The sequence below is a fragment of the Ipomoea nil genome, unplaced genomic scaffold (genome assembly GCF_001879475.1).
Source record: "Ipomoea nil cultivar Tokyo-kokei standard unplaced genomic scaffold, Asagao_1.1 scaffold1576, whole genome shotgun sequence".
Lineage (NCBI taxonomy): Eukaryota > Viridiplantae > Streptophyta > Magnoliopsida > Solanales > Convolvulaceae > Ipomoea > Ipomoea nil.
The window spans coordinates 3,082,158-3,154,246 of record NW_017618004.1 but is presented as its reverse complement, the minus strand read 5'-3'; the positions used below and the strand labels follow the sequence as shown (position 1 = coordinate 3,154,246).

The 72,089-nt window shown below is 32.6% G+C and overlaps 2 protein-coding genes, 1 long non-coding RNA gene and 1 pseudogene across 4 annotated transcripts; 2 read left to right on the top strand and 2 right to left on the bottom strand.

Moving 5' to 3' along the window:
* Positions 1-19,517: 19,517 nt before the first annotated feature.
* Positions 19,518-22,358, top strand: LOC109190230 (indole-3-acetic acid-amido synthetase GH3.6-like). The gene is made up of 3 exons (XM_019340688.1): positions 19,518-19,969; positions 20,232-21,118; positions 21,592-22,358. The coding sequence occupies exons 1-3, from the start codon at positions 19,635-19,637 to the stop codon at positions 22,182-22,184; spliced, it is 1,815 nt and encodes a 604-aa protein (XP_019196233.1). The 5' UTR covers positions 19,518-19,634; the 3' UTR covers positions 22,185-22,358.
* An 11,637-nt stretch (positions 22,359-33,995) lies between these two features.
* On the bottom strand, positions 33,996-39,428 carry LOC109190261. Its single transcript, XR_002055678.1, has 3 exons — positions 39,077-39,428; positions 38,656-38,826; positions 33,996-34,185 (listed from the first exon to the last, which is right to left on the bottom strand). It is a non-coding gene; the product is annotated as an uncharacterized LOC109190261 (long non-coding RNA).
* A 764-nt stretch (positions 39,429-40,192) lies between these two features.
* On the bottom strand, positions 40,193-41,311 carry LOC109190331 (annotated as a pseudogene).
* Positions 41,312-59,643: 18,332 nt separating this feature from the next.
* Positions 59,644-60,902, top strand: LOC109190244. Of its 2 annotated transcripts, none has more exons than XM_019340708.1 (2): positions 59,644-60,194; positions 60,662-60,902. In XM_019340708.1, the coding sequence occupies exons 1-2, from the start codon at positions 59,774-59,776 to the stop codon at positions 60,724-60,726; spliced, it is 486 nt and encodes a 161-aa protein (XP_019196253.1). In that variant the 5' UTR covers positions 59,644-59,773; the 3' UTR covers positions 60,727-60,902. The 2 variants fall into 2 exon arrangements, with proteins under 2 accessions (XP_019196253.1, XP_019196252.1); XM_019340707.1 differs by having other exon boundaries at positions 59,654-60,194; positions 60,659-60,902.
* Positions 60,903-72,089: the final 11,187 nt, after the last annotated feature.

Below are 72,089 nucleotides of genomic sequence, written 5' to 3'. Positions count from 1 at the left end.
CACATATATTATTAATGAGTTAATACCCAAAATCGTCCTCGACTATGGTTTTTCTCAATTTCGTCCTAAACGACTTTGGTGACCTAATATTGTCCCAGACTTTTGTGTTTCGCTCAATTTAGTCCCAGACTTTTGTGTTTTTGCTCAATTTAGTCCCTCATTTGTTATTCTGTCCATTTGGTGTTAAATAAATAGAAAATTCAGTAATTTTAATATTGGCATCTCTTTACTCATAGACATGTGAACTGCGAAATCTTTTTTTTTTTACGAATTACTCCTAAAACTGCGAATATAAAATTTGATTTGCAGGTCTGGGTGTAATTCGTACAAGAAAGAGGAATTTCGCACTTCACAAGTTGAAAGTAAAGAGAGATCAATATTGACATTACTGAATTGTCCCTTTATTTAACACCAATTTGACGGAATAACAAATGGAGGACTAAATTGGCCGAAACACAAAAGTCTGGGACGATATTAGGTCACCAAAGTCGTTTAGGACGAAATTGAGAAAAACCACTATAGTCGAGGACGATTTTGGGTATTAACTCTATTATTAATCTACACTAACATGAGTCACCTTAATCAAAGGTCTTCATTTCTAGACAAAAATCGAAGGTCATTTATCCTTCTTCGGTTCAGAGACGAAGAAGTTTCTTTGTTGCTGGATGGAGAGTTGAAGATAAAGACGGGGAGGGGTGTGTTCTATTTTATTTAAAATTATTTAAATAAATTTTAAAAATAATTTTTAATGAGGTGACTGCTACGTCACCAATAACCAAGGGAACATGCCAATTTTTAGTTTTTTTTTTTTTTATTACAAAGGAAGGGGATATCCATATACTATCTACGCCTACACTGAGGCTCGAACCTAAGACATCCCACATAAGGGGCCAATCGGATACCAGTTGACTACAAACCACTTGGTATGCCAATTTTTAGTTAATTGCATGATTTTGAATTACTTATATAATTTAAAAAAATAATTATTTCATATTTTGTGCAATATATATTATTTTTTTGTGTAATTTAGTAAATAGAAAATATAATTTACAAATAAATAAATAAATTTTGAATTGGCGGTTCAATCGAAACTGGAATCATAATAAATGTGAATTGGAATTGAACAAATTTGTAAACACCATTGGTAAATGATAAATATGTTTGGTTCTGGTTCGCATTTACTCTGATTCCAGTTTCGGTTTGAACTGCAGATTCAAAATTTATTTATTTATTTTTGTAAATTCGATTTTCTATTTTAAAATAGTCTAAATTAAACAATTTTTCTTCTGTTTTTTTTTTTTTTTTTTTCAGTTCTGAATCGTAACAAGAATTGTCCCTATTGTTTCAGTTCGATTGTTATAGTGTCCGATTCGATTCGATTCAAATCGAACAGTGATCTTCCTTTTTTTTTTTGTTGGTGAGGTAACAGTGACCTTCCTACATATAAGTAATAATTTATTCCTGATAGCGGATTTGAACATTATTCCTAAAATATATTCATAAATTTACAATATCGCCCTCCTACTCTCCTTAGCTATACCTTTTCAAAATATTTCTGTAGCTCATAGGCACAGAAAGGAAGTGATTAACGTTGAAACGACTTAGAATGTTTTTTTCTTTCTTTAAATTATTACTATTTCACTCCACTTCCTGGGTTTCTAACTTTTGATCTATCTTTTCATGTTTTGTGCTGTCCTGCATTATAATATTTTATATCACACCTTAACTAAATATTTTAATTGGCTACTTAATTATCGGGTAGTGATGCAAATTGTTAAGATTTAGTCTAGGCCTTTTATTTTTTCCTGGTTTGTGTTTATTTGTTTTTTCTAGTCTTAAGGTTCAGGTGTAACTGTTCATTTCTTTTTGGCTTTGTATGAGTATTTAAACTTTTGTGGTTACAGTCAATAAATTACTGAAACTCACTTTTTCACATGGTATCACAGTCATTACTCTGACGAGAAAATAATCAATTTTTTTTTTCACCCCCCTCTCTTTAATTTCCCATGGCTGCTTCCACTACCTCAAATATCGTTCATGTTCATGCCACCACTCACCTCCCAATCAAACTTACCTCAGCCAATTTTCCGATTTGGAAGAAGCAGGTTGAATCCACGCTTATCGGCCTTGACCTGCTTGGCTATGTTACTGGTTCCACAGCTGCCCCGGCTAAGTATTCCGATGCAGCTCGCAATGCGTTGAATCCGGCCTACACCAATTGGTTCAGACAGGACCAGATTATTCTCAGCGCAATCCTGGGTAATCTCTCCGATGTGCTGCAACCGGTCATTTCGTCTGCCACCTCTGCGCATGATGCGTGGACTCGTCTGTCCACTAATTGTGCCGCTGCGTCTTGGAGTCGAGTAGTTTCGTTGAAAGCGAAACTAGCCAAAAACCCCAAGGCCAACCGGTCAATTGAGTCGTATATGAGGGATATGCGAGCCATTGCCGATGACCTGGCCCTTGCTCAAAGCCCTGTCGCCGAAGAAGACCTCGTAGTGCATATATTCACGCAACTAGGCGATGAATACAACCCGATTGTGGCAGCTCTGCGGGTACGCACAGATCCTGTTTCATTTGGTGAACTGCATGACGTGCTCACCGACTACGAGAGGTTGTTGAAAGATAATGAAACAGCTTCCCAAATTCATATGCCGACTGCTAACGCTACTCAGCGGCGTTTTAATGGCTCGGCTGACGCACAAAACACCAATCGGCGAGGCCGAGGTGGCTTCATGTCTTCAGGGGGCCGCCATAACCAGTCACGGTCTTTTGGGAACAGGCCAGCAAGATACTGCAATTACTGTGATTATCCTGGGCATGACACAAAATTTTGCAGGAAGCTAGCCAAATTTCTAAAAGAAAATAATGTGGCTGTACTCGAGCCGCAAGGTATCGGGCGTCAATCCCCTACGGTTCATACTACTTCTACCACGACTCCGCCCGCACAATCGTGGCTCATGGACACAGGGCCTCGCATCACACAGTGAATGATGCCATGTCCCTACACTCACTGTCGGACTACACCGGGCCTGATGAGATAATGCTGGGTGATGGTAAGTCTCTCCGAATCTCACATACTGGGTCAGTTTCAATTCCTTCAACTAGTCGGTCACTTCTGTTGTCTAATGTATTGTGCGTTCCTAGTCTCCAACAAAATCTTATTTCAGTTTCAAAGTTGTGTAAGACTAACTCTGTCTTGGTTGAATTCTTTGACACACATTTTGTTATCAAGGATCGACAATCGGGAACTCCTCTCGTACAGGGTCCGGTCGTGAGTGATGTCTACAGCTTCCCAGCTCAACGGTTTCAAGTGAATATAACCACCAAGTCCTCTTTGTCACGCTGGCATCATCAGTTTGGTCACCCTAGTTCAAATATTTTGGCTCGTTTGCTTAGAAACAATAATGTATATTTTAAGCCTGACGAACTTAAAATGTTTGCGTGTACCTCTTGTCACATCAATAAAAGTCACAAAATTCCATTTTCCTTTAGTTCAATGTCTAGTACCCGTCCGTTACAATTGGTTTACACAGATGTGTGGAGCTCGTCAACGACTTCGGTTGACGGGTTTAAGTACTATGTCAATTTTGTCGACCACTACACTAGGTATGTATCGTTGTTTCCCCTCAAACTCAAATCTGATGTCTACAGTACATTTTGTCAGTTTAAATGTATGGTCGAGAATTTCTTTAATTATAAGATTGTCTCGGTCTATTCTGATAATGGAGGCGAATATGTCAAATTGACACCTCTATTTACTACTTTGGGAATCTCTCATTATACTACACCTCCTCACACTCCGGAACACAACGGTATGGCTGAACGTCGGCATAGGCACATAGTCGAGAGTGGTATGGCGCTTTTACATTATGCGTCCATGCCCTCTTCATTTTGGACCTATGCCTTCCAAACAGCGATCTATCTAATAAATCGTATGCCTACTCTCGTTCTAAATTATTCCACACTATATGCAAAATTATTTCAGAAACAACCCAACTATAGAAAAATACGGCCGTTTGGATGTTTGTGTTATCCCTGGCTAAAGCCTTATTTTCCAGCAAAGTTGGGTCCTAAATCCCTACCGTGTGTCTTCCTGGGATATTCCTTGAGTCAATCTGCATATAAATGTTTAGAAGTCAGTAGTGGTCGAATATATGTCTTGCGTCATGTTACGTTTGTTACTAATGAATTTCCCTATCGTGACTTAGTAGCTTCTGGACTCTCATCTGCGCCCCAGTATTTGAGTTCGGATAAACCTCTACCTTCCCCTATATCTTGCGATGCAGGTACTATTTGTTTACAGCCACTAGAGACTCGTTGTGCCAGCTCTTTCCCACCAGCGGCTACAGCGTCGGTCTCAATTGCGGCTTCCTCACCCACCACGACTCAACCAGCGCCGCCTGTGGAGGCTCCGATAGCCGCGTCGACTGGTGGTGCGTTGCAGCTTCACCCAGCGCTGCAGCCCACTGGTTCGGAGTCGTCTGTATCCGCCATGCCCACTGGACGGTTCTCGACGCCTGACTCACCAGCTGCAGCCTCTCTGCCGGCTGAAGATCATCGGCAACGAGAGGGGCCGGTAGAGTTCGCATCTGCTGAGGCAGCAATGTCAGTTGCTGGTTCCGTGGAATCTATGGTAACGTCCTCGATTGATCAACAGGTGGGGGTTGTCCCGGTGCGGAGGTCCACTAGGCCGCGCCGACCGAATCCCAGGTATTATGGAGATAAGTTTGTCAATCTCACGACTTCACATCCTGTTGCTTCTTCCTTGGAACCACGCACTGTCAACTATGCTTTGAAGGATGATTTATGGCGGGCTGCTATGACGGATGAGTTTACTGCGCTAGTGAGGAACTGCACCTGGGAGTTAGTGCCCCGGGCCAATAACAATGTCGTTGGCTGCAAGTGGGTGTTCCGGGTGAAGCGCAAGGCCGATGGCTCTGTGGACAGGTTATCACACCTTAACTAAATATTTTATATTGGCTACTTAATTATCGGGTAGTGATGCAAATTAAAGATTAAAGATTCAAATCAATTATCTTTTGCATGGGTTGACTCTAATACCAAATTGAAGTATGTACTTCATCTCAGTCTATCCCACTCTTCTCGTTCAACCCGTAGGAGGATTACACTATATATACTTCTAGTACAATATCCGGATGTTCACACTTTGAACACAAAGTCAGTCGTGAACTCCACCAGATTGAGAAGTCTAAACGAATAGTTAGATTACACATTTATGTTTATATATATATATATATATATATATATATATATATATATATATATATATATATGCTCAACATGCTAGCCTCTAAGTTTCCTTAAATGTCACTCCTCCTAATTTAGAAAATACTCATTACCTAGAAAATTAAAGCTAAGAAAATATGAATTTTTTTTTATTTTTATTTTTTCTATTTCATATATAAAAATACTTCTAAAATTATTTCAAAAACTAACGTGCAATAACGCTAAGCATTTTTATAATTAATTGTACGTGTCTATAATTTATTCAGACAAATGAAAATTCAGATTAAAAAAAAAAAAAAAAAGACAAAAAGTACTAATTCATTACGTGGTTGTATGTGTCGCAAGTTTAATGATAAAATTAAACATGTTTTAAAAAAGTTTCTCATTTCTGGTTCTCTGTTACACAAAGTGTTACCTTTTTGGTTTTGTTTGTATACATACATAACGGGAAACATGAATAATCTGTTGATCTTATATTTGTGTCTCTTTTACCGACAACTCTACAGTAAGAGGATAGAAGAACTATTAAGTTGAAGGGTAACAGAAATATAAAAGAGAAAGAAGAGACCCATGCAAGAAATTAGATACATGAATGATTGAATACCCTATCATATCAATGGAGTGGGAAGTTAACAGTGTTCCAAATATCATCCATGAAAATAATTGAATAAGGCCACAGTGAAAAAGCCAAAGTTTTCGGTGCACATATATATAGTGGGGATACAAATTAAATGTGGTTCAGGTGTTTGGTAAATAGTTGATAATTGTTAGCGGATTAGGTTAGTGAGTTTGAGTAGTTGATAACATTAGCTTATTGTAGAAAAATGTTTGGTAAATTAGTTGATAGCGAATAACTAATTACATGCAAAATTACCAAACACTTTTCTACGATCGACTAATGCTATCAATTAGTCAAACCCATTCAATTAATTAACATCAGCTATCTGCTAATCGCTATTTACAAAACACCCCATAATGTTTATGATTATGTGATATTGAAATTGAATCTCTAAGGCTCCACCAACAATTATGTTTGATAGAGAATATACCTCGGTTTTGGCTCCTCTATACAGCTATACGTCTGTGCTCTCATTTGTAGTCGGATCAATGTCAAACGGTTCGAGTCAACGAGTCAAAGTCAAACCCGTCAATGCTTATGTCTATATAAGGGGCATTAGCCCTTCATTGTGGGGTTCCTTCCCTTCTTCTCCGCTCTCTCTTTTTAGAATATAATGTACAACAACTCCCTCCCCTCTCTCTCTACAACATAGAAGATCGAACAATAATGAATAACTACTCATTTGAGCGAAGATTCTTGGATTTATTCCTTACTCTACATACTGCATACATACGGTATACACTTCACATACATCAAGTAATAAACCGTATCAATGTTAATCATTTGGAGCAAAAGATGCATGCGTGCGAAATACTGCACGTACTGGAGGGATCCCATAGACGACAGGCAATATAAAAGTTGAAACAGTAAATTTAGAGACAAGATTTAGATCTCCCCTATCTAGTGATCTGTAAATCTGTAATTCAAGACCGTAGAATGACTGAAATGACAAGGAATTGAACAATATAATGTTGTGTGATCCCTTAATTGCATCAATAATGTCGGAAGTACAGTGGAACTTTCAACTCTTCTGTGGGCTCACCTCCTTTAATTTACACCATTCACAAATCCAAGCCATGCAAATAGCTAACTTTATTGTGAACCATCATGCATCAACCCTATAATCAACATATTCAATTTTTACAAAAAATTCTTCCACACATACATAATTATGCTTTGACATTATATTAAATATTACATATGTAAGCCTGTAAGGCACTAATATATATATATATATATATATACATACTAGTTCAAATAAAGACAGGACTTCCAGTGTAGATTGCACTATTAGGTAGGCATAAATGCACCGCATAGTGTTCGGAAATGTATCAGAATGAAATGCACAAATGCATCACACCTAATGATGCATTTATGGGTACCTAATGGTGCGTGACCTCAAGGCCGCACGAAACCGGACCTTATATAAATATATATATATATATATATATATATATATATATATATATATATATATATATATATATATATATATATATATATATATATCAAGCCTATATTTCTACGAAATAATGATATTTTGACCTAGTGATTAAATGAACATTGAGCTAAGGATGCATTTTTCAAGTTTAAACATATTCTAGACCTATTTAATTTCATTCTTCCAATTGCAGTGCAATATTGAAAATTTCGACCATAAAAAATGGTTAGAAATGTAAAATTTTTGTTTGAAAATGTTGGATTAACTTTAATTTGAAAAATTACTGACGAATTGACGTACGTAGTTCATAACACGAACTATCAAGAAAGGTTGTTGGAAAACTTAATTGGTTAGGTTATCGAATAAGTTCACATTACTTTTGATCACTCGTCAAAAATGGTTATAATTTTTAATCATTGCAATTTGGAAGCTATTGAAAATGTTGAAAATTTTAGAATTTCTGATCATCATATTCCCCACCATCCTAGGCAAATTTCCAGCTATGGTGCGTTAGAGCATCCATAATAGTGGGTTTTTTTATTTTTTTATTTTTTTGTAGTTTTTGATGAGTTTTTGTATGTTTGATTAGGAAAAAGAATATGGGAGGGAAGAAAAGAAGAGAAAAATAAATAAAACAAAACTGATTTAAAAAAAAAAAAAAAAAAAAAAGATAAAAGCAACTAAAAAGTCAAAGGGACCGCCAATTGGCAACGACTACTCTGACGCGCCCCAACGGGCGTGAAGTGCACTCAAACGCGTTGTTGTGCGTCTTTTTTTTTAGTCTTTTCTTGCAAAATCCTTAATTTTGCAGGAGAAAACTGTCTCCATAATCTTGTCTCCACATCAGTTTTGTTCTTCCACATTAAATTTTTTCACTGCCAAAAACCACCAAAAAACTGTTGATATAGATGTTCTTAATAGTATTTCTTCAAGGGTTCGGTTTGTAGATTTGTTAAGCAATAATTGTATTGGTTTGTAGATTGGTTAAACAATAATGGTATTGGTTTGTAGATTGGTTAAGCAATAATTGTATTAGTTTGTAGATTGGTTAAGCAATTAATAATTGTATTATTGCATTTGGAGTAGGTTTTCTGTAAAATCGTCTCACATTTCACATGAGACGTGTAATACTTTTTAATTAAAATATACTCCGTAATATTTTTTTATAAACATATAAAAAGTGTTATATTTTAATTAAAAAATATTACACGTGTATGTGTGTGCGTGTGTGTGTGTGTGTGTGTGTGTGTGTGTATCTTATGAACACTTGTTTTCAAGAGAAAACTAAGGATCAATTTCAACTGTTCATATGAAAAAATCTTATTTAAAGTGAGAAAAATGTAATGACATTTTGAGAAATAACTCGAATTATAGAGTACATATTGTGCTATATAATGAAAGTGCCTAAAAGTTCACTTAGGTATGTGCTTTGCAACACTTCAAAGTGCATACAATATTGTGTGAAAGTGAATTTGGTATTATCGAAAAATTTAAAATTGATGTGAAAATACACTTAGCAACACTACAGAGTGCACTTTTATACATTACAAAGTGCATTTTGTAATGTTGCAAACTACAAAGTACAGCTTAAAGTTTAAAATAATTATAAAAATGTCATTATACTTTTGTTTATACTTTAAACTGTTAAATTTGTAAAACTGGATGACTGCAAATAATTTTTAATTTTATCCTACAGACAAATTCTTATTTAAGTGTGCTCATATATATATATATATATATATATATAACTTACGGTACAAAGGTACAACCAAATAAGATTAATATAATGTTATCATTAAACTAGGGAAGAGATGTAGCAGATCAGAGTACTAGGTGGAAAACACAACATCCAAACAGCCCATTCAATATAATTGATTAATTGCAATAACATCCAAATGAATAAAATAAAAAAGAATTTTTTAAAAGAAAATGCAATAATGACACCATGCAATCTGCATGTGGGCAAGCAATTTGCATTAATCTGAACATTTAATAGCCATTAATCTGATTTAGTACTTTTCTTAACTAGTACTGTTCCGTTGTTAATACCAAAGATTATGCCAGAATTAAGCACGATCCTGTCTTAATGATACAGTGACCACTACTTTTGAGTTTTGACAATTGTGAAAATAATTCAACACATGCTACGCTCCAAGGAAACATAAAAGTTGGGACCACATAATTGGTCTCTTATGCCAAATTAAGGCAAATTATTCTGACCTACTTGAAACTTGCAAGATGAATTCGGATCCAAATGTTCACAAATTTACGTACTCAATGTTCACAATTTACTTTTTTAAAATTTATAATTTGTATATTACGAATACACTTAACAAATTAAGATTTGATGATCATGTTTTGTATTCATAAATTTCCTTGTACAGTTGTTATGTGTTTTGACTTAGAAACACTATTTTATTCTAGAAGTTCATAATTCAAATATTAAAAATACACAATTTATACATCGTTTAGGATCAGGATCCACTTACAAAGTGGACCTAGTTCATGGTATAAGACCTCCCAAATTAATTGCCCGTGTGATATTGTTAAATTAGCTATCAAGAATATGTTTCTTCTTCAAGTTGTAGGCTTAAACAAGTTTTTTTTTTTTTTTTTTTTTTTAATCTTCATAATGAATGTATAATAAAAATTGATTAAAATATCAACCTTTTGATGGGATAAAGGGTTTGGATCTAGATCTGAATGAGACTTGAGCCTATAGAAGATGTTAAATCAATTGACATCCTTATATATATACACATAGAGATTTGGATAATTTTATCCACCAATAGATAAAATTGTAACATATATGTCAAGATTTTGTTACATTTTTAAAATTTATATCCCACTACCCCTATGATATTTTAATATTTTATACAGTGGTCAATTGGATGTCTCATAATGAAGGTCTTTTAGTATTAAAGCAATTATTCCCTTATTTTATTTGATTTTTTTTTTTAATTTTAAATTTATCACTGCAGGAAGGGGGTGGGGGCTCGAGTAAGATTTGGTGATGCCATTGACCGCATTGAATTCAGCACATACTATAATAGTCTGTCAATGTGTGTGTCTATATATATATATATATATATATATATATATATATATATATATATGTTCAAATGTAGACAGTGTTTTTCGTACAGTCGGTGCGGATTCACCATTAGTATGTATAAATGCGCCCCACATTGTTCAGAAATGCACAATGCACCACAAAATGCACCACACACCAAAAAACTGCATCACACCTAATGGTGCATTTCTGAACACTTTGTGGTGCATTTATACATACCTAATGGTGAGTGACTGCATGTGTTCACGAGAAGCACTGTCACAGGAACTTGACCATATATATATATATATATATATATATATATATATATATATATATATATATATATATATATATATTGCACAAAAAATGAAGGAAATAAAATATATAAGAATAAAGGATATGTGCAACAATATTATGGGGGACATGATAGAATAGCTGGGATTTGTCTTTGGATAGGGGACGACGACTACTTCATCATTACTCATTCACGTCTTTTTATTTCACTTTCTTTTATTTTATATTTCACATACAAATTGAATTGGAATTACATACAAAATAACCACATTTTAGCTATTTTTAAAACATTTTTTTTGCTTATATATACAATGTTTGCAATACAATTAAGTCAAAAATTATGCCGTAGAAACGTGTTCACCATACGCATGATGAACACGGGAGTAGATTCATAATTTCTATACTGTATATTCATAATTTTTTTTTTGAAAATGTACATTCATAATTTTGGTTTTTTAAAAAAATATGAATCTACAGTAAAGAAATTATGGATCTACCCATGTGTTCACCGTGCGCATGGTGTACACGTTTCCAATATTTCCAATATTCGACATTCTTTATCCTTAATATTTTGGTGCTAAGCGAATTAATACCACCATTTACATATGTATATACTACACATACTTGACATATATACCTTGATATATACACATAGTTTTGTCACTGTATTCATGGAAATTTTTCTTTTTTCATAATTTTTTTAAAACTTAGCTACTCTTAATTTTAATTTGTCAGACTAATCCTAAGCTTATAGGATCTCGTCCTAGAACAACCACTGCCGAAATAAATTACGAGTTTACGAGTCCCGCAATTAGTACACCGATTATATTATAGTCTTAATTATATTTTTATGCCGATTATATTATAGTACAGTCTTAATTATATTTTTATGAACCGTTGAAGTACCTTAAATAAGGCTAAAGGTTTATACTTTAAGGACTTGAATAAAAAATAATCTTGGTGGAATGCATAGGAGTTTGTTAATTATAAAATAATACACAAGTGGATATAGCAAAATTATGTTGGATGCGGAAGTCAACGGTCAAAGATTTGCATTACTGTGTTGGTCTCCCCCACCTTCAACATGCAAACCCTAATAACAGCAGAAATTAATTTGGTTGTAATTTTAATGTGCTGACTTCCACCCTCAAACATTCCCTCATCTAATTTAAGATTCCGGGAAATCCTTTTTTCTGATCACTTTGTCTCACATCAAACACTTATTCATATATATAGTGGCGAAATAAGATATTTATAATTTATTTTTATTTAAAACAAGATTCAAATCTCTAATTTTAAAGTTATTTTTGTACAGATAAATCATGATTCTCCACCGTGAATTAAAGATTAATCTGACAAAGTTGGGATCACCTAAGTAAAAAAAAAAACAAACAAACAAACAAAATAAGAGTGCAAAGCCTTTATTTTTTATGATAATGCGATGGCATGCCTATTTTTATATTTAGTTGACTTTGTTTCTAAATTATATAGGAAAAATAGTCAAATACACCCTTAAACATTACTTAATAAGTCAATTAGTTCATCGAACTTTTAAAAGTTACAATTAGGTACATAAACATGTTGATTTAGTGTATCAAAGCCCAAATACATGTTAGTGACTTGTAATAACAGGTCACTAGGTTGTCCGACAGTGTTTCGGTGGCGAAAATGGACGATGGCGACTAGCAAATAAATATGCCTAAATACGTATATATAGTTGTCAATTTATCTAAGGTAAAAACTTGTGTGAGACCGTCTCACAGATTTATGTCGGTAAGACGGGTCGGGTCAAGATCAAATATAATACTTATACTGAAAAATATAATACTAATAAAGAATAAAATATTTATTACTTATATGAGGAAGTGTAATACTTTAAAAAAAATGTAATACTTTTACATTTTGATTTAAAAGTATTTTTTTCAAAAGTATTACATTTTCCTTTATAATTAACAAACACTTGTCAACATTACGTATAAGGAAAAATGTAATAGTTTTATATCAAAATGTAAAAGTATTATATTTGTCGTCAAAAGTTTGACATTTTCTCTTATAAGTAACAAATTCTTTATTTCTAATTAGTACTACATTTTTCAATATATTTATTAATTTTTCATATTGACCCGACCTGACTCGACTCATAAATAAGGATTCACGAGACGGTCTCACACAAGTGTATGTGACCCTTTTATCTAAATTTTGTAAATATAGATGATCGATGAAGTATGTATGTAATTTTAAATCAATTCATACATAATTTTATTGTAATAATAAATTATTGTGATGAAATTTCCTATGTTATTTAGTAAATTGTAACTCATAGTAAGCAAATGATGTTTTTTTCATATAATTTATGTAGCGTTGGATTTTTACTACTTGCATGACAAGTACGGAGTATTATTATTTGCGTGACAACCCAACCAAGTTGGTCAGATTATTAGCTTAGTAAAGTTATAAATTCGACTTAGTGGGAATAGATTATTACCTTCTTAGTTTAAGCTGGTCGGCTGTGGATAACCCAGGTTGGTAACATATAATTTATTGTAATATATTAATAAAAAATACCGTATTGCATTATAAACATTGTTATATATATATATATATATATATATATATATATATATATATATATATATATATATGATACTCATTTTGATCAATTTATAAATAAATAATAAAATGAAAATAAAATAAAATGATACTATTTCGGGATTAAAAATTAATCTATTTATCATATAAACATATGATGATAACTTCTTCGCTATTTATTGGTCAAACAATGCCTTCTTTTTCAATTATTTTTAATTCTTTTTTATTATTTTCAAAGTTAAGTTTTTATATATAATAAAATTTTAAAGTAATTTTTTATAATATATAAAATTATTAATTAATACTAAATAAAATAGTACCCAAAAAAAAAAAAGATTTGAAAATAATGTTAATAGTACTAAATATGTTATATCATCCAATATACGTGACTATGCGTGTATATGATTGTATTGGCAGGCATACGAGAGAAATTAAGGTTGACCAAAGCCAGAAAACATTGAACTTAGGTTGTGTCGACTTTGGAGTTATTTACCAGCAATTCCATATAAGCAAAAGCATCTGGGTCTTGGGAAGGAAGCAATAGTTATGCTGTGAAAACGTGACAGGGTAGACACAGGGGTAGATTTATAATTTTTATATTGTAGATTCAAATTTTTTTTTTTTGAAAACGTAGATTCATAATTTTGTTTTTTTCATTTGTTGTTAACGGGATAGATGCATATTTATAAGTTGTAGATTTATAATTTCTATACTGTAGATTCATAACATTTATACTGTAAATTTATAATTTCTGTAATGTAGATTCATAATTTCTATATTGTAGATTCATAGTTTCTGTATTGTAGATTATTAATATCTGTAACAACAAATGAAAAACAAAATTATGAATCTACGTTTTCAAAATAAAAAATAAAAAAATTATGGATCTATAGTATAGAAATTATGAATCTACCATGTGTTCACCATGCGCATGGTAAACACGTTTCCACAGCATAATTTGCGTGCGGAAGGCCTGCAGATCGCTAAAAACTGTGGCCTTTGCAAAATTGTTGCCGAAACTGACTCTGAAGCCCTTGTTCAAGCTCAGTGGCGGATCCAGAAATTTTTGTCAGCGGGGGCGAAATCATTAAAACAGAAGGGATAGTTAGAAAAACAATGAAACACTTAAAAAATATAGTCATACATATTGTTGGGTATAAGTAAAAAATAAAACATCAAAACTTTATAAAAATATTCATAACAAAAGCCAAAAAAAAATCATGTTGAGCAATTAGGGATTTAACACCAAGACCTCTTCTAGCATCAAACACAACTTTGCCAACTAATCCAAGTAATCTATTATCTATATATATTCGTGTTGATATACATATATCTAAAACGTGTACTATATATATGTATATATTTTTTGGATGCTACTAACGTTATTACATTGTAGTATATGTTCAAACATATTTTCTCGACCTATTGAAACACAAAAAGTCAATAACGCGCCTCCAAGGTTCGATCTCATGATCTAACTCCCATATATGTGAGGTCACTACATGCTATCTGAGCACAAGGTGCTTGGTCGTGTAATATATATATATATATATATATATATATATATATATATATATATATATATATATATATATATATATATATATATATATATATATATATATATATATATATATATATATATATATATATATAAGGGCTATATATGGGATGGGAGTGGGGTGAGTGGGGGCAGCTGCTCCCACTACCCCCACTGTAAATTCGCTCCTGTTCAAGCCTTGAGTAAAGATACGGGAATCAATCCGGAAGGTGGCACTTTAATCTCCGACTGCAAGTTCCTCATGACACGAGAATATTGAGATGAAGCATGTGCTACGTGAGGGTAATCAATGTGTTGATTTTCTCACCAACATGGGTCAAGACTCGCATTGAGACACTTCTATACTGGATCATCCTCTCAACGGCTTTAGAGATCTCCTTGATCGGGATGGTCTGAGAATAGCCACGAGAAGATTCTACTAATTACCTGGGACCTTTAGGTCCCTCCCTTCTACCAAAAAAAAAAATAAAATAAAAAAAATAATAATAATAATAAAAAGAAAAAGAAGAAAAGCAAAAGCATCTTAAATTTGAGTTCCCCGTCTTTGTAGTGTTGTTAACTATGTTAAATTTGTTAGGAGATAAAGGAGGCTGATTCTATTGTCAGTTTTTCTTTCACTTTTATATGCAATTTAATCTACAAATGAATAATTATTCTTCTCCCAATGAAAATTATTCTTCATTGTAGATAATGCTTCTTAAAATGCTTGGAATAAAATTTGTTGTTGTTATCCTCTTTCCTTTAGATTCTAACATTAATAATACTCCGTAGTAGTAAATAATAAATTATTGGAGTTTTTATGGTATTGTGTCGCATCTCTCGGTTTTTTTTTTTTTTTTTTTACTACTAGTGGTTCTTTTATCTATACTTTTTTAACTTGTTGAAATACGAAAAGTTAGCACCGCCTCCACTGAGGCTCGATCTCATGATCTCCCATATAGAGAGACACTACAGTATGACATCTCTAGTTTAAAGTAGAATAAAAATATGTTTGCACAGGCTTAGCTCATTGGTTCAGTAGGTAATATTTGAGAAAAAAAAAAAGTAAAATAAAAATATATATGTGGGCGTGAATTGGATGGTGTGTGTTTCTTCTAACTTAATTAGAGGTCTTGGGTTGAGAGTGCATGTGCCTTAAACCCATTATAGAGTACTTTATCACCCTTTGAGGTCCTATGTACTCGACGGTACAAACAAGACTTCATTAGAGTACTTTGTCACCCTTTGAATTCGTCCATGGTCTCAAGGACTAAGGAGGCTTGAGAATAGCCTAATGTACCCTCCCAAAATTTTAAAAACTTTCTTAGTACCCCAAATCCTAGTCATAGATTATAGTTTTGGTATCCTACTGTTAAAAAAATAAAAAAAAAAATCATCTTGTGTTTGACTATTCGTGATGAAGTCTGACCATAAAAATTTTTAAACATTTTAATCATCAAAATTCAGGGACAAGATTTCAAAATCCAAATAATTGGCTAGGCCTTTTAACATTACATTGATGTATTTTCATGAATCGGGCAGGGACGGAGTCAGAAATTCAGTTGAGGGGGGCGAAGAAGTCGCAAATTATGCCATGGAAACATGTTCACCATAAATGGTGAATACGGGTCTAAACGGTGTCATTTTTATTGGAAAAAAAAATTAGTTAATGTGCTGTTAACGGCGCACGTTTGTTCAGATTATGAATTTTCTGTTATGAGATTATGAATGTACTGTAAATTCATAATCTTATAACAGAAAATTCATAATCGCATAAAAGAAAAATATTTATTAAATTATGAATTTTTTGTTATGAGATTATGAATTTACAGTTATGTAATTATGAATTTTCTGTAAATTCATAATCTCATAACAGAAAATTCATAATTTCATAATTGCACATTCATAAAATTTATGCCTGCACATTCATAATTTATGAATGTTGAAGAAACATGCGCGAAGAGGAAGTGAAACCGCGAAATGTGAAAACGAAGAAGAAAAGTTGCGCGGTTAATTAAGAAAAAAAAAAAAAAAAGATACAGGTGCACCGTTACCGTTGGGACCGTGTACACCATGGTTGGTGAACACGGTTCCATGGCATAACGATTTCGAAGAAGTACGGACGGATTCAGAAAATTTTTTCAGTAAAGACAAAACATTAAAGCAAAAGAGATAATTTTTTAAAAAAATAAATAAATTATCTAAGAAATATAGTTGTAAATATTGTTGGATATGGGCAAAAAATAAAACACATTGAAACTATATATAACAAAATATGAAACATAATTAATTTGATAAATGTTATATAGAATTAAGTTCCAGTGCATTTAAGTGTTTCCCGTGCGATTGGGTGGTTTTAACGTGCATCAGTTTTGTACTTCAAGTGCGTGAGTCTTGTGCTTAATGTGCGTGAGGTTTGTGCTTAATGTGCGTGGGTTTGTGTTTAATGTGAGTAGTTGTTGAAACTTAAAAGGTGCTTGAGTTCTGTGCTTAAAGTGCGTGAAGCTTGTGCTTAACATGCGTGAGTTTTGTGTTTAACGTGCGTGAGTTTGTGTTTTGAAGGTGTTTTGTTTGTGTGCTTAATGTGTGTGTGTTGTGTACTTAAAGTGCGTCAGTTAATGTTTAATGTGCGTCCAACCGCACGGGAAGTCCCCTCCCGCACCTGAACCCTTCCCATGTTATATATATATGTGTGTGTGTGTGTGTGAAATATTAAAAAAACTATTAAAAACGTAAATGTGTTGAAGCCATATATAGGGGGAGGAGTCAAAAAAGCATTAAAACTATATTAATGTCAAAAAATTTGAACCCTTGACCTTTACCCATGTGCTCTGCCAACTAATCTAACTCATTTCTTGTTGACATTTAATAATCTTTTTATAGTAATACTAATATATATATATATATATATATATATATATATATATATATATATGTGTGTGTGTGTGTGTGTGTGTGTGGTGTGGTGGGGTGAGGGGCAGCTGCCCCCAGCCCCTGCCCCTGGCTCCATCTCTGTATATGGGAATTGTTGTTTGATGCCCAAAAAAAAAAATGCTCATTTGTAACAAAAATAACAAGAAAAATCATGTGGATGGAGCCAATGTGGCATCCAAATCGTACACGTGTCAAATATGAAAGTTACAAGCAAGCATGATATGGACCAAGTGGTAGCAACTGTAGTGCAATCCGATTCGTACACGTATCTGGTGATCCAGCTGTATTTCCTCCCGTCCACAAACACAACGGAAACCATATACTATACGTTCCGTACAGGTACACCAACACTACCTGCGATTCTTCTTAATCCCACCCCACTGCCTCTCTTCATAAAACCAAATTAAACTCTTCGGATTAACACAATTATTATTATTATTATTATTTTTATATATATGTCTATACCATTATAAAACTAATTCCGGTCTTGTGATTTTATTAGCAAATTGTTTGTCAAGTAACCCAAATTGTTTATTTTTAAGGCAATTATTTTCATTTGCTAATGCAGGGGTAGATTTTAGTAAATTATTTATAAAATAAATATAGTTTCAATTTTTAATTAATTTTGAAAATAATTAATTTAATGTGTCAAAGTTAAATTTAAAAGGGAAAAAAAAATATCAAACGAGTAGTGAAATTACAAAATTATATATTCAACAAGTTACAGATACTTTTAAAATTTGGGGACAACTTTTATCAAGCTGGTCAAACAATTAGTTTGATAATCACAAGGTTCCGAATTCGGCTCTTTGTAGTGTGGTAACTATATATTGGCATTTTTGGTTTGAATTGATCTGTCTATCTTGAAAGATTCAACGTTAGAGAAATAAAAATGGGTGACATTCTTGTAAGTAAAAAGCAAGTAATAAATAAAAATTGTGGTGACATCTTGTTTAAAAATGAAGTAAAAAATAATGCATCTATTCACTGACTTATGCATATGTGGTTGCACCCTATAGTGTTGTTTTAAAGTTTGAATTATTTACTAAAGTCTCCTTGCTTTAAAGTGTTGTTTTAAAGTTTGAATTCATTTACTAAAATCTCATTGCTTTGAAGTAGTTCCCACCCCTGTCCATACATTCTACGCACGACTGCATAAAAAGTCTTAATCACATCTAATCATTTTTTTACAAACAGTCCTCCACCCTACTGTTGGAACAAGACTTTCAAAATGACTCTTGAACCATTTAACTAAGCCCCGCAAGGCTCCTTAGATATTTTATAGGTATGTATCTATATATTTGTATTATACACAAGGAGAATGCAATTACTTTTGACATAAGAAGTGAATTCTATCACATTTGTATTCCATTGATTAGGACGCGTATAATAACCTCTTACACATTACGTATTTTTTACCTATCAAATATCCATTATAAACTCTCACTTTTTACTCTATATTACCAGCAACGTCTTGGTTGATAAAAAATATCATAACTTTCAAAGGAGTGTCAAAGTAAATAGTTCATTATTATTTTTTAATCAATATGTGGTTTTTTTTTTCTTTGAATGTGTATGTATGTAAAAAAATAAAATATTTTTTAAACAAAATAATTTTAATTTTAAAAATCAATTTACTTTCACTTGATAAAAACAGATGACGTGAAGGAAGTAATACTCCATAGCCAATGAGAATACAAAGAAATTAGCATTTATATAACGTGAGCACAGCCTAAAGCTGGACCACACCCATCTAATTCTTCCTCTATATAAACTCTTCCTTCCTCTCCCTTCTCCTTCACACCCAAATTGCCTTCTTTTTTTCTCCTTCTTGCACCCCTTCCTCCTTCATCTCTCACCTTTATCAATCCCATTCAACTTCTCTCTCTCTCTCTGTTCCTCCCCAGTAACCATGCCTGAGGCTCCCAAATGTCCCCAGAAAGCCGGAGAGGAGGAGGAGGAGTATGTTGTTGCGACCGAGAACAAGAAGGTTCTCCAGTTCATTGAAGATATCACCATGAACGCCGATCAGGTTCAGACTAAGGTCCTCGCCGAAATCCTCTCCAGAAACGCCGACGTCGAGTACTTGCAGCGCCACGGCCTTGGTGGCCATATTGACGCACAAACTTTCAAGAAAACCATGCCTGTTATCACCTATGAGGATATTCAACCTGATATCAACCGTATCGCCAATGGCGACAAATCCCCCATTCTCTGCTCTCAACCCATCTCTGAGTTCTTAACAAGGTATATTCAAATCCCAAACTCCAAAATACCCATTTTTTACTTCCTTATTTTTCCATTTCTTAATATATGTGTTAGGCTGAGGCCAGTGAACGGTCAAGTCCAGCACCACTGGACAGAGGTTCGAATGACCAAATCTAACATCATGTAGTTAGACAGAAGTCTAATGACCACGTCAAGTATCCTACTTAAAATAAGTTATAAGCTCTTAAATAAGTTCTGTCAAACAGAGCTATAGTCTTACTAGTAATGAATATATATGCAGTTCTGGGACGTCAGGAGGGGAAAGAAAACTGATGCCAACAATAGAAGAAGAGCTAGGGAGGAGATCAAAGCTTTACAGTCTATTAATGCCGGTGATGAGCCAGTTTGTGCCCGGGCTAGAACAAGGCAAAGGGATGTATTTTTTGTTCATAAAATACGAAGCCAAGACCCCAGGAGGGCTAGCGGCTCGCCCTGTTTTAACCAGCTACTACAAAAGCTCTTACTTCAAAAACAGGCAGCCAGACCCCTACACCAATTACACCAGCCCAAACGAAGCCATTCTCTGCCCAGATTCCTACCAAAGCATGTACTCCCAGATGCTCTGTGGCCTCTGCCAACGCCACGAAGTCCTCCGGGTCGGGGCGGTTTTCGCCTCGGGGTTCATTCGGGCCATCAGGTTCCTGGAAAAGCACTGGAAACTTCTCTGCCACGATATCCGGACCGGAACGGTTAACTCCCAGATCACTGAGCCTTCTGTGAGGGAAGCAGTGATGAGAATTCTGAGGCCTGATCCCAAACTGGCAGATTTTGTGGAGGGTGAGTGCAAGAAAGGGAGCTGGCAAGGGATTATCACGAGGATTTGGCCCAACACTAAGTATGTGGATGTTATTGTCACTGGGACTATGTCACAGTACATCCCCACCCTTGATTTCTACAGCAATGGCCTCCCTTTAGTCTGCACTATGTATGCCTCCTCTGAGTGTTACTTTGGTGTCAATCTTAACCCCCTTTGCAAGCCCAGTGAGGTCTCCTACACCCTCATTCCCACCATGGCCTACTTCGAATTCTTGCCCATTCATCACGAGAATGAACAGCAAGAACAATTGGTGGACTTAACTGATGTCAAGCTTGGACAAGAATATGAGCTTGTTGTCACAACTTATGCAGGTATACTTCATCACGTACCAATCTGTTAGGATCAAACACTTACCACTATCCTAAAAACTATAGTTTCCCACTCCTAGCAAAAAGTAATAAACTGTGCAGTTAAAACTGACCAGTACTAGAAAACTGTTGGGCGGAATCCTGAAAGTCAAGTCCAGCACATCCTAACTGGATGATGTACTCAGGGTCCGGGTCCGTTTCAATCAAAATAGGGGCTTTGTACCTGTCTTGAGTAGACATGCCCAGAATATACTTCACCACATAGGGATGTGTTAGATCAAACATTTACCATTATATCAAAAAATTTATAATTTTTCGCTCTTATAATAAATAATAAACTATAAATATTGGGGGAAGTTTGTAGGGCCAAGTCTGTCCATCACATAAGATGGTGTAATTAGGGTCGTTCCAATCAAAATAGAGCGGGTGGGCCCGGGTGTAATTAATGGTATGGTTACTAATATATGACATTGCAGGACTATATCGGTACCGGGTGGGGGATGTGCTGAGGGTGGCAGGGTTCAAGAACAAGGCGCCGCAGTTCAACTTCGTGTGTCGCAAAAACGTGGTGTTAAGCATAGATTCCGACAAGACCGACGAGGTGGAGTTGCAGAACGCGGTGAAAAACGCCGTCACCCATTTACACCCATTCGACGCGCACTTAACCGAGTACACAAGCTACGCGGACACCACAACAATCCCGGGCCATTACGTGCTGTTCTGGGAGCTAAACGTGAAGGGATCAACCCCGGTTCACCCTTCGGTGTTCGAGGACTGCTGCCTCGCCGTTGAAGAGTCGCTGAACAGCGTTTACCGGCAGGGGCGAGTGGCGGACAAGTCGATTGGGGCGCTGGAGATCAAGGTTGTGGAAGAAGGGACCTTTGATAAGCTGATGGATTATGCCATTAGCCTTGGGGCTTCAATCAACCAGTATAAGACCCCAAGATGTGTGAAATTTGCGCCCATTATTGAGCTCTTGAACTCTAGGGTTGTGTCTAGCTTCTTCAGCCCCAAGTGCCCAAAGTGGATCCCTGGCCATAAGCAATGGGCCACCATGCATATGGAGTGAGGTCGTCGTCCATGGCGTTTTTGCTGGCTGCGCTGTTTAAGCTTCAAAAAATATGGAGAAGAAAACGAAAAATAAACAAGGAAAACTGTACTGTACTGTACTGTACTGCTTTTGTAATCTTCTCTTTATCCGTTGTAGAAGTCAATCCAGTTTAATTCAATCCACCTAGGTTAACTCCATAATTCTTATGCTTTCTTTCTTGGACTTCTTCTAAAAGTAAAAAATATTCTGCTACTAAAATCATTCTTTAATATTCACTCCTTAACACAACGTTATCCATAAGCATGGTTGCAAAAATCCATCAAGGTGCCCCTGACCGGCCGCCTAGGCACCATTCTAGCGCCTAACTCGGCGGCCGCTTAGCGTCTAACTCGATCTGAGTTAACGCATTCATTTCGGTCGAGTTAGCGAAATTAACTCGGTCGGCTCGGCCTTGCTAATATATATATATATATATATATATATATATATATATACATATAATATGACATATATACACCCACGTACATGTACATGTACACTATGTTTTTCTTTTTTTAGTAAGCCGCATAGGCGCCCGCCTACGATGCCTAGGGGCTAGCGACTACTCTATCGCCCGACTAGCGCCTAGCGCTTACTGCAACCATGTCCATAAGTTAAAAATACATATTGTCCCACATTAAAAAAAAAAAAAAAAGTGATTTTAGTAAAACTCGACAGAATATTAGAGAAATAAATCATGAGGATTCAAAAATTCTATTAGGTGGGAGGACCAATGTATGGTGTACCCATCACATTTGGTGTGTGTTGGACAGAGGCCAATGAAGGGGCAAATTTACCCATTGGTGGCTAGGGAATTGTTGAGGCGAGACCCGTGGAGGACCAAATCCAGTATCCTCATCTCGAAAATATGGTGATAGTATATAAAGAAATAAAATTGTGTCTTCATTGTGAGCTATAACTTTTGGTGTAAGTGGTAAGCACTTGATTCTAATCGTGTAACCCTCACACTGAGGTGCTAATGTTAAGGCTTAATCATGTATCACTGTTCATAATTTATCATTTAAAAATTAACTAAACTGTCCATACAAGCTTGTAATTCCATACTGGTTCACACTAGTGAAATAATGTAGAGGTTGCCGGTCCAACACGCAACCCTAGAATATCCCCGCAACAAATTATTTTAGGCACGTACGAAATGGGAAGAGTTGGTGTTTTTAAGGAAATGTATTTTCTTGACAATTGCAAAATCTTGGTGGCACCAGCTCATTATTGCCATTTCTTGCGAATTGGTGGACAAATTTTTTGGCATTTGTTTTCTTATTTCCGGGCAGAAAAACTGCTCACTGAACTCTCGTGAGCACAGCTTCCAAAACTGTATCACCAAAAAATTTAAATTTGTTCATCGTATAGTGATATTCTTATTAGTTTTTTAGTAAAAGCCAACCAACTTTATGTCCTTCATAATTTAGCCCAGTGCTAAAGTAGTCTTAACCCTCGCAAAGCTCAACCAAAATGAGTAAAGTTTACATATCTCCAACTCAGCTGCATGCACTCACTTTCACCCATAAAGTTTATCAATAAAACAACCAATAATATGATCTTGGGGTGTTTGGTTATTGACTGATCAGTCAGATTTTAGCTGATTTGACTAATTTTGACTATTTGACCCATCAATAAGTGTTTTAAAGTGTTTGGTAAATGGTTGATTGGCTTTAACTGATTGGGCCAATCAACCAAAAATTGAAAAGTTAATGGATGTAGTTTTTTGGATCAGCTAGTTGGAATCAATTGTATATTGACTATTTTATCCTTGGGAATCAATGTGATTTGCTTTTAAATGGGTGGTGGGTTTGCCATTTAATAATAATAATAATAATAATAATAGTAATAATAATAATAATAACAACAACAACAACAACAACAACAGGTGGTGGGTTTGCCATTTAATAATAATAATAATAATAATTATTATTATTATTATTATTATTATTATTATTATTATTATTATTATTTTTACAGTAATTCATTTTAATTTTTTTTTTTGAGAAAGAATTCATTTTAAATTATTAAAATTGAAAATAATTAATACAAATTGTTTTAGAATATAATTTAATAAGAGTTAAATAAACGAAAATAATTAACTTATGTCCTTAAAAAAGTATAGATGATACCCAAATTTTATAATTATTTATAAATAAAAGTTTATCATCTTGTTATATTTAAAGGTTAAAATAACACAATATACTCATACCCTTAAATGTCATTTTACATTCAATTAGCTACTAGTAAACAGCTAATTTACCAAACGGTTTTTTATAACCAGCTAATAATACAACCAACTGGTCAAACCAGCTAACGCAATCGGCCATCAACTACATACTAGCTAAACCAATCAGCTATCAGTCGTTAGCCAAACACCCACTTTATCAATGATCGATTGTTTAGATTAATTAAACACGTACCGCTCTACCAAAAGTTATAGTTAGTAGTAAAAACGTAACTTTATTTTATTATACTTGAATAGTAACCAACGTCATGTATGTTTCGATACTAATATGCTATACTTAGGTTTTGTAAGACAACAGCCAACAATTTTGCCTTAAATGACAAATAATGTTCAATTCATTAACTTGTGGTACTGTGGTAGGGTCGGATAATTTACATATAAGTTAGTTTAATTTGTTCTTAAATTTATCCCATTCACTTTTTGATGTGGTGATCTAATTTTTTGTTATTATTTATTGCTCATGAATGGATAGATTTCACCAAAATAAAAAATAAAAAAATTATTTAATAGTAAAATATAAATCATATTCACATAGTCGATATAATTATTTTTGTCTGTTAGATTGCATGTGGTAGATCAATTATAGAGCCAAGTACACAATTACACACTAGAGGTTGTATATATTATTTGTGTGTATATATATATATATATATATATATATATATATATACACTACACAATGAGCGTGTTCAATTTTGCTTTAAATTCTAAAATTTATGAACACACGTTCACAATACATTATGAACGTGTGTTCATAAATTTTAGAATTTAAAGCAAAATTGAACACGCTCATTGTGTAGTGTATATATATATATATATATATATATATATATATATATATATATATTTTGTTCTTCGATCGGAAAATAGACAGTGACCCATCAAGAATTGGCAGCTAAGGACCTAAGTTTTGAAGGCAAAATAGCAGATGTGCATTTAATGCAACGTGACCATATTTAATATTTTTGAGCAAATGCAACTGAGAAAAATGGCATTGTTGTGTAAGATAGAAGGCAAGGCATTCCCCACAAATGAAAATGAGGCATGAATGCATCTTTGGAGTAGTATTGGTAAAATAGTTAGCCTATCAGCTAATTTTGACTTAATTGATCACTATTAGCCGTTTGACTTAGTTAAACAATTAATATGAGTGTTTGATTAATTAGTTTTTTATAAGAACTTATTGTTTCAAAATGCTAAAATTCAAAAAGCTACTCAAAATAGTTTTTTCAATCAACTTTTTGAGAAATTAAAGTTATTTTTTATATAATCAGCTAACAGCTAATTTACCAAACACTTTTCTAAACACACTAACTCAATTACCTAACCGCCATTTACAAACTCCCCCTTAAGCTGTTTAACCCAGAGCATTATATTATTAAAGAACTTGTTTAGCAAAACCCTATACTAAAACTATAATATTATCCTAGAGAAATCTTACAATACTGAATATTAACAATGCCGACTACTTATACATATATAAAAGGACAGTAATGTTTTTGTAAACACTTCCACGAAGTTTAATTTTACTTATAGTAACGGACATTTTTATTATTCACATACAGATGATATAGTTACCAATTCAATATAATCTGGGATGGATCTTGGCCATATATAATTGATAGAAGAGCAGAGAAAGCTGATTGCAATTTGATACCTGATGGAAAGTGATGGCTGGGGATAAAGAGAAGGTGAGAGTGGATCTTATGGCCCTTTCTTCATATGAGTAGTAGTAATCTTTGAAAATATTATAATGGGTGTGTTTGTTTAGATGTTTGTGTAGTGGAGTACAGTGGTGCTTTCAACCCTAGTGTACATATTTGTCTTCTCTCACAACTCATATCCCTCAATTATTAACACTATATCTAATCTCTATCCCAACACCGTGAGTTTATATATATATATAGGGTCAGATTCTTGTATGAACAGGTTTTCTCGTGCGGTTGGTGCGATTTACACCATTAGGTATACATAAATGCAACAGTGTTCGAAAATACACTATTATATGTGTGGTGCATTTTGTGGCATTTCATTATGGTGTATTTTCGAACACTGTGTGGTGTATTTATGCATACCTAGTGTAAACCGCACAGAAAGACCTGTTTTCATTTGAACCAATATATATATATATATATATATATATATATATATATATACACACACACATATCTTTTAATTAATAAATGACATTGAAAATTTAACCAAAAGCAATACCATATATTTAGAATTAAATTGAAATTAGTAAAACAAATTGTGAACCATAGATGTATATATGTGTTAATTTGTATACGAAATTGAAATTATTATAAAGTTGTTAGAAGGCACTATTGCCCTAGATGTATGTGCAAATTCTATGTTTCATGCTTTAACAAAACACATTAAAATTGATAAGTGTTAATTTCATTTTTTGTCTTAGATCTATAGGTGTCAATATACTTTTAGTCCTTTTTTTCAAAATATCCCTTTTGATCCTAGTATTATTGTGGCATGACCTTTTTTGTCATCAGTCAACAAAATTGTTTAAATGACTTTAAATATAATAGTATTTTAGTATATTCAGTTCCAACTTCCAAGTATTAAGTCATTTTTCCTTTTTGGCCCTAGATTTTTATTTTTTATTTTTTTATTTTTTTATTTTCTTTTAGGCCCTAGATTTAATGTGCCATTTCATTTTTTTTTTTCAAAACATCAATGTTGGTCTTAGCATTATTGTTGCATGACCGTTTTTGCCCTCCGTCAACATATATGTTTAAATGACATTAAAAATAATGTTATTAACTACATACTCAAAATCTTCCTTTTTTTTCTTTTTAGTAATAAAATTGTTATCAATATATAAGTCTACTGCAAAATTTAAAAAAAAAAAAAAAAAGTGCAATTGAAAAAATCACAAATCTACTTCATGGCAAACATTAAGTTTAGTGTATTAGTCTACTTCATAAAAATTCATAAGACTTGTGGTTCTATTACCAAGAAAAAAAAACGCTCAGCTCAAAGAATCTTATACTCAAAAGTCATTTAATAATTTAATAAGAGAAGTTAGGGTATTAAAGACCCACAAGTCTAATGCATTTATTAATAGAGCCACAAGTTTTAAATTATTAACAAATTATTATTATAAAATAGATTCTTATACTCAAAAGTCATTTATCAACTAAAGTTAATAACTAATTTAAAAAAAAAAAATCAATTCAAATAATCTAAGTTCCTACCACCAGGATTTGAACCTAAAATCACATATTTGAAATGGTAAGCGGATGTCATCACATGACAACATGACAGTTGGCAGTTAATTAATAACTAATTTTATCAAACATTTCTTCATAACAGTTAATATTATTAGCTAGTCAAATCAATAAGCAATTAATTGTTTCGATCTCCACCCATGTGAATGGAGCAAACCATTTGGCCAATCTCCTACCACCTACATAGTGTGTTGACCGTTGGAACGAAAAATTAGTCTTCTCGCTATCGGCCAGAGGGATACCGTTGGGCAACAAAAAAAATAAGCAATTAATTGCTAACACAATATGTTGACCACCATCCACTAAAATTATTTGGAAAACAAGTTCTACTTTAAACCACAAATTGGCTTCTCGTTGAAAGATCAAATAGCTAGTAGGAATACAGCTTCATTATCTTGAGGTGGTTGTCCGTTCACCTTCCGATCACTAGTGCAAAAGTGCACATCAACTACACCCGTATAAATGTTTCCGTTATATCTGTACAGATGTAGCAGATTGAGGTGACTGAAAAAGTGTTAATTTTTTGAGACACACTTTAAGGGAGTATCACGAAAAGCATTGACTTATTTTATTTTATTTTTAATTAAAAAGTATTCACGACACCCGTTAAAGGGGTGTTGCGGACTTGCGGATACCTCTTTTTTCAACGTAGTTACATTACTAATGTCTGAACCTAAAGATCTCTAGTCAAATTATTGTAAGAGACCTTCTAAATTGATCCACACCTCTGGCCAATTCAAATAAATCAAATATGAAATGCAAGTTATCAAAATAGCACCAATTGACTAGTCATCACTTAAACGATTATGATAAGTTCTTGCTTATAACAAGTGTTCTCACATAAATCTTTTCCTATATAAAAATAAATAAATAAATAAAGGTAGTCTCAAAATTATTTTCAACAATCATAAATTTGGGAATTTAAAGTAAAAAACATGTTACCATAAATAAGTTAAAAACTCATTGACATCTCATCTTGTGTACAATGGGAAGTTGTTGAATGTGTGAAATTATAATTATATTGAAGTTGCAAAAGGCCTTGTAGTCGAGTGGCATAGTTGTGACTCTTCAAATGAGAGGTTTCAAATTTGAATCCAATCTTTAATAGGTTGAGAAAGTATGTATGAACAGATACTAAAAAAAAAAAAATAATAATAATAATAATAATAATAATAATAATAATTATTGTTATTATTATTATTATTATTATTATTATTATTATTATTATTATTATTATTATTATATTGGGATTAAAGTGTAGTTGATACTTGACATTTAGTTACTTGACCGACAGTGGAAGCGAAAGCATGATGGGGAAGGTGGCAAATTATTGTTGTATGGACCACGGTTCAAAATGACGTCATTGAATTTTATGTTTTAAAATAATGAAACTTCTGTGATAAAATAATATACATTATGTTTTAAAATAATGTATATTATGAGTTATAAAAATGTATAGTTGCGCGAAAAAATTTATACAAAACGATGTCATTTTTGAACCGTAATGTATACAGTTATGTGAACCATGATCCACTCAAATACTCAATAAGTATTGGGGGAAGGTAGTGTGGGACTTTGATGTTCATAAAAGTACAAGATTTCAACAATGTTACTCTATTTTTTATTAAACCACACCTCAATCTCATAAGCCACTCACCACAAACTAACCCATTTTTGGCCGCAAAGCCCACGTGAAATGTCACTATTCTACATTTAAAGCCTTTTTTAGAGGCACCCCAAGCGCAGATTACCACATCTGACATCACTTCCAAATAACACTCCTTTTCTTCCCATTACAAAAACTTATCAAAGAAAATTGTTGGTCGGTCCATAAAGATATATTTTCTTCTACGGGGCCTCTTATTTTTTTTTGAAAGAAACATAACATTATAGTATAGAAAAGAAATGTTGAATACGATGAAGAATAGAAGATAACCATATAGATGAACTAGCTTGAGAATCTCATAACGGGGGTTCTTATTAATTACATTTGAAAAAATTTTAATTAAAAGATCTCAAAAAAAAAACTCAAATTATCATATTGTGGACCACTAACATAACGTTCATTTTTAATATATTGAATGCTCAATTTTTTAAGATTCATTATTTGATATACTACATAAAAATAAATTTTTAGTACATTAAAAATGAACATTCAGTATACTAAAAATAAACATTTATCAGTGATATACATTGCAATGAATCATATATAGTACATAGTATAAATTGCGTAAAGACCCATGGTCAGTCATTATGTTAGGAAATCGTGAGTACAACTTTGAGACATATAATAATACAATTAATGAGCAATAAGGGCCACATAAGGTTTGAAGTTTGAGTTATAGTGTAATTGAGCTCTTAAACTTTAGAAAAAGTGAGTCAATAGTGTTAAAATAAATAAAATAAATAAACATTAGAAGAAAAACAAACAAAACTCAATGAGAAAGTACAATTAAGCAAATTAGCTATCAGTTAGTGTTGAGTTGGTGCTGATTAGGCTATGATTTGACATGGATTTATTCTTCTATAAAAAGAAATATAAACAAAGTTCTTTTTAAATATGAAAATAAAAAAATAAAAAAATTAAACATGTCTGTTCCGTAGAAAAACTTGATGAAGAAAATAGTGGGTGTCTTTGTCTGCTTTTTTTCTACTAGACAAAGATGGCTCGATTTTCATCTGGCCAAGTTCAATTTAGATTTAAAAAAAAAAAAAAAAAATCTTAACCATAAGATAATATAAAGTTTGGTTGGTATGGTATAAAATTGTCTTACTTAAAGAAAACTTTCAAATATATAACAATATAATTTTTTTATATAAATCAACAAGTATTACATTTTCACTAATATTTTTTTAAAAAAATAATAATACTTTTCAGTAAAAATGTAATACATGTAGAGCTATAAAAAAGTATTATGTTTTTAATAATAGGTATTACATATTTTATATATGTTTCATGTGAGACGGTTTTACACAAGTCGTTATATAAAAACATAATATGAAATGATAACTACTCAAAATAAAATAGTTCTTTTTTTTTTTTCTTTTATGAAACTAATTGATAGATGAGTGTTCTAGTGAATTTATTATGGAGTATTTTTTTTATATACATTTTAATTATAATTATATTGTAATAAATAAATAATTAAAGATCCATTATATTGTAACTTATAACATGATTTTTTTTAAAGGAATAACATTATTTTTAGTAGGGGAAAAACACTTGATTGATTTTGGTAACATTATAATAATTCACACCAAAATTGAGTGAATTAATTAAAGATGTATATGTTGTTGACTAGATATGTGGATTAGCACGTGTGGCAAAGTCGGAAAATAAAATGTTGACGTTGACCTCACTTTCAAACTTCCTAGTCTTGGACCCCACCACACGTGGAGCTATTTGTTTTTCCGCTTCCTTGTCGGGCCTCATGTCGGGCCCATGTTCCATCCTGCTTCTAATGGGCCTAGAAACCCTTCATCCCCCTGCCACGGTAAATGATCAATTGTTATGTTTGTTGACTAGGATTCATGCACATGATAAATCATGTCGGTAAATTATACTATGGATTGATGAACCTTTGGATTAACGTTTTGCATTGTGAATTTTGTTCGAAAATAACATTCAGATTATATATTTACAGTTAACTTATTATGTATGTGTAGTTAACATATTAGGTATGTATTTAACTTATTATGCATGTGTAATTAACATATTATATACTTGTAAATAAATTGAAAACATAATATGTGAACTACATGCACATAATATGTTAACTGCAAATACATAATGTAATTAACGTATTATGTGTATACAATTTATTAACCGAAGACATGCACATAATTTATCAACCGAAGACATATAATATGTCACGGCTGGAAATTATAGAATTCCCTACCACCTGAAAGTGATCTTAAATCAAGTCGAAAGTAAAAAGTGATCGGAAATAGCAACAAAGATATTTTCGGATACAAAAAGTGGTCGGAACAAAGCTTTTTCGACTTGATTTAAGATCACTTTCAGGTGGTTGAAAATTTCATAATTTCCAGCAATGTGTTAATTATGCTGTGCATATACATATTTTTTGGATCAGGGTTCACAATAAAAGCTAGACTCTAATCCATAGTATAACAATTGGGGCAAATTATGCTGTGCATCCGTATGCACCATGGTGCATACGGATGCAAAAACGACGTCGTTTTAATAAAACGCGCGTCTCCTCTTAAAAAAAAAAAATCAGGTTTGATTCCAAGCAACAACATATGAACTAAAATTATATAATCAGTGAACTATAATTCCATAATCGATGAACTATAATTCCATAATCTAATCTATGAACTAAAAATTTCAGAATGAATGAACTAAAATTCCATAATCTATAAACTAAAATTTCAGAATCGATGAACTACAATTCCATAATCGATGAACTATAATTCCATAATCAATGAACTATAATTCCATAATCTATGAACTAAAATTCCAGAATGAATGAACAATATAATGTTGTTGCTGGGAATCGAACCTGAATTTTTTTTAAAGGAGAGACGCGCGTTTTTTAATAAAACGACGTCGTTTTGGCATCCGTATGCAACATGCATGGTGCATACGGATGCACAACATAACTATCCAACAATTGGATCATGTCAAGATTATATACCTACAGTTAACATATTATATACATTCAATTAATTAAGAGAAAATTTCAATTTTGGTCCACTGACTATTGGGGTTGTGTTAATTGCAACACTTGACTTTCAAAAATGTTAATTAAGTACCTTAACTATGCAATTTCTTTCAATTTTGGTCACTTCGGCCAAATTACCGGTCAAATCTCACCGAAAATTTTTAATAGGTCAAATAATGAGGGTTTTTTTTGGTCATTTTACTTTTTCCCTTTTTTCTCCGGCGAGTAACTCCATTTCCGGCGAGCAACCTTCCCTTAATTTGATTTGCATGCTTTCCAGAACTTCATCACTTTGACGACGTTCATCCCGAAACAATATTCCCCAAGTTGGTCGCCGGTTTAACTTATCAATTCTCCCCTGATTTCCTGTTGAAAAGCAAAACTTCAACTCATCCAAAAACACAAAGTTTGCTTACAGAGTATCAATTCTATAACCTAAACCCAAGTATTTCGTATTCCAAGGAACTTCAAAGCTCAATCACCACCCATTATTTGCACATTTCCATTCATTAACACAGCTCAATCACACAAAATAAATCAATAAAGTGGGACCAATCATTTATCTACAGTCCATTAAAAGGAAAACACAACAATCATAGAGAAAAGCTAAAGCAATTTTGGCAATGACAGTAACCCGAAAAATTACCCATTTGGTTCGTTTGCATTTCTCCCCTTTCGTATCCCAGAATTTCAACCTCCAGGACGCGAATTTCAGTGTTTCCGCTAATGGAGTTGCTCGCCGGGGAAGAAAGGGAAAAAGTAAAATGACCAAAAAAGTCCTCATTATTTGACCTATTAAAAATTTTCGATGAGATTTGACCGGTAATTTGGCCAGAGTGACCAAAATTGAAAGAAACTGCATAGTCAAGGTACTTAATTAACATTTTTGAGTGTTGCAATTAACACAACCCCAATAAGCAGTGGACCAAAATTGAAATTTTCTCATTAATTAATTATGTACATATTACAATTAAAACATTATGTACATGTAGCTGACATATTATGTACTTGCAAGTAACTTATTAGGTACATATTATAATTAACATATTATGTACATTCAATTTATTTATAAATACATAATTTATTAAATGAATATATATAATATGTTAATTGAATATTGTTTTGGACCAGGATCTACATTTGTCATAAATTATATCGTGGACTCATGGGTAATATTGCAAAATAGAACATGATCCAAGTTTATTTTATATATATTACAAGTTCACTTTTAGTTTACTATCAGGAAATTAGATTAATTATATTTTGATATATATTCACTTTTAGTGTATTACTAATTTAATATATATATATATATATATATATATATATATATATATATATATATATATATATATATATATATAATATTAAAAATAAATTTGTATAAAATATTTATCTTATAAGATGGACCATGATTTAAGATATAATGATTGAGCGTGTCATCAGAGAATCTTTATTCCGCTTGCAAAAGATATTGTGTGCCATCATTCAATCGAGATCATCTAGCGCAACACCATTGCTTTCATGGCAAGTAGTTGAAATGCGGATTTACACCACTAAGTGCAACAATTTGAGATTCGAGCCATTGAAATTTGTCCATGATCCACTTGTGCTCTTCCTTTAATTGCTTAATTTGTTCCTCACAAGCTACATGTGTAGATGATTGTCCAAATTTTGAATTCTTTTGTCTCACAGCCAAATCCCAAAACACATCCTCCATTCTTGAGACCACCGGCTGCCTTGTACCATGCAATTGAATCTCCAAGCTCAAGTTGAGTTTGTTGTATTTGAGTTACAACCTCCTATATTGATAGACATTTTTTAAACTTATAATATATATATATATATATATATATATATATATATATATATATATATATATATACACATATATATAAAAGAAAGCATTACTATTCATTCTAAATTCTTGCAAACAAACAATCAAGCACTTCTCATCACTTTGAAGGAAATGACACAAATGGACCTCTCAATGAAATCAATGAATCTCTGAATACCAAATCGTAAGAAAGGCAGAAAATAGTATTTCAAATGAAAACAATATGAATAAGCTAAAGAGCTCAAAGCTAAGACAATTTATCAAATTTTCTACTCATAATCAATCAAGGCAATGGCACAAAACCAACATGCTTCTTAAAGTGCTAACCAAATGAACTGAAAAATGTATGTTGAGGTAATATTGGGTAAAACAATGCAAGAAATTTATAAGTAAAAAGTCTATCCAAAGCAAATGTGCCTCATTTAATAAACCAAAAGTTGTTCTATATAATTAGTAACTTGGAATAAAAATGAAAACTTAGGGCTATAGAGTTGCTTAGTATCTTACCATTACTACGCTACATGCGATGGTTTCTCTACAAACTTTTCTTCCTATTCAAGAAGAATAAACCAAATATTAATGTCGTTTTTAACTATAAACTTTATTTAAACAGTAATCACTTGTACCAACATGTCGTAGATAGCAAACTTTTAAAAAAAAAAAAAAAAGTTAAGTTAATTTGATCACAAATTACTAATTTGAGTTGAATCGTGTTTGCTCTTTTATGATTTGTGTCGAATATCCTATATTAAATTTGGTATTTTCAATAATTGTTTCACATCTTTATCCCTTTCAGTGCACATTTTTGTGCCTTCTAGAGCACATTATTGTGTCTTTCGCAAAACATTGTTGAAGATCGAAGGTGACGAATTTTTCTTAAATAGTAGTTGATCTAAGGCTGACCGACCATGCACCTTAACATTGTTGAAGATCGAAGGTGACGAATTTTCCTTAAATAGTAGTTGATCTGAGGCTGACAGACCATACACCTTAAAAAGAAAAATCACACACCTTAAGAACGACCGTTACATTCTTGCACGTGCTTTTCTTGCACCAAAAGAGAATCAAGAAGTCCAAGACAAGAAAGGTTAGTTGTAAACACCATGCAAAAAGGCCATAACATGTTTATGACCTTTTGTTTGCTTTTTTTTTTTTTTTTTAGAAAGTCATTTACAGAAAAACTACGCAGGTCATTTACAGAAAGCTTGTGTCCCTGGATTAGAACTCCGGCGACCTTGTGACCCTAGCAAACAACCTTATTCACCACAAAGATAGCAACAAAAGGCAAAAACAATATGGGAAAGGGAATAGGACTTGCAAACAATTTGGATGGAAGAAAAAGTAAACCCCATTTCAAATTCAAAAGGATGGCATGAAAACAAGCAAAACAACATGAAGTAAGTGAATAGGATCTTCAAGCAATTTTGCCCCAAATTTCCTACACTAGGATTCCAATTCAACTTGCAATTGCCAACACAATTCCTACATTAACTTCAATCAAGTGCTCCATGAGAAGAGGTGCTTTTTAATGCTGGTTTTTAGTGGGAGTGTTTAGTGCGGTAGCCTTAGACTTACTCCGCTCAGTGCGGTAGCCTTAGACTTACTCCGCACCGCACTTAGACATACTCCGCACAGTGCGGTAGCATTAGACATACTCCGCACAGTGCGGTAGCTTACTCCGCGCAGTGCGGTAGCCTTAGACTTACTCCGCACAGTGCGGTAGCCTTAGACTTACTCCGCTCAGTGCGGTAGCCTTAGACATACTCCGCACAGTGCGGTAGCCTTAGACTTACTCCGCACAGTGCGGTAGCCTTAGACTTACTCCGCACAGTGCCGTAGCCTTAGACTTACTCCGCACAGTGCGGTAGCCTTAGACTTACTCCGCACAGTGCGGTAGCCTTAGACATACTCCGCTCAGTGCGGTAGCCTTAGACATACTCCGCACAGTGCGGTAGCATTAGACATACTCCGCACAGTGCGGTAGCTTACTCCGCGCAGTGCGGTAGCCTTAGACTTACTCCGCGCAGTGCGGTAGCCTTAGACTTACTCCGCGCAGTGCGGTAGCCTTAGACTTACTCCGCGCAGTGCGGTAGCCTTAGACTTACTCCGCGCAGTGCGGTAGCCTTAGACTTACTCCGCGCAGTGCGGTAGCCTTAGACTTACTCCGCACAGTGCGGTAGCCTTAGACTTACTCCGCTCAGTGCGGTAGCCTTAGACTTACTCCGCTCAGTGCGGTAGCCTTAGACTTACTCCGCACAGTGCGGTAGCCTTAGACTTACTCCGCACAGTGCGGTAGCTTACTCCGCGCAGTGCGGTAGCCTTAGACTTACTCCGCGCAGTGCGGTAGCCTTAGACTTACTCCGCGCAGTGCGGTAGCCTTAGACTTACTCCGCGCAGTGCGGTAGCCTTAGACTTACTCCGCGCAGTGCGGTAGCCTTAGACTTACTCCGCGCAGTGCGGTAGCCTTAGACTTACTCCGCGCAGTGCGGTAGCCTTAGACTTACTCCGCTCAGTGCGGTAGCCTTAGACTTACTCCGCTCAGTGCGGTAGCCTTAGACTTACTCCGCTCAGTGCGGTAGCCTTAGACTTACTCCGCACAGTGCGGTAGCCTTAGACTTACTCCGCACAGTGCGGTAGCCTTAGACATACTCCGCACAGTGCGGTAGCCTTAGACTTACTCCGCGCAGTGCGGTAGCCTTAGACTTACTCCGCGCAGTGCGGTAGCCTTAGACTTACTCCGTGCATTGCGGTAGCCTTAGACTTACTCCGCACAGTGCGGTAGCCTTAGACTTACTCCGCTCAGTGCGGTAGCCTTAGACTTACTCCGCTCAGTGCGGTAGCCTTACACTTACTCCGCTCAGTGCAGTAGCCTTAGACTTAAGAACGACCGTTACCTTCTTGCACGTGCTTTTCCTGCACCAAAAGAAAATCAAGAAGTCCAAGACAAGAAAGGTTAGTTGTAAACAACGTGCAAAAAGGCCCTAACATGTTTATGACCTTTTGTTTGTTTGTTTTTTTTTTTTTGTTTTGTAGAAAGTCATTTATAGAAAAACTACGCAGGTCATTTACAGAAAGCTTGTGTCCCTAGATTAGAACTCCGACGACCTTGTGTCCCTAGCAAACAACCTTATTCACCACAAAGATAGCAACAAGAGGGGAAAACAATATGGGAAAGGGAATAGGACTTGCAAACAATTTGGATGGAAGAAAAAGTAAACCCCATTTCAAATTCACAATTCTAACAATTCAAACTCACAAGGATAGCATGAAACCAAGCAAACAAAATGGAGTAAGTGAATAGGATCTTCAAGCAATTTTGCCCCAAATTTCCTACACTATGATTCCAATTCAACTTGCAATAGCCAACACAATTCCTACATTAACTTCAATCTAGTGCTCCATGAGAAGAGGTGGTTTTTAAAGCTCGTTTTTAGTGGGAGTGTTTAGTGTAGTAGCCTTAGACTTACTCCGCGCAGTGCGGTAGCCTTAGACTTACTCCGCGCAGTGCGGTAGCCTTAGACTTACTCCGCGCAGTGCGGTAGCCTTAGACTTACTCCGCGCAGTGCGGTAGCCTTAGACTTACTCCGCTCAGTGCGGTAGCCTTAGACTTACTCCGCGCAGTGCGGTAGCCTTAGACTTACTCCGTCAGTGCGGTAGCCTTAGACTTACTCCGTCAGTGCGGTAACCTTAGACTTACTCCGTCAGTGCGGTAACCTTAGACTTACTCCGTCAGTGCTTAATACGACTCCCCTCCATTTGTAATTTCCTCCCAAAACTCCCGAATCGGAATAAACTTAATGTCATCCAACATGCGGTCATCGTCTCCCTTGCCCTATAGAACCCCATTCTTGGGTTGTGCTATTTGCCAAATGCTTGGAATTTGATGACCTTATCCGTCCAGTTGTTTATGAGCTTCATCTCCGGTGTGGCCAATACTTCATATGTCACCGGGTATGGGTGACAATCAAAGATAAGCATCACATTTATTCATATATATTCACCTCAATAAACCACAAAGATATATAAATTCACACAGTTTAATTATATGTTGCCAAATAAGTTTTAAAACGCAGTACTACTTCAAAATCAAAAAGAAAGAGAGATGAGAGATGAAAATGCATACTGACAAAGAAAGCACATTTTAATCTTTGATTTTGCAATTCAGCTAATGATGATGGCGGTTGGAAAAAACAAACAAACAAAAAAAAGATGCATTTTCATACGGCAGTGGGAGAAAACCAACAAAAAAGGGGCATTTGTCATTAAATAACAGAACAATGGATTAGAAGCAGTGATATATGGAATTCATTACTACTATATAATGGATTATATATGGAGTTCATTATTAGTACTGTATAAAAACAGTTCATTAGTACTGGATTATATAGTACTGCCAAATTGTGAGAAAACAGATATATGGAGGGGATGAACTAACCACAGCGAGAGGACCGAGGACAAGCTAGAGTGGATCGGAGACAGTAGAACCTATTGAATTGCTCTCAGAGTGCTTCCATTTGTTCCATTTGCTCACTCCGCGTTGTTCCTCTTGTGCTCTTTGATAATGCTCTTCCATTCCATTCTTTGTTGAAGGTGAGCTGAGCATAAGCTGATGAGAAACACCGGTGTTATAGCGTTTTATATGGGCCAATCAGCCATTCACCAAACACTCCAAATTAACTTATTCATTGGCTAAACAGCCAAGTTGAGTCAGCCACTAACTAAACACTCCCATTATATCTTTTTGGGTAGTCTTTGACTCTTTGCAAGTTTGAACTTACTTGCATAAGGGGAAAAAATATCACATTTTGCTACTCTACTGAAACATTTAACATAGAGAAAGTTAAAACAGAGCATACCTTTAAAATGAATAAATTCTGTGAAATCGCGACCGGATCCGAAGAGCTTGGTTCCGCCTCTTGAGTTTAATAACATCCTTGAAATGAAACCAATACCTAAAATCACTCATATATGAAACCATTTGAATATAAAAACAGCAATTCACAGCAGACTAGAATGAAATCGTGATTATAGGACTTTTTTGGGGGGTGTATTTGACTGGTTTCTTGCTGGGTTGCTCATCTGTTAGCACTCTATTTTTTCTGCTGAGATGAGGCCATCAAACGCTTTATATATGCGGATGATTAGGGCTTCTATTGGAGCAATGTGAATGACTGGTTTACTGTCTTCACCACACTAAGATTAAAGATATCTTTAACTGAAATATTAGGAGAAAAGGGTCAAATAAATCCCTAAACTTTATTCAAAATTGATAATTAGGCTCTTGAACTTTAAAAAAAAAACAATTAAACACTCGAATTTGTTATTTTAAGTCAAATAAGTCCAATTTACTGGTAACGAACAAGTTACAGGTAAATTATTGCTTTTGACTACCGGAAATCATTGTTGACCGCCGCTAAAATCCAAAAAAAAAAAAAAAAAAAATCGTCGAAGCAATTTTCGGTCGTCTTCTCCATTGGAGAGGACGACCAGAGGTGTTGGTTGTCTTCTCCTGTGGAAGGCTTAAAAAAAATGTCGCCGGGAATATTATTTTTTCGCCGGAATTTTAAATGACCTATTATTTCAGGTAAATAATCGGCTACTGGGTTTAGATGCTTCAAAATGACAAGTTTAAGTGTTTAATTGCTCTTTTTTAAAGTTTAGGGGCTTAATTGCCATTTTGAGTAAAGTTTAAGGGTCTATTTGACCATTTTCTCAAATATTAATAGACAAAGCTTTTTAATTGTTTCAGAAAAAAAAAAATAGACAAAGCTTTTAAACGCACGGGACGCTGATAACCAAAGCTAGATCAAATGTTCTTGTCTGCAAGAAGCAAAAACCTTACATTAAAAATATTTTAGTTTAATCCGAAAAGAAAATAATATTATTAATTACTATATTTATATGAATTAAGAAAGCTGAGCTTCGTGCTAATTAACATCATTAATTAAGCTTTCAAAAAAACATCATTGATTAATAGAAGGGAGGAGATGAGAGGAAGAGTTTTACCATTTTCGCCCTGAAAGCTGGAGGGAGAGATCAAGAGGAATAGAGGATTGCATCTGGAAGTTGGGCGTTTCGTCATTATTAGGCTTCGGGAGGGCATTATTATTATTAGTATTATTTTTCTTCTTCTTGTAGGGGATTCCTCGGGCCTTAGACTGAGCGTCTCTGACTTCACGGAGGTAGAGGCGGATGGCGTTATCGGCGAAGGGGTTTCTCTCCGGCAAGCCGCCGTTCTCCTCGAAGGCGGCGCGTAAGCGTCCGATGAGCGCGTTCAAGGGCTGCCCCACGCTTGGCGAAGGGGACAAGTGCAGGCCCCGCCGGCTTCGGCTCCCCGAAGTACACGCAGCCTTGTAAGTGAACCCCCGAACTCAGGGCCGATTTTTAAATTTTTGTGGCCCTGTTTGAGTAAATAAATAAGGCCCTACCAAAATTAAAATGTTTAAAACAAATACCGTAATTTTATTACCAAAATATATAACACAAAAAATTTATCCGTGCATCGCACGCACACTGCACGGATAATGGGCAATTATTTGCTCGAATTCAAGCAAGGATAACATAAAAAACATATTCGATACAACCCATTTCATCAATTGCACTATATAATATTCGTTGTTATAATTTAAAGATTATAACAAATCTTTTCCGTGCAACGCACAAGTAAAAATAGACATATTATGGAATAATAATAATAGTGTGCACAAGTTTTGAACCTTAGACCTCAAAGTTAAAATACAATAAATACATGTTCCTACCATTTTTTTATAAAGCATTTTAGGTTTAATTAAAAACGTTTAATTTTTATTACTATACTAACTAGGTAAAAATAAAATATTGAGCTTCTAAAATTTGGGGCCCCTCTAAAATTTGGGGCCCTATGCTGTAGCCCAGCTTGCACAGCCCAAAATCCGGGTCTACCCGAAGTGGTCGAGGCACCGGAGGAAATCGAGGACATGATTGTAATTGCAGAGGAGAAGTGGGACCGGCGGCCGCTGGTTCTTCAAGTACAGCCCGAACGTGTTCCAGTCACGGCGTTTCTGCGCCTCGTAGCGGCTGAGCTGAACCGACGGATGAGGCGGCGCCACCGATTAAAATGATTCGGTTAACCGATTGAACACAGACCATACCATTCGGAGGAGACAAGCTTCAAGACCTATTAGTACTCATAGGATCAACGACGTTAAGAAAATATGTGTCGTTTGATTTGCTGGTATGCAAACATGCGCACAATTGCATAATTAACACATGTTTAGTTCAAACTTTGGAATCATAATGGTCTTAGTAATTATAATGAGTCTCTTTGTTTGATAGTAAATATGAATTATAATCAAAATAAATAAATAAATATTTAATCAATTAAAATAAAAATAAATATATAATACATACATACATACACCCCAATCCCCATGCCATTGTATTCGGACCACGGCGTCGCCCGGATGGAGAGGACTGAGATCACAAAATAAATTGCAAGGCTAAGGATGCAAGCATAAAAGGTGTTGGGATAAATAACATATTTCCATTCAAGTTAGTCCGAAAGCAAAAGTTCACAAAGTAGAATTTCCAAATATTTAGCGTAGAGGCATACATATGAGGATGATAATTAGCCCGAAGGCACACAAAATAAGCAAGTGAGAGGTCATCCGGACTGTCAAGGGTCCTCTGATCTCAGTGAGTCTCATGAATGGCACCACCCTCGGACTCCCCGTGCCCGGTCACTGTGCGTGGTTCAAGAAGGATTGGCCAAGAACGATTAATAATCGCTAACGTGGATGTGCACCAAAGGGGGAAAGACATATTGGTCCCCGGGACCCATTGGCATTACCAAGAGCCCACAATACATGTCGTTCGAGTCTCCTTCGCCGCGTCCACGTCATCGTCGTCCCCCACCAAAGATTACAAGGGATTTGTGGTGGTGTCCGCAATTTTTTATCAGTGCAAGCATTTACTCTCTCTTGTTGATGATGTCTCGCAACTCGAAAGTGGGGGCTACGTTGATGATGGAGATATGAAATCGGCCCAAGGAGTTCACCCGAGCTCAGGGAAGACAACCCAAACAAAGATAGTCTAGGCCCAGCAAGGCGATCCGGACCAAGGCGATTAAGACCGTTATATTTGTTTACTTTCTTGTCTGATCTTGTTGTTGAACTAACTCTATCTTGTTCAACAAAGAGGGAGTTGCGATCGTTGTACGTACAGTTGAAATTTCACACTTCTATAAGAACATTTATCCACTCAAAATACTATTACAATTACTTACTTTTATCATTTTACCCTCTTTTATTTATGCAAACTTAGTTGACCCACATATAACAAGGTTAATTAGTTCCATCACCACTATTATTAGTTCCCATATTTAAAATGGATTAAATTAAGTGCATACGTGACTATTTTGATAATGACACTATTATTCTTAGGGGGTGTATTCAATCATAACTTTCATAGAGTTTTAAAGACTTTTATGAACTTTAAAAGTTTGGAGGTATTCAATTCAAACTTTTAGAGAGTCTTTAAAAGTTAGGCGGTATTCAATCAAGATTTTTAAAGAGTCTTTAAAAGTCATGTGGTATTCGATTAAGACTTTTAAAGAGTCTTTAAAAGTCATGTGGTATTCAAAAAGTTATGAACTTTTGTAGACTTTTTAATTTTAAGACTTTTGTAGACTTTTCCTAGTCAAATATAAATAGTTGAAATCCAACCCTCAACCCCAAGATTTCAAATTTTCTTTCTAACAACTTTGAATGTTTTCTCTCTCTATTTAAACTCTATTTTTCCCCTATTTAAACTCTATAAACCTATCTAAATTCAATAAAATTATTTTTTCTTCATTATCCTATATTTTCGTCATACCTAAACTCTACCAATTTTTTTCTCTCCTAAACTTTAAAATCTTCATCTAAAAATTCGAAATAATATTATTTGTGCTTCATTATTGCTTGTTTATATTGGTTTTTATTTTTTTCTATGAATTTTTTATCCCTAACTATCTCTAATTCTCCCTAAATACATGAACAAAGCAAATTTTTCATCGTCAAATTTTAATATATGTTTCATAATATTCATATAAATACTTATATATTTTTTGATTTTTATTATTTTTATGTTTATATTCGTAATATATATTTTTCTTTTTTTTCTTTTTAACAACAGGTTACTACGTATAGCGAATTAATGTTTTGTAAGAAAATTGTAAATGATAAAAATAAAAATCATTGAAAGTTTGTAAGGATGTATTCAATTTAGAATTTCAATGACTTTTGTAGACTTTTTAAAATAAAAAGTTGATAAAAGTCTATGAATGTTTTTTGTATAGACTTTTAGAGAGTCTTATAAAGTTTTAAAAAGTTTTGAACGACTCTACGAAAGTCAATCAAAGTTTATTAAAATCTATCATTTTAAAAGTCTTTAAAACTCTACAAAAGTCATGATTGAATACACCCCCCTTAGACAAGTGCACGCCACTAACATCATAATACCTTAACTCTTGAATCATAATTTTCTATTCATATACATATACATACCCACACCATTTAATTTGCATGAACTACTGAAATTCTTTACAATAATACATAAATATATTCAACAATATAAGATTTCGGCTCCACAACGGAACGCAAACGGAGTATTTCAATTCATCATGTACTTATATATCATATATAATTATATATAACAACATCATCTACATACTAACGCCACCTAGTAACTTGGTTCATTTAGAGACAACTCAATTGAGTTAGTAGTGCAGTTGACTTGGTAACCGTAAAGTTTTAAGTTTGACTTCCTGAGCGAGCTGCCTATTGATCTTCTCGATTTGAGCCGGTGATCAACTATAAAGTATAAACAACTTAGGTTGGTTTATCCCCTTGTGATCCTTTACTAGCTAGTTAGAGTTGTCATATAGCGACTGTGAATTGAATTTTCTCGTAAATCGAATGCAAATTGGTTTAATGCTTTCCTTTTTTATTGTACTTCTCCTAGTCGGTCCTTAACACGCCATAATACTATTAACGTAGAGGACATTCAATGAAAATAAATCATCCATGCACAAGATATTAGGTTATATACCCTTTAAAGTAGCATTTGTTTTTTTAGAAAACTCTCCAAATTTGTCAGTGTCTCCAAATGATGCATATTTTGGTGCAACTTTTGACCTGGATGGATAACATAATGATTAGGACTTTTAGCCTTTCATCTTAATCTTAATCTTTTCCTTTGGACTATGGATTGTTATGTATGACCAAAACAAAAACTAAAGATAATTAGTCTATTTGCAACAAACTAAAAATAAAGAATACATTGGACCTAAAGTATGAGGCTCCTTCAATATTCATAAACCTAAACGATAATGATCGGTTATGAAAATTTGCTATCCATTTTGCTTCTCCATGAATATAATGGGATGGATTATGTGTCTAAATTGGATAATATATTTAAGATGTTTAGTTCAGAGGATATTTTGAGATAATGTGACATCCGGCCTCATGAATCTTATGTGACCTAAAAATGTGGGATGAATATGATTCTAATTGATGTTACCAAAATTGAACTAAAAATATATATATATTTAGAATATATATAACAATCCATAGTCCAATTTTATCTAGCACAACTTTATTTTTTTATACCACAATCACAATTTCAATAGACAAAATGGTGGACTTGGTCCTTCACCGACCTCCGCCCAACAATCCCCTAACCACCGGCTAGACTTGACATGTTACCGGCTTCCACCCAACAGAATCCATACATACCAAGCAATCTTGATAATACTATAAACTTGTTAAAACAGCTAATACAATAAGCTAATTGCCAAACATTCCTAGGTAAGAAAACATGAACAAAACCAATTATTAGCATAATGTACGTAGTCCATTTCTTATATATACCTCTACACCAGGCTTCCCTTTGTTCCTACAACATTATTTCAAAATCCAAACCCCCTTTGATCAATTCACCAAAAACCATACATACATACCAAGAAAACTTGGTATATATTTTAGAAAAATGGAGAAGAACAGTCATTATTCTCTCCATTGTTATTCTCCATTTGGTGCATTATTGGGTTTTAGATGTGCATTGTTTTGGGGCATATTCTGTGTGGTGGTGGTCGTCTTCAACTCCGTGCATGCTCAGGCCTCCAGAACTCTGAAAGACAAATCTTCTTCTGTGCTTTCCATGGCGGCGGAGAGCTTTGCTGCCATCATAGAAAGGGCTTACTCGGGACCAAGTCGCGGCGGCCGTGGCCATAATTAACCATGCATATCAACTTCAAAGCTTTCGATCTGCATAATCTCATGGCTTCTTTCTTTCCCTCTCCATCTGAGAGAGATTCAAATAAATAAGACTATCATTTAATGGTGGTTCACATTAAATTGATATGCTTCTTTTCTATGATGTTCTTTTAAATATATATATATATGCATGGTTTAAGTATATCTTATCTTGTACTAGATCGATCATATATGAATAAGTTGAACTGTACTCAAGATATTTGATTATAATTAAAATCTATAGTAGGATATTTCTATTGGCTATTAAAGGAGCAATTATTGTAAATTTTGTTGCCCTATTCATCATTCCAAATTTGAACTCTTTAATTCAAGGATTAATAAAAAAAATAGTATTATAATATTTCAATGGAACTATATATTAAAAATAAACATTTTTTTTTTCTAGATCTCTTAGCTTGTTATGTATTTCAGTATTTATCATGATCAAATGTTTACCATTACGCCAAAAATTATAGTTAGTAGGAAAACGTAACTTTAATTTATTTCCTTATATTTCTGTAACATTTAGCGCCACCATGTTTAGTCATAGCCCAACAACAATTACTCTATGGGTATGGAGTTCTAGAAAGCTAGGGTACGTAAATTGTGTATGAGGAAGGAAGAAATTGGAGGAAATTATTAAGTGGCATGTGAAATTCTCAAAATGTCCATGACTTGTAAAATCAAACAGAGACTATATTGACTAAAGTTAGAAAGATTGAGGGATCAAATATGTTCAAATTGAAAATTAGGAATTACATTACATATTCACTAATAATGGAGGGATAAAAAATATGATTCTCTCTCTCATATATACATATAGAATCTGGTTCATATGAAAAGTGAGAACTCGTGGCCTAATTAATATGCTCTTCATTTGGCATGATCTGGTGGTTGGGATTTGATATTTTGATGCACATTATAAGCTGTGCATTGAGACGTTAGGTGTAGTGCATTGGAGCGCTAGGGAGGGGGGCAATTGCCCCATTACCCTCCCTCTAGATTGGTCTGAGTGGATTGAATTTTTACAAATTATGAACGCTACAGATAGGATGATGCTCATTTATGAACTGCCTAACCAATTCAAATATTGGTGTTCTTTTATTTGTTTTAGGCTTGCCTTTCATGCTAATATACTACCTGTTATATATATAACACAATTTTATTACAAAAACACAATATATAGTACATCAATGAGAGTGTTTTCGCGTGTATATATTATGCACTTAAACCTGGAGGGTGTGGTTGAGTGGGAGGGACTCATCCATCCTTAACCAAAGGTCAAGGGTTCGATCCTTGACTTTGGAAATGAAGCAGTCTTAAATCTCTATGCCAGCTGTTCCGATCCATCCAAAAAAGGTGCCGATAGCAAGAGGATTAATCACTGCGTTCGAGGGAAACCCAAAAAAACAAAAATTATATATGCACTTAAATGAACATTACTATCACATATCAATGTGATATATATATATATATATATATATGAAGTAGTGGATATGATGGAAGTGATCGGTTATTAGTGGTGGTGGCCGGGGTGAGGTCTTGGTCCCTTGTAATCCATTTCTGTGATGGCAGCGAAGCTCTCCGTCGCCATGGAAACCACTGAAGATCTGGAGCTCTCAACGTGCACGGAGTTGATGAAGATGACCAACACCACACAGTACAATATCACCCAAAACAATACTACTGCACATTTAAACGGAGTAGAATAATGACTGTTCTCCATTTCCTCAGGTTTTTTTTGGTATGGGTTTCTGGTGAATTGATCAAAAGGGGGTGGGTTTGGTTTGAAATAATGTTGTGTGGTCAAAAATTGTGGCCGGCCTGGTCTAGGTATATATAAAGAAATGGAGCCAGGCCACGAGGCTAGTTTAATTGGTTTGACTGATCATCTAAAAATTTTGTTCTGAAAATTTGTCATTGAAAAATCTTGTACCTGCAATAGAGCAGGTACATCATTCTCATAGATTTTAGTTGCTGGAAAACTTTGAAAAATAACTTAATTTTTAGAAAATATTTTAATTTTTTTTAGTGTTGGATGGAAGGTAGAAAACTATAATTTTTTTTATTTAATTGAAATTAAAATTAAGAAATTTTATTTTTTGGTTTCATTTTTCTAAAAATGAACACAAATTTGGCTTAGTTATAATTGAAATATTATATACAGAGTATATAATAATAATATCTTATGGGGACATGGAACTTAGGGGACCCATTTTATTGGCCTAATTATTTAAGTGAGGTGTTCATCTTTATGGGTAAAGTGTTGGCTCTATAAGAATAATGTAAATCTATTGGGCTAAGGAAAGAATGGAGCTTTGAGCAAAATACTATAAGTTCCAAATTAAACCACCCAGCAACTCAATATCTTGTGTACTAAAGGGTAGGAAGCTCCACTTATGCATGAGAGTGCTGGAAGCAAAGTAGTGGGGAGACACGTGTGTGGCCAAGAATGAAGGCGGTCCGATGTCGTCGCTTTGTCAACTATCTGAGTCCTTCAACAATATAAATATGTATCATTCCCTTCCTTTAAAGGGCATCTCTTAACTCACCAAATTCCTTTTGGTCCATTGGTTTGAGGCTCATCTCTTTTGTTGATACACCAGGGTTTGAGTTTTGTTGGTAACATATTTAGTTCTGTTTTATTTATTAGTCCTTTAGCTTGTGTTATTTTTTATTTGGCCGCCATTTTGGGCTATATTCTATTCTTTACGGCTATAGTATTTATTATTGATGTATTCTCTGGCCGCCGTTTTGGGCCAATATCTCAGGCTTTGTACATACTATTTTGGGCATAGCGCCCTGAGTAATAAAGCTACTACGTTCTGTTTTATTTATTAGTCCTTTAGCTTGTGTTATTTTTTATTTGGCCGCCATTTTGGGCCATATTCCATTCCTTACGGCTATAGTATTTATTATTGATGTATTCTCTGGGCCGCCATTTTGGGCCAATATCTTACACTTTGTACGTACTATTTTAGGCATAGCATCCTGAGTAATAAAGCTACTACGTTCCTACCCCGTTCTGTACCTATATACCTAGTTTATGGTGAACTCAATCCCGAAAAAACCATCAATATCATTAGTCCTCACTTTTTTACATGAGAGTCGGTTCTCACCCCAACCCTCCGCTATATAACAACAACAACTAGATAACCCAATCGTAAATTAAAATTTATGACAATAAATTAGAGTTGAATACATGCTCCAACACAATCAATAATGTTTCTTACTCCAACCAACAAAAAGTACTCTTATAATAACTAATAATAAACTAATAAAGTCTCATGATCTAACCAATATAAATTTAAGTACGTAGTAATAGGCTAATACCCTACATAAGAAAGTCGTCAATACGCGCGTGTCATAACTAGTAAACTAATAAAGTCTCATGATCTAACCAATATAAATTTAAGTACGTAGTAATAGGCTAATACCCTACATAAGAAAGTCGTCAATACATATCTTCTTTATCTAGACACTTTTAGCCTTGGAAATTCTAACTTTTACCTCCTTTTTTTTTAGAGTACTATTGACTCTATTATAATATAGTATCTGTCCATACATATTTTCTCAGCCTATTAAAGAACAAAGAATCAATACATATCTTTTTCATCTGGTCAATTTTAACCTTGAAAATTCTAGCTTCTACCTCATTAATTATTCATCAAATATTCAAATACAACTGGTCTCATTGTAATTATATCAATAAATTTTTTTTTATCACCTTTGATCAAGATACTATATATTTATATAACTCTTTCTTTTATAATATCCTATTGATAATTTTATAGTCAAATTGGTTTATCTTCCTAAGTTGTTGCACAACTAACAATTATCCCAATAGTTAGCGTTGTACTTGTTGTACTCAAAATACTTGCACGAACATAATTATTATCTATCTATACAAATGAAACCAAAATTCAAGTTAATGGATAGAACAAACACTATTATTCAGGAGTAGATCCAGGGGGGAGGGGGGCAATGGGGGCAGTTGCCCCCCTCACCCCTTATACATATGTGTGTGTATATATACACCCACACATGTATCAGTAACTTATATATAAAAATAAAATGTATATAAAAGTTACTTAGATGTTTAAATAGCTTATTTGATTGTTTTATAAAACTTGATATTATATGTCTTGGGACCTAGCAACTAACACTTTATTTTGTTTTCGCCCCTACTCAAAAAAATTGTTGAAACTACCCCTACAACTACATTCTCTGCACACATAAATTTATATACATATATTTATCAGTGTTGTAAAACTCGGCCTAGGCGGCCATCTCGGCGCTAGGCGGTGCCATGCCGTGCCATTTTTTATTGTAGTCGGCCATTACTCGGTCGAGTTGGCCGATTTTGACCGATTTCGTCTAATTTTGACTAATTTCGTTCGATTTTGACCGATTTCGTCCGATGTCGTCTTTCATTAATTATCGATTTTAATATTATTATGATGTTATGACTTATACCAAGACTATGTGGTCTAATGGTACCCGGGTTAAGCTTCCATTTGGAAGGTTCTGAGTTTGAGCCTCAGTGGAGGCGTTATTGGCTCTTTGTGTTTCAGTAGGTTAAGAAAGTATATGAATAGATACTACATTGTAATAGAGTCAATAGCATACAAAAATGATGTTATGACTTATAAATTATCATTATTTCATTTATTTGGATGTGTTATTTGATTGAATATTGAAAACAACCTCATTAAAATTGTCAAACTACAAATCTGTCACTATTTTTTTTTTATTTTTTTAGTGCCCGCCTAGCGCCTCCGAGATTCTGCCTAGGCGCTAGGCGCTGCCCGAGCTCCCGACTAGCGCCAAGCGCCTACTGCAACCATGATATTTATACACTAACAATGGAATGAAACTCTAACCCAAATAAATAAATTGATCATGCTTTAGAATTATTGTCAATATTCAATTGAACCCAAAATTTTACAAGAATGTTGAAAGGAAGAATACTTTTTGACGTTGCACAATGATATTTATGAAAACTATTCAAAGCTGACGTTTCTAATGAATCAGATAGAATTTTTCATATTTATAAAATTCATAGAAACAATTAAAATTGGAGTTGGAGTAAACTCAATTATATACACTGAGCTAATTTCCTAAATTGAATTTTAGTTTCATAAATCAAATTTTAGTTTGCGAAACCAAAAGCTTTTGTTTCAGAAACCAAATTTTGGTTTTGGAAACGTAGCTTGAAGAGAGATGAAAGAGACTCGAAAGGAGAGTAGAAAAGGAAAAATAAAGAATTTATAAAATATCTTTTAACTAAAAATTTAAGAAGACATTTTTCGTTAAATTGGAACATTTTTTTTTTGATCAAAATGACTTTTTTTTTTTACTTTATTTTATTTAAATACTCAAATACAAAAAAATTTGAAAAATGACTTTCGAAATTATTTTAAATGTGTTTTTGAATTTTAATTCTTTGCAAATAAAGTAATTATCCTTCACTTAATATGTTGGTCATAGATAACAATCCGTAAGTCCAAAGGAAACGATTAAGGTGACTATGATGAAAAGTTAAGAAGCAACTAAAATTTAATTTATATAAACTAGATTAGAAATCCTCATCCTAATCTTAGTCTTAATCCTAATCCTAATGTTATCCATCCAGGTCAAAGTTGCACCAAAATATGCATAATTTGGTGCTTTTGACAAATTTGGCAAGTTTTCTAATTTTCAGTGTATTTTTTTAAAGGCTAATTTGAAGGGTATATATCATTATATCCTAACAATTGGTTTGATTGGATGAATTTGAATTTCATTCCCACTTCATTTTTTTTGAAAGGAATTTCATTCTCACTTAATTTCAAAAGCAAACAAATTAATTTGTTTTGTTGGTGAGAATTGTAATCATTCTCATGAAATTAGAATCTCATGTCTCGACTAACATTTTCAATTCCATATTGAATGGGAAGAAAAATAGATACTATTGAGATAAAATTATCATTTTCTTTTTTAACATGAAATTAGAATTTCATTCCCACTTAATTCTATGCATATCAAAATTCACTGTAATTTTATTGTTGCGAACCAAATACTAATTTAAATTCCAACTTTATTCTCACATTATTCCTTCCAATGGAATTGCAATTCATTTTCCTCCTAATTCACTCATCGAAACCAAAGGCCCCGTGCGTAATATATATGTTGTGCATGGATGATTTGTTTTCATTGAATTTTGTTTACGTTAGTTCTATTGTGGCGTGTTAACGAACGACTTGGGAAAGAAAAATAAAAACGAAACCACTAATCCAAGCTGGCTACCAGCTGGTTTTGTTATTATATATATATGATATAAGTATAGGAATTGAAATACTATACGTATTTCGATCCATTTGCGTTAATTCCGTGTTGTGGAGCTCAAATATGATCTTTTAATATTGTTGAATATACATTATTCTAAATTAAAGAATTTCAACTGTTGGGTCTCAATATATGGGTTGCGAAAATATATATAAAGTCCAAGGTTGAAAAAATCGCTAGGCGCCTAGGCGGACACCTAGATTAATTAATCGGCGCCTAGAGCGCCTAGGCGGGCGCCTAGGTAGCCAACCGCTTAGCGCCTAGGCGTCGATTAATCGGCGCCTAGGCGCGATTTTTGCAACACTTATAAACAGATACTACATGTAACATGGTCAATAGTATTAAAAAGAAAAAAAGAATTTCAACTATTCATATACTCTTTCTGTGTTATTGTTGTGTGTGTCTTATATACAAGAGAGAGAACATATGTTGAAGCGCAACATAGTCAGCAAAGCACAATGGGTACGAGGGGTGGAGCCCCCACAATACGGTTCGAGTAGAGTCAGGGCCGGCCCTGGCCATGTCTGGCCAGGGCTAGCGCAGCCCCAAATATTGCATACGAAGTATATATGTGTATTGTGCCCCCAAATTTTGGGGGCACTTTTATTATAAAAAAAAAATATTATTTTATATTTATATTTTATATATTAGTCTTATGTATAAAGAAATCCAGTCGTTATATTATAGACCGCGGTGCATGTGCACCGCGGTCAAAAACGGCGCCGTTTCTTTAAGTAAAGAAACGGCCCGCCGTTAGAGTTAACGGAGTCCGCTTGTTTGGTGTATTAAACACCAACTGACACTATAGTATATCTAAACCGACACTGCAGTTATATCAAAATGATACTGTAGTTATAGTGAAATGAAACTGCAGTGTATATAAAATGAAACTGAATAACATTTCACATATTTGAGTATATATTGTACAAAGAAGCTGTAATTATATCAAAATGATCATGTAGTTGTGTTTTAATGAAACTATAGTGTATATAAAATAAAATTAAATAACATTTTCACATATTTGAGTCTATAAATATTGAATGAAACTATAGTTATATCAAAATGAAACTGTAGTTGTGTTGAACTGAAACTGCAGTGTATACAAAATGACACTGAATAACAGAGTTACTTTTTGCAAAAGGGTGCGAAACGGCGGAAACAAACACTGTTTATTTTCATTTTTTAAAAAAAAAAGACGCGCGGTGCATAATCGATTATGCACCGCGGTGCATAATATAATTTGCCAAAGAAATCAAGACAGTCTAAAATTCTAAAAAGTTTAAATTTTTAATTCTTAAGGACTTGATTTACGTATAGAGTTATAGTCCTATAACTTATAGGAATTGAGGCGGGCCTATTTAATTATTGTAAAAATTATTATATATAAAGAGTAAAAAATTACTCTTATTCCTATTATAATGCATACACGCAAGATTTGTATTCACAATGCAAGAATTCGGTCTCAGTAATCATTAAATTGAAGTGCGTTGTTTGTGCATTTGTCATCCTCAATTTTTTTATTCTGCACGATAAAAGGATGAAAGTATGTAAATAATTAAATATTTTAATTCTTTAATTTTATTCACAATTTTAAAATTATTAATTCAATATAGTAACTAACCCCAGCTAGGATTTTTTTTTTTTTTTTTGATTGGTGAATAACAATCTAATTTCTTGTATTTTGATACTACAATTGCAATATCAATTAGTCTCGACTATTTTCATTACTGTTGTTTATGCATAAAGAAGTTTTTTAAAGTTCAAGTTGTTGAAATCTTACTTATGATCAAGTATATTGTAAAAAAGACTCAATGGATTGGTGAATAATTTTACATCTAAATACGACCGAAGAAGAAGAAGAATGTCACTTTTCAAGTAAAATTTTGAATAATAAATTTTTTATAGACTATTATATATTTTGGTACAATACAATGTATCTTTTATATATTTACAATTATACAAAAAAAGGACCAATGTTAATTTTCGCACAGGACCCCAATTTTCTTAGGAACGGCCCTGAGTAGAGTAACGTTGTAAATGCATTGTGGACTTAATTAGTGTTTTTACTTACAAATATCATGACTATAACTTAGGGATGTATTTTATCATTTCGCTCTCTAGGACATAAGCACTTTACTAAACTTTGTAAATTATTGTGTCCTCTTTTTTCTTCTGCTTTGATCTTTATATGTTCTTATCTCGTTTTATTCAACAATTGGTATCGGAACAGCATTGAGATGGTCCGACATTTCAATAGGTTTCTTCCATTTTCTGTGTAATTTCATTGTTTGTGCCACTTACTCTAATTAACATCTTGGAACAAGCAATTGCTTAGCTTTTTCATACACAATATGACCCAAAACAATAATGCACATCTAAACGGAGAATAACGATGGCGTGAAAGATTGCTCTTCTCCATTTTTTAGAATATATCAGGTGTTTTTTGTATGAGTTTTTGGTGAATTGATCAAAAGGGGGTGTGTTTGAAATAATGTTGCGAAGGCAAAAATGATGTCCTGGTCTACGTATATATAAAGAAATGGAGCATGTAGATCAGATCATACTCATAGATTTTATTTTAAGGGTTTACGTTTGAAAACACAACAAATATTTTAAGCTAGAAAACTGTTGTTGAAATCTCGGCGTAAAGACGATTATTAAAGTGTTGTCTTTTATGTTAAATTAAAGAGAACCGTTTTTTTTTTTTTTTTTTTTTTTTTGTCTTTAATTTATTGGTAAAAACAGTTGTTGAAGTTGTCAGTGAAAAGAAAATGGTTAATAATCATTGTATTCTACTTTAAACACATTGGTTATTAACCGTTGCCTTTTAGGCTCCGTTTGAAAAGCAGGAAAATATTTTCTGAAAAATAATTCATTCTTTTTAAAATATTTTCCTTTCCGGTGTTTGGCTATACAATGTAAAATTGACCGTGTGTCTATGTGTGTTTGGTTTATTTTCTAGAGAATGAGCAAGAAAATGAAAAGAATATAATACTTCAAAATTTTAATTGCTTGAAATTTTTGATAAAATCATTCTGAGAATAGCACTCATAAACCTCGTGGATAATTTTGAATGTATATATATATATATATATATATATATATATATATATATATATATATATATATAATAATTATAAATTAAAGATTTTTTTTGGATGTAGTTGACCAAGATTTTTATTGTTTGATTTGGCCATATCTAATTAGGCATTGATAAATATAATAACTTATAAACTTAAAAGAAAAAAAATGAAGAACAAAAATTACTATTTTTTGGGTTGTGGGCCGTGCTAAGACTTTTATTGTTGAATCCGGATCAACCCATTTCATATTCAGTAGTGTTATAACTTAGGGTGTGTTTGGTTCGCACATAGGAATTGGAATCGGAATGGGTATCAAATATTTGGTAATGGTAATGGGTTTTGGTGAAAGTATTTAACATGTTTGGTAGCGCAAATTATGCCATGGAATCGTGTTCACCGAGAATGGTGAACACAAGGCAAAACGACGTCGTTTTTAGGCAAAAAAAAAAAATTGCGGATGTGGAGTTAACGGCGCGCGTTTGATCAAATTATGAATTTTCTGTTATGAATAATCGCATAACAGAAAATTCATAATCTCACAACTGAAAATTCATAATCTCATAACAGAAAATTCATAATCTTATAACAGAAAATTCATAATCTCATGGTTCCAAAGTGAATGTGTAGGCATGGTTCCAAAGTGAATGCGCAGGCATGGATTCATAATTTATGAATGTCCGTGATTTCGGACGGGAATATGTAGGCATGGTTCCAAAGTGAATGTGCAGGCATGAATTCATAATTTATGAATGTCCGAAATTATGAATGTAATGAAAATTCATAATCTCATAACAGAAAATTCATAATCTCATAACTGAAAATTCATAATCTCATAACAGAAAATTCATAATCTTATAACAGAAAATTCATAATCTCATGGTTCCAAAGTGAATGTGTAGGCATGGTTCCAAAGTGAATGTGCAGGCATGGATTCATAATTTATGAATGTCCGTGATTTCGGACGGGAATGTGTAGGCATGGTTCCAAAGTGAATGTGCAGGCATGAATTCATAATTTATGAATGTCCGAAATCTTTGTTCACCTCAAATTAAAGTGAAACCGCAAAATGTGAAAATAAAGAAGAAAAGTCACGCAATTAATTAAGAAGAAAAAAAAAAAAAAAAAAAAGATAACGGTGTACTAACACCGTTGGAACCGTGTTCACCATGAATGGTGAACACGGTTCCATGGCATAACGTCCCGTTTGGTAGTAGGGTGGAATGGGAATGGTTACTAATAGTAGTGCTTGAGAATGAATAAGGGGAATGAAACCCTTATTGTATTTGGGTATGGGTTTTTCAATTGATGGGGTATTCGAAATCCATAGTAGTGTTCTAAAAATCTATCAACCAAATAACAACAATCACTTTCATACCCATTCCTATGTGCAAAACCCACCAACCAAACACACCCTTAGTCCATAATGACAACATTTCACCTCGCGGAACATGTTAATGAACATTAAGCTTTGAATTTTTAATAATACTAGTTTATGAACATTAAAATTTAAGTTTATGAACATATAGCGTATAGTTTTTGAACATATGTAATTAAGGCAGCATGTGATGAACATATAGTAAAGTGAATGTTACTATGTCTAAATTTATGAACATTAAGCTTTGAGTTTATGAACATATAATGTCTAATTTTTGAACATTAATCGTTGAGTTTTTGAACATATACTGTTTAATTTCTGAACATTGATCTTTGAATTTTTGAATATATAAATAAAAAATAAATAAAAACAAAAATTTTGACAAAATTACATCATTTTGGATTGCAGGGTGGACTATAGTTCACGATATAATTTGCGATTTCATATTTTAATTGACCATTGATAAATGTAATAATTTTAAACTAAAATGAAAAAAAAAATTTAATGTTTTGGGCTATTGATCGGGCCAGGCAGGATTTTTATTATTTAGCTCAACTTAATGAAACCCATATTTTAATCAAACTAACCCAATACAATTTAAACAATAACTAGACAAATGACAATCCAACTTGCCGATTGGGTGAGAGAAAGAATGAACCGAGTGGATAAGAATCCGAAAAATGTCTTTCGAGTAAAAATTTCAGAAGACATTTGTTGTCAAAATATGTCATTTTTTTTTTTTGACCAGAATGAATATTTTTCATTGATTTAATTTTTTTTAGCAAACACTGAAAAATACAAAAAATAATTTTCAAAAATTATTTTCTGAATTTCCAAGTGAACTTTAAATCTGAAAATGAAGCTCAACGACATATGAAAAATATTAAGAAGAGCTCGAGCGTTGCAAAAATATCTTCATAAAATGTTACTTTCAAATCAAATAGCACAACTTTATTAAACGAAAAACTATATTTACAATTCAATAAATAATTAAAGAATCATATTTTTAAAAAGTTAAAAGTGTGGGACTATATTTATAACTTAAAATTAATTAGAAAAAAAAAAAAAACGTGATGTTCCCTTTGAGGTATATGTGTTATTGGTTACTGTAACAGCTAATTTTGTAATTGTAATTAGGAATATAGGACTGCGTTGGTTGACCGGTGTCTTTGGTTGTTATTTTCACTTTTGCATTTCCCAATGGTTGTAAGACACATATATTTATTATGTCTATTGAATAAGTGAATTAGGTTCAAAATTTAAGGTGTATTTGACTCGCAGGGAATTAAAATCGGAATAGGAATAAAATATTTAGTAATGATAATAGTTTTTGTTATAGTATTTTATATGTTTGGTAGTAGGATGAAATTATGATGATTACCTATATTAATGTTTGATTGTCTATGACCCAATAATGAAAATAAATATAAAAAAAAAAAATCAAGGCAATTGATACTAATAATTTAATATAATGACATCCAAAGCATCCGAACAAAAAAATAAATAAAAACAAAAATCTAAAGGTACTAATCCAAACTTAAAAATTAGATTACCAATAAGATGAAATGATACCATTTTTAAAAAATAAGAAATGAGATTTTTAATTGAAGAGATAATCAAATTCTATAATTGTGTTTTTAAAAATTGTCAAACAAACACTAACTATGATTTTGATTCTCATTCCTAGTGTGTAAACCCATGAACCAAATACACCTTTAATGGTATGTATGAGCAGAGTAGTGAATTGTGTGTTAGAAATATGAGTGGATTACCATTGAAAGAAGAGCTTTACGATAAGAATAATACAAAAAAAAAAAAAAGTTAATTCCATTTTTTATCCTATGTTTATAGGTGGTAGCTAGTACGCTTTGTCTTTTTTTTTTTTTTTTTTTTTTTTTCAGAATATCCACTTTTAGTTCTAGTATTATTATGATATGATCATTTTTTACCCTCTATCAACAAAACAGTTTAACTTTTGTAAAATACAAGCGCATTTTGATCTATAATTATGTATTTTTAAAAGAAATAAACATATAAAAAAATATAACAAGTCAACATACTTTGTATAGAAAATATTGAAACGTCCTTGTATTTAACAACATTTCAACGACATTGTTGACTAATGACAAAAAATGATTATACCACAATAATCCTAGGATCAAATGGGGATGCACTGATAAAAAAGGACTAAAAGTAGACTACTAACTATAAATCTAGGACAAAAAATGAAATTAAGTCATACAAAAACTAAAACTGGTATTCTTATATATGCAACAAATAATTGTAGAGAGTGTCATGCATGTACGCATGTCCAATATGATTTATTTGAATTAATTCGTTATAAACATGATGTTTGCCACTAATCGCATGATTTGAAATGAAATTTTGATGTAATTAATTTGTCTTTTTTCTTCAATTTTCTATTAGGAAAATAAAGAGTGGAAACTTCAACTATCTAAAGTATTATTGTTAGGCCCACAAAAATCAAGTTTACAAGAACTTCTTTGTCAAATTGATTGATATAATAAAAGACATTTGAAAAACTCTTACAATTAACACTACAATGTCTATAAATTAATTTTATTAATTGTTTACCATAAATTTATCGACCTTACATAATGTTAGAAGGAAATCTACTTATTATAATGAAGACAGCTAGTCATATATTATTGTGTAAAAAGCTTAGTTAAATATTAAGAGGAGAAAATTAAAAAAAAAAAAAAAAAAAAAAAAAAAAAAAAAGGAGAATGTAGCACCACTCTTTTGATATATACATCCGATGGGGAACAAGTTAATGGAATTTTAATGCAATTCCACCACATAAAAATTCTGTAATTTAGTTTGCACAAGTAGTTCAATTGGTTCCTGAATGAAAGATTGCGGACAAGGACACAAGATCAAATCTTGAGATGCAGGATCAAATATTGAGAATTGGCCGCTTAAGTCACCGTGACTTCTCACTTGCACAAGTTTTGACCAGTCAGGGCGAGAGCACCCATGGGGCGAGAAGTTTTGTCTTTTATGGGCAAAAATAGTGTAATTTATTATTGTGTTACACTTGGATTTCCACACAAAGTGTTTGGTAGGATGTAAATCACTGCGACTTAGGCTTCTACTTTGAGCATAATATGCCCACAATGTTGTTGCTGAAGTTCAAATCTTGGTCTATTCTCTCAAATACTATCTATTGAACCAGCGAGCTAAACTCGTGCGGATAATTTTATAAATAAAAAGAATTGACAACTCAAATCAAAAAATTAAGTTAAATATGTTAATTCCAACCTACACATAGAATAAGAGTCTGACATTAATTAGGCCTACAACTAATTACCAAAAGCAGAAATAATTGAAAAGCAAATTAAAGGCAGCAGTCTTCAAGGCTATTCCCTACATACTCCAAAACATACTTCATTCTATACTCATTATTCACACTTCCCTTAAACCCTGTCTTCCCCAAGAAAGTGAGAGAACTTAAGCTCTGATCTCCATCCATCCATGGCAGCCTTCCAAAACCTCTTCCTCTTCTTTTTGGCTTTCCTATTTTGCCCTCCATGTCTCTCCATCTCCATCCATGATCTTCTAAAGTCAAAGGGGTTGCCAGCAGGTCTGTTCCCAAAGGAAGTGAGCAACTACACTGTATCAGAATCTGGGCTTCTTCAAGTCTTCCTTGATGAGCCTTGTCTCACCAAATTTGACACCATGGCCTTCTATGACAGTGTGGTCACTGCTAATCTCACCCATGGTTGCCTCACTGGCGTTCAGGGCTTCTCCCAGGAAGAGCTCTTTGTTTGGCTCCCTGTCAAAGACATCATCGTTGATGACCCTTCTTCTGGCCTCATTCTCATTGATATTGGCTTGGCTCACAAACAGCTCTCCCTTTCCCTCTTTGAAGACCCCCCAGACTGCAAAAAAGATGGTATATATGTTTCTACAATTTCCTTTTTTTCTCTTTTTCTGTGCCCTGCTTGATGATTTTGAGTCAAAACTACCTTTATGATGCAAAAAGAGAATAAATCTGCAATCCAACTACCATCTTAGACTTTTAGTTGAGATAAAACACGTACTTCAGTTTGATATTTGGTTCGAATTTCAGGTAAATATGCAATCTAACTATCTGCTTAGTCTTTTAGTTAAGATGGAACACGTACTTCAATAATTTTACATAAATGTGCAATCCAACTATCTGCTTAGATTTTTAGTTAAGATGAAACACATACTTCAGTCTGGTATTTGGTTTGAATTTCACATAAATTAAATGTGCAACTCAATTGTCAGCTTAAACTTTTAGTTGAGCTAAAACACATGTTTTAATTTGGTATCAGATCAGACCAGAGGAGCAAGCTAAGTAAAATTTTTAATTTGTTTTTGTTGAATATGCAGCAGGGGGTTTGGGGTTGAAGAAGAAAAGCAGGAAGGCGGAGAAGGGATTATTTGAAGCTCAAAGATAGAAAAGATGCTTACTTCTTCTGTATGTATTGTGTTGCTGTTTCAGTAGAATAAAATCAAAAACACAAACAGTAGCATTATTGTATGTATTATTGTGTAAAATATATATGTTAGGAATCTCTTCTTCTCGGCCTATTACATCAACGCTAATCTTCTAACTTTTCCTTCTTTTGTCTTCTTCTTCGTGTCAATCCCCCCTTTGGTATATTCTCTAATTCTGGTTATAAACTTCTTGTAATATTCTCAGATAATTCAATCTTAGCAAATTCGCATCTTTATTTATTTTTCAAATTTCACAGAAAATAATAAAAATTAAACCATTGGTTTTATAGACTGTACTTTAAACTCAGGTGATAAATGATAAGACTCAATGTATTATTGTTTTGAGTTAATTCCAGCAATGATCCTCCGACTATATTGATTTTCTAAAATTAGTCCTTGACTTTTAATTTGGACACTTTAGGTCCCTTGACTTTCAATTTCTTTCCAATTGAGGTCCTTTCATCAGAATACGGTTAATTGAATTTTAAATGAAGGGGTAAACTCATCATTTCACCTGCCTATGTATTATTCTTAGTATTTCTCCATTGTATACGCGATATATATGAAGATAATCTTAGTCGAAACCCTAAAATGTTCCTCGTCGTTCCCCATTTGCTGACTACTCGTGTGTACGTTCCTCTATTATTGAGATGTTTACAAGGTATAACAGCGAAATACGAAGGGAGAAATACGAAGAATAATACATAGGTAGGTGAAAGGACGAGTTTACCCCTTCATTTAAAGTCTAATGAACCGTATTCTAACGAAAGGACCTCAATTGGAAAGAAATTGAAAGTCAAGGGACCTAAAATGTCCAAATTAAAAGCCGGGGACTAATTTTGGAAAATCACTATAGTCGGAGGACCATTGCTGGAATTAACTCTATTGTTTTTGATAAATAAAAATATTATAAAAGTTGGTTGTCACACTTATTTTTTTAATATTATATCAACCAAATTATCTTAATTCACGGATCAATTTACTATTAATAATGGTAGTAGCCAAGTACGTTGTGTTCAGATGACATGTAACGATTTTTTTATAGGGAAGTCATGAGACCGAGCCTCAGTGGAAGTAGTGTTGACTCTTTGTGCTTCAATAAATTGAGAAAAAAAAAACTATTAATAACAGTAGTGATTTGTACTTATATAGAGTTTGGAGGTGGGAAATTTCATAGGATGCCCTATTGGCAACGCGGTAATGTGGGGCAACGCCCGTGCACGCCGTGTCTAGGTAGGGCTAAGTGCTTTTATGGCTTCTTCTTTTTTGTCACTGCTACATCTTGCTGGTCTAGTTATCATCAAGGCGTACCACTCTTCATTCTTTGAGATTGTAATTGATTTGAATTGTACTTTTACTCCATTCATTTACTACAATACTTAATATTAGAGTTTAGATTTAGCAGCTCGTACGGGCTAACTCACTGGTTCTGTGCCCGTGTCAAATTGAGACTCTGCTACTAATTATATTTTTACGTAATGGTAAATATTTGAACATTATAGTATTAAGTTGTACGAATTTTTATTTGACATGGCACATTACGATTTATTAATTGTCCAATCAAGAGGTAAGGTCAGTGATTTGATTAATAGTAAGTCAAATAGGTCATCACAATTTATAATAATGTTATATGGAATTTTATCGTCGAAAGTAAGTCTGATATTTTTTTATGTCCATCATGATAAAATCAATATAATGGTAGGCAATACATGTGGCTACCTTATGTCCTTATGTCAAGAAGGTGTTGGGATGGTAGGTGCCCTATCAAAAATTGTTCTATTCTAGTGCCTTTACAAAGATTTTTTTTTTTTTTTTTTTAAAGGTGGAACTAATTGAATGTAAAATTAAAATAGATTTTTTATTAGTGAATCTAGAATGGGAATAAGAACAAGAATAAAATGACTAAAAAAGGTTGGAGGACATATAGTGATATAGGCATGCCTCCACTAAAAATTGACACTTTGGACATAGATCAAATAAATTAGAAAACAAGAGGGATTTTGGTTTCTTCAAATAATAATTATGGGACATAAACAAAAAGACAACAATGCATGTGTTTTGAAGCAAAGGCACATGATGAAAAACATTATATATGGTTAATCTAAATCCTAAGTCAGTTGTTGAAGAACTACAAAAGGAAGAAGATGCCGAGAAAGGGGAGACAAATCTCATTAGTGAAGGACTAAGGATCTCTCTCTCTCTCTCTCTCTGCCATTCCGATCATCACATTCTCTGCAAATGGAATAGTAACGTTGTTCATCATCTGACAAGTTTGAGGTTTCATCATTTTGAAGGATCCTACAAACATCATTATTATTCATTTGTGGCCTTCCCACCACCATCTATCTATTACAATAATTATCATAATTTTCACATTTCACCTCACATATCTATCTAGCTATTCCTACTTATATTTCTTAGTAGGAGTGTCTACAACTTGGTAAAATTTTGATTAACCAATTGAATCAATAAATTTTGATTAATCGTATTTTAATTAAAATATTTCAGTTCAGTTAATGGTTAAAATTTTGATTAACAATTAATTTGATTCAAAAGTGTAGGCTAATGAAATTAATTGGTCAGTTAAACGAATTGAATTGACTATATGTGTGTCTGTGTACGTGTTATAATTTATAATAATTCATAAACCATACTATTATTAGACTAAATTTTTCAACTTTTATCATTTATACTAGTTTTTTTTTTATGCGCATTGCGCAATTGAGATAATGCCCAATGTTTTTTTTTTTTTTTTAAATAAGTACTATAAAATATATCAATGCAAGATTATATTGGAATTGTTCATGCATAGATAATTGAATGTTGAATTAACGTATTTAAATATGTAATTCTAAGTTTACAAATGCAAGATAATATAATCAAGATTGATTATAATTGTCAATAAAATAATTGTGTGGGTATGGTTGAAACCAAATATGGGAAATAAGGGAGAACAAATAAAAATTAGGGCATAAAATATTAAATATATCCTAATATTGAAGAGCTAACTGTTGACTGCCAAACAAGGACATTGCGAGATAGTTTTCCAATTCAATTTGTTTTGTGATTTGAATATTCTTTTTGTCAATAAATCTCCTAAATAGTTAATATGATTGGCTTAATTATACTTTTTATTTTTATTTTTATAATAATAATAATAATAATAATAATATAATAATAATAATAATTATTATTATTATTATTATTATTATTATTATTATTATTATTATTATTATTATTATTATTATTATTATTATTATTATTATTATTATTATTATTAAGTATATGTATACCTTTAGGTCATTTTACATGTTAATCTAAACGGCTAATTTTTTCAAATATCTTTTTAGCAACCGTTGATATAATTCGCTGGTCAAATCCGCTAACTGCTGATTATCAGACAAGGACATTGCGATGTAGTCCTCACTTCAATTTGTTGTGTGATTTGAATACTCTCTTTGTCAACAAATCCCTCAAGTAGTTAATATGACTGGCTTTATTAATTATGTTTTTTTAATTTTTATTTTTTTCATGGTATTAATAAAATACTTGATAAATAAATATATAGCATTATTTTGTATTATAATTTTGATATTTAATTAAAAAAATAGTGCACTAAAACGATAATAGACAATGTAGTGAATATAATTAATTAATTAATTTGAATGTAAAGAATTTTTACATTGGAGAAAAATAAAGACAATATAACTAATGAAATTATTTCTCTTATTTAATTTATTTATTGATAATGAATATATATATTTTTTTGAATAAAGACATTGTACACACATAATTCTAAATTAAAGAAATGCATTTGTATTATTTTTTGGTATAGCTATTAAATTATTAATTATAATTTAATAAGAGTAAAATAGAGTACTAATTATGCCTACTTTAATTTGACTGGGATGGGGTTCGAACCTGAGACCTTTCTTATTAAAATCAATGAGTAAGTTAACGGTGAACTAACACAAATTAACAGAAAAGATAATATTTAACGGAAAAGTTAACGGATAATCATATTCACTAAGGATAAATTAGAAAATCTCAAGGAAAAATTAAAATCTGATCAATCTGAGCCATTCATTTGATTAAAAAATTTGACCGCCATTTTTTCTACCTATTATAGGCCTAACTCTCTTGGGCTCTTATTAGTATATATATACTAGATATTGATCGTTGTAATAGACTTTTTTTTTTTTCTTGTATGACATTATGAATTTAAAATTTTCATTTACAAATTTTAAAGATTTTTAAATTTGATTAAAATATTTTAGTTTGATTTATTACCCCCATTACATTTATTACTTTCATCACTCTCTTGGGAAGAACTTATATCACTCTTTTTTATCCATCTCTATTTTTCTACTCTGACTCTTATCAACTTATGTGAACGCAACTTGAATATTATTTTTGAAAACAAAAACGAGATAGCATTAATTAAAGTCCAAACTCAAAGCATGAGCAATGGAAGGAAAGGGTACATCAAAACAGTCCATACAGTTAGACATCGACAAGGCTTCCCTAGCTAACCAATAGGCAATCTTGTTCGCATACCGTTTAGCAAACAAAAAGTTTAAGTTAGTATAACTAGAAGTTATATGTATCTAATATCATCAAGAATGAGATCTACGTATGAAGTGGAGTCATGAGAATGAAGAATTCCATTGATTGCATCAACATTGATCTTAACTGTTCTGGGAGGTGGCTTAGACCAACCAGTAGTGATTGCATCCGAGGACCTGGAAGTATTGATAGTAACAATATTAACACAATACCCATTCATTTAAGAAATATAATTTGTATATATGAAAATTAATCATAAAATAGAATTGATTATTTTCAATATAACCAAAATAGTTTCAACTTGTGAAAAAATGTAATAGTACTATACAAAGGAGCATTACCGTAGATTGTTAAGATTGAAAATAAAAATCATATTCTAACCATTTTGCATTACAATAAATTAACTCTTCTCGATGACGATTGATGAGTTGATAAAAGTTAACTTATGTTTTATTAAAAATGACAAGTCTATAAATCTATAATGAGCTTACTAATATTGTCAAAGCTATAGTGTATAAATTCACATTTTTTCATGTGTATATGATTGAGATCTTGATTGTAATTATATATGAACCCTTTCACTTGCAAATTAATTAAAGTCTTTTTGATATTATGAAATACTATTTTTTCAAGACTACGTGGTCTAATGGTACCCGGGTTGAACTTCCATTTGGAAGGTTGTGAGTTCGAGCCTCAATGGAGGTGTTATTGGATCTTTGTGTTTCAATAGGTTGAGAAAGTATATGAACAGAGCCAGTAGCATTCAAGAAATACTATTTTTCCTAATATAAAGAAATCCAAAACACCAATCAACCAAACACACCCTTATTCTTGATTTAGTATTATATTTGCTAGTGTAAGTATTATATTTAATCTTGACCCGACCTGTCTCACGAACAAGGATCCGTGAGATGGTCTCACACAAGTTTTTTGCCAAAAATCACACTTGTGTGAGACCATCTCATGGATCCTTATCCGTGAGACGGGTCGTGTCGGGTCAATATGCAAATGTATGTAATACTAATTAAAAATAAAGTGTTTGTTACTTATAAGGGAAAACGTAATTTTTTTTTTTTACGTACAATCCGTGAAACAGTCTCACACAAGTTTTTCCCATACTGCCTAATTTATGCTGCTTTTTTGCTCTTTGACAATTAATACAACTAAGTTTGACTAATTAATCAATTTTAAGGCAAATTATTGTAAGAGGAAAATACTCAGATGCTCAGCTAGCTAGGAGTCATCGTGACAAATTTTATCTTTTATTATATTTTCTTTTTTTTTTTTTAAATGTATATGATGAAGACAAAGATTGATTATATATGTTTAATTAATATGCAAATTTGAATATTCCTATATATGTTTAAAGGTGGCCTGGGTTATCCGTTTAGCTAGGAATCTAGCCGGTGGGAAGTTGTTTCCACTCTGATATGAGCTCATCTCTTACTTGTCTGTTGCGCTAAAACAATTGAACCAAAGTTGAGAAACAAACAAATTATGAGTGAGTTTGTTTTGTTTGATGGTACGTACATGGAGTCATCAGCTTAATTCTGTACTGTTATGTAATTATGACAAAATAATTACTAAATTAATATTACTCCGTATTATTTAATTTGTGATCATAATTCATAAACAAGTCGTATTAGAGGTTGCGATATGATGGTTCAACAACCACATTAACATAATACTACGCCAGCGGTTAATTAATTAGCTTCTTCCATCTTGACTTTTGCGTTTTAAATTTCACCAATATTTGGGAGCCCAATTGAAATTTTAATTTGCTTTTCAACTTATTATTATTATTATTGTTTCTTTTCTTCTTTTTTTTTTTATTAAAAAAAAAACTAACTTATTATTTTAAGGAAAAACATTCAAAATGAGCATCGAACTGATCCCGACAAAGAACAGTTCGACCATTGAACACAAAATAAGAGCAATCAACTCCTTCGATCGAGTATTCAAAACTCCTCATCAATAATACCAAGTAGTAGGTGAATCACCTCCTCAACCAGTAAATGTGACCATTCAATTACACGTAAAAATGTAATTGGGTCATCCAATTAAAAAATATATATAATTATGTCTTTAAACTGTCTAAAATTATGTAATTCGATCAAATTTAATTTATTTATCAAGTTAAGTCACCACTAACGTGACGATTATCATATTAAAATTTTGGGCTTGCTTTTACGTGGGCTTCAAGAATGGGGATTCACTTATATATGCCTCCAAATGGGTTGCTTCGTCCAATAAACTATATATTCATTCCATGTCTTCATCCTCAAGTGGATCACACCAAATTAACTATATTACGCTTTTTAGCATGATGCTATATATTTAATTAATTTTTTAAACTAGGAAAAAGTTACGGCACCTATAAAACAAAAATAATTAAGCTTGGACATTATTTATTGTAATTTTTCTATGGTTCGAATCTACACTGATACCTTTAACATTAAGTACAACTATGGATGGTATGTTTAGTTGTAAAAGGTATCATATGAACCAATGTTAAAAAATACTCAACATAAAATTAAAGTGGAACAACTTATTTTCTTAATCTCATCATAAAATGAGTTTTTAATTGTAAATAAATCAGACGACTATTTCTGTAATGCGTAAGTTTTAATGTGATAGGTTGATACTTTACCTATTTTAAGAACTAGTAATTCACTCGTGCGATACACGGGAAAAAATTATGTTATTATAAATATAAATAAAAAATAGAAAAACTAAAATATTTTAAATTATTTAATATAATAATAATTTTTGAGTTTCCATTGCTTAAGTATTTATTATTTTTATAGAATACAAAATTACAATTAAAATTAAAATTATAATTTTGTATGGTTAATCTCTAATTATGTGCATATTCAAATAAATTTATAGAGAGAATTTACATAATTACATTGATTTATTCTTAATTGTATTTCATCTATATTATAATTTTCACAATACGAATAATAATTAAGATAATTACATTTCGAAAGCAAATTTCAAAATTTGTTGGTGTAAATTTAAACTCTAATTGAACACATTTTTTATATGATTATATAATATATAACTATTTTATTTTTCAAAAGTATATTTTTTATATGATTATATAATATATAGCTATTTTATTTATTAAATGTTGTATTTTTTATTATAATAAAGGATGTTGTTGCATTAATTGTAACATTAAATATTTCTCAAACCATATAACTTTATTATATAAAGGATTATAAGTAAATACGTCCAATAGGTGTGAATTCTTTATATTCATTCTTCAAATAAACGAAGCGTCTTTAAAAAAAAAAAAAAAAGTTTAAACACATCAGAACTTAAAACTTACATTATAATATTACATGCGGGCATGACCTTACTTTACCATGTACCAAGTCGCAGTGTATTTATGTAGCTAGTTGTCTACATTTTGGTAGATGAATATTTTAGAATATTGGGTGGAGGTCCGTAAAGAGTCAAGTTTATTCCAATTAAGGTGACGAAGGGATTGTTACGAGGAGGTTTAAAAGGCTAAATCTAGCATCCTGTCTCTCGAAAATGTGACGGTATAGTAAAATAAAGTTGTGTCTTTGTTACTAGCTCCTAACGAGTAGTATTAGAAAAATTATTATAATATATGAAAGGAAAACATTTAATTTAGATATGAATTTGCATGTAACTCTTTAATTAGAATTTGTTTGAATGATTTGATTACTCATATTTGATTTTAAATTTTAAGTTTTGAATGAATATAATAGTTGTATTCTTTTATGAGTTTTTGTAACAAACACTATAAATAGTAGATTCCATTTGCATCTATCTAAATGAAATGTATTTAAGTTAAAAGAAAATGTAGTCGGAGACGGTCCCACAAATCTTAATCCATGAAACGGGTCAAATATAGGATAATTGATTATTACTTATGATAAAAATTATAATACTTACTAGTATTTTTATGCACGATGCGCAAAAAATAGGTGCCCAATATTAATTCATTATATTAAAGTTTTAAATTTATTTAAATTTTAGATATTTAAAGTATTCTAAATAATAATGTAAATCATTTTTATAAATTTGATATTTATATTTATGTAATAATTAACATATAACTCAAATATTTAATGTGTGTATATTATTATTAATGAAGAAGATAAGAAAATATATTGTGGATGCATTTGCATGGTAACAATAGTGGAAAAGATAATGGAAGTTATAACGGCAGGGGTATGTTTGTCCAAAATATTTTAATGTACAACCTTTATAGCATAATGTACAAAAAAAAAATTAACGGAAAAAACATATATATATCAGGGGTATAACTTTCATTCACACTTATTATGTTTTTAGATTATAGAAAATTTATGGAATAAGGGTCAAATAGGCCACTCAACTGCACACAAAACTACAATTAAGTCATCAAACTAAAAAAAAAATGTTATTAGACCACTGAACAACACAAACTCAAGTGCGCATTTACCATCAAACAAAGTATTTTTTTTTTTTTTTAGTATTATTCACTTTATTACAAGTTAGTATATATTATTTGACTTTTCTTCAAGAAAAGCAACAGGGGTACCATCTGAATGTGCTTGGCAATATTCTTTTTTACATAAAAGAATACAAAGACTCGATCAAATGTGCATTCGCCATCAAATAAAGTCTTATGTATTTATTTTCATCAAATGAAACAAATTAAAGTATAGTAGATATAGGCCTATTTGGATCCTTAGTGTATTTGTTGTGGGACAAATAGAGTTTTAAAGAAAGTCTTACTTGTTTCTATCAAACAAAGCATATGCCTATTTGCATCTCTTGTACATGCACTTCTTGTGGGACAAATAAGATTTTTCTAAAAAGTGTTATTTTAACACACCTTTAAACAAAATTTTAGATGATAAGGTGTTGGTGGTAGTTCGATGGGTTGAGTTCAGCATTCTACTATCGGATCGTGGCGTTGACTACTACATAAGTATAAGAAAATAAAATTGTGCTTTCGCTACTAGCTATAGTTTTTAACGTAGTAGTAAGCATTTAATTCTACAATTGGTATCAGAACCAGGAGAAAACATGTTGTGCAATGACTCAATTGAGAAGGAGTTAATCGACAATAACTAGACCTATAATGTTCACCCACACGTCAAAAATTTATGCGAGATGAGTCCCCGTGTCAACTCTGTCCAACCCACACGTCTACTCACATTAGAGAACCCAATGTCCTTTAGGCAAACGACTTGGTTCTTAGCTCAATCAACACTCCATATTGATGGTACATACTATAATAATATCTGAGCTTATATTAGGTTGGTGGATCGGATTTTGCTTGTATATATATTTCAGTCCACATTATTGAATGTCTGTTTGTAATGGAGGTGTCTGAAGGTTGATGAACAGTGACAGCTTCATCCATGGTAACCCTCACACGTCACCGCTCCCATTTAATGCACACGTCCGAGGTGGCACAAATATATATATATATATATATATATATATATATATATATATATATATATATATATATATATATATATATATATATATATATATATATATATATATATATATATATATATAAAAGCAACCTTGGTCGATTACTATGTAACATTTACATGCCTTCGTCTACAGGTAATTTACCTGTCCCTGAAAACTACTTAACACAATAACAAATTGTGAACTAATTCATTCGTGTTCCGTTTGCTCTACGAAATCTTCATATTCAATTGATGACCTGTTTGGATGCTGACACAACAAATGCACCAATCCCATGTTTGTTTCTCTTTTTGCAAAATTCCTTCAATTTATTCTCTGGCTAAGGAAATTTGATGCAAGTAGTGTCAAACATATATGATGTATAAACATAAATGTATGTGCAGTCCAACTATTAACTTATATATGCTTTTAGTTGAGATGAAATACATGTTTTATGTTCGTACGGGTTTAGCTTACTGGTTCAGTAGGCAGTATTTAGGAGAAGAGACCAAGTTCAATTCGAACCTCGGCAGTGGGAGTTTGAGAATTATTCCCAAAGTGGACAGCCTGCTGCTGAGTCATTGAGTCACCGTGATTTACATCCTCTCAAATAGTATGTCGGGCAGGGGTGTTTGGGTTGGTGATTCAACCTTTATGGGAGAGGAAACACATATTTTAGTTTAGTATCAGAGCCAACTCAATTCCAAGGGTACAATCATTTATTTACAATTTAATTTTTTTAAATGTTAAATTTAGTATTAATATACAAAATTTATATATTTAAAAATTATATTAAAAGAATAAAAGTACTATTAAAAACATAAATCAATTTTAAAAATAAAAGAAATACTAAAAAATAAGAAAATAAGAAAAGTTTTATTTAATTTGATAATGAATAGTAAATAGAAAAAAGTAAAATTAGCCCGAAAGAGTAATAAAACTTTTAGTAATTGATTCACAACTTAAAAGATTTGTCATTTTCTCTTTTAGATCAATTATTATGTAAAATTCTAAACTCATTCAACTTTTCTTCCAATTATTGTAGAGTACTCGTTAGTGAAAAAATCGCTAGACGTTCCTCATGCGTTTGAGAGGCGCCTAGGCGGGGATTAATGGTGCCTAGGCGCTCGTGTATTTTTTATTTTTTAAAAATATGTTTAAAATTTTTTAATTTTTTAAGACTTGATAATTATAAAATATTTAATACTTTAATAGTTAATACTAAAATATTAAATATTAACCTAAAAGAACAATTTAAGGTTATTTTGTTCAAAACGATGTCATTTTGAGTGAAATAACTTATTTA

Coding starts and splice junctions, on each gene's coding strand:
- LOC109190244 (XM_019340707.1), top strand. CDS start 59,774: ATGGCAGCCTTCCAAAACCTCTTCCTCTTCTTTTTGGCTTTCCTATTT. Junction 60,195..60,658: donor CCCAGACTGCAAAAAAGATG/GTATATATGTTT, acceptor TTGAATATGCAG/CAGGGGGTTTGGGGTTGAAG.
- LOC109190230 (XM_019340688.1), top strand. CDS start 19,635: ATGCCTGAGGCTCCCAAATGTCCCCAGAAAGCCGGAGAGGAGGAGGAG. Junction 19,970..20,231: donor ATCTCTGAGTTCTTAACAAG/GTATATTCAAAT, acceptor ATATATATGCAG/TTCTGGGACGTCAGGAGGGG. Junction 21,119..21,591: donor TGTTGTCACAACTTATGCAG/GTATACTTCATC, acceptor ATGACATTGCAG/GACTATATCGGTACCGGGTG.